The sequence below is a fragment of the Physcomitrium patens genome, chromosome 20 (genome assembly GCF_059467195.1).
Source record: "Physcomitrium patens ecotype Gransden chromosome 20, ASM5946719v1, whole genome shotgun sequence".
NCBI lineage: Eukaryota > Viridiplantae > Streptophyta > Bryopsida > Funariales > Funariaceae > Physcomitrium > Physcomitrium patens.
The window spans coordinates 12,690,121-12,761,316 of record NC_143429.1 but is presented as its reverse complement, the minus strand read 5'-3'; the positions used below and the strand labels follow the sequence as shown (position 1 = coordinate 12,761,316).

General features: G+C 37.5%; 5 protein-coding genes and 1 long non-coding RNA gene across 18 annotated transcripts; 3 read left to right on the top strand and 3 right to left on the bottom strand.

Moving 5' to 3' along the window:
• Positions 1 to 23,420: 23,420 nt before the first annotated feature.
• On the bottom strand, positions 23,421 to 24,965 carry LOC141044627 (uncharacterized). Of its 2 annotated transcripts, XR_012216255.2 has the most exons (3): positions 24,827 to 24,965; positions 24,105 to 24,537; positions 23,421 to 23,916 (listed from the first exon to the last, which is right to left on the bottom strand). It is a non-coding gene; the product is annotated as an uncharacterized LOC141044627 (long non-coding RNA). The 2 variants fall into 2 exon arrangements; XR_016498848.1 differs by lacking the exon at positions 23,421 to 23,916 and having other exon boundaries at positions 23,924 to 24,537.
• Positions 24,966 to 25,244: 279 nt separating this feature from the next.
• Positions 25,245 to 30,842, top strand: LOC112273536 (ankyrin repeat protein SKIP35). 10 transcript variants are annotated; one of them, XR_016498847.1, is made up of 10 exons: positions 25,245 to 25,384; positions 26,190 to 26,524; positions 26,816 to 27,052; positions 27,283 to 27,511; positions 27,649 to 27,819; positions 27,969 to 28,425; positions 28,736 to 28,894; positions 29,149 to 29,304; positions 29,456 to 30,404; positions 30,521 to 30,842. XR_016498847.1 is itself a non-coding variant. In XM_090245114.1 (9 exons), exons 3-8 carry the CDS (start codon positions 27,315 to 27,317, stop codon positions 29,951 to 29,953), a joined length of 1,638 nt encoding a protein of 545 aa, XP_090101240.1. In that variant the 5' UTR covers positions 25,245 to 25,384; positions 26,190 to 26,524; positions 27,283 to 27,314; the 3' UTR covers position 29,954; positions 30,521 to 30,842. The 10 variants fall into 10 exon arrangements, 3 of the variants coding, with proteins under 3 accessions (XP_090101240.1, XP_090101239.1, XP_024358206.1); XR_002967055.3 differs by having other exon boundaries at positions 27,229 to 27,511; XR_012216254.2 differs by having other exon boundaries at positions 26,190 to 27,052; positions 27,229 to 27,511; positions 29,456 to 29,954; positions 30,109 to 30,404.
• Positions 30,843 to 40,381: 9,539 nt separating this feature from the next.
• On the top strand, positions 40,382 to 41,486 carry LOC141044641 (uncharacterized). The gene is made up of 2 exons (XM_073529584.2): positions 40,382 to 40,732; positions 40,931 to 41,486. Exons 1-2 carry the CDS (start codon positions 40,449 to 40,451, stop codon positions 41,076 to 41,078), a joined length of 432 nt encoding a protein of 143 aa, XP_073385685.1. The 5' UTR covers positions 40,382 to 40,448; the 3' UTR covers positions 41,079 to 41,486.
• Positions 41,037 to 44,224, top strand: LOC112273609 (F-box only protein 13). Its single transcript, XM_024502549.3, has 2 exons — positions 41,037 to 42,439; positions 43,058 to 44,224. The coding sequence occupies exons 1-2, from the start codon at positions 41,944 to 41,946 to the stop codon at positions 43,948 to 43,950; spliced, it is 1,389 nt and encodes a 462-aa protein (XP_024358317.1). The 5' UTR covers positions 41,037 to 41,943; the 3' UTR covers positions 43,951 to 44,224.
• A 3,819-nt stretch (positions 44,225 to 48,043) lies between these two features.
• Positions 48,044 to 54,475, bottom strand: LOC112273503 (receptor-like protein kinase THESEUS 1). Of its 2 annotated transcripts, none has more exons than XM_024502396.3 (3): positions 52,695 to 54,475; positions 51,844 to 51,921; positions 48,044 to 51,555 (listed from the first exon to the last, which is right to left on the bottom strand). In XM_024502396.3, the coding sequence occupies exon 3, from the start codon at positions 51,370 to 51,372 to the stop codon at positions 48,751 to 48,753; it is 2,622 nt and encodes an 873-aa protein (XP_024358164.1). In that variant the 5' UTR covers positions 51,373 to 51,555; positions 51,844 to 51,921; positions 52,695 to 54,475; the 3' UTR covers positions 48,044 to 48,750. The 2 variants fall into 2 exon arrangements, with proteins under 2 accessions (XP_024358164.1, XP_090101072.1); XM_090244946.1 differs by lacking the exon at positions 52,695 to 54,475 and adding an exon at positions 52,024 to 52,633.
• A 5,350-nt stretch (positions 54,476 to 59,825) lies between these two features.
• On the bottom strand, positions 59,826 to 62,690 carry LOC112273504 (uncharacterized). 2 transcript variants are annotated; one of them, XM_024502397.3, is made up of 6 exons: positions 62,428 to 62,690; positions 61,818 to 61,885; positions 61,341 to 61,457; positions 61,025 to 61,187; positions 60,782 to 60,928; positions 59,826 to 60,457 (listed from the first exon to the last, which is right to left on the bottom strand). In XM_024502397.3, exons 1-6 carry the CDS (start codon positions 62,497 to 62,499, stop codon positions 60,431 to 60,433), a joined length of 594 nt encoding a protein of 197 aa, XP_024358165.1. In that variant the 5' UTR covers positions 62,500 to 62,690; the 3' UTR covers positions 59,826 to 60,430. The 2 variants fall into 2 exon arrangements, with proteins under 2 accessions (XP_024358165.1, XP_024358166.1); XM_024502398.3 differs by having other exon boundaries at positions 61,818 to 61,899; positions 62,428 to 62,688.
• Between the last annotated feature and the right edge of the window lie 8,506 nt (positions 62,691 to 71,196).

Genomic DNA, 71,196 nt, shown 5'->3' with positions numbered 1-71,196 from the left:
TAAGAATTTAAATAAAAATATTGTTGCTATTATCAATTTCTTAAGTATCTACCTTAATTTCACATTTTCTACTTTGTAATCTTTTTGTACTAGGATTTTTTTATTTTTTTATTTTTTTTACTTTAATATTACTTAATTTGTATTATATCCTTTATATTAGTAGACTGATTTTTTATATGGCTTAAATGTATCAAATTTCCAACTCTTGTCATGGAAATCTTCTTCATTGTTCTTATATTATTGAGATCTAATTTGTTAAGAATAGTATTTTTTTTCAATAAAATAATTTATTACAATCTTTAATATTTAGTTGCTAATTAATTTATTTAAAAAAAAAACATGATTGCATTATATGAATTACAAGTCAACCTTCATATTTAACAATTTTTTTCTTTATTCTTATCTTGTAGACAAATTATAATTGTTATTTGTTAAGATTCTTCTGTCTTAATCAAATATTTATAGGCTTTATTGTTTTTTGCATTGAGTGTCAATTCTCAATTACTACTAAGATTTTTCAATTAGATTGTGAATTTTTAAAAGAGTTTTTTTAAAATATATATCTTTATAATATGAACATTATAAATAAGATTCTAATTTTTTTCTTTTCCTTTTTTTATGAATAGAATCAAATAAATTTTAATTTAATTATTTTTTATATACATTGATATATATTTTATTTATTATAATTTATTATAAAATCATTTTTTGACAAATTTGGTTTTAAATATTATTTTTTTAATTTTTACTTTGATTCTTTTTATATATAAATATTACATAGTTTTTTTTAAAAATGTATAAATTCTAATTACTTTAATGTTTTTGTACAAAAGAAAGAAAGAAAAAAGACATATATATTTGATCTAAACCTTCTTTTCTCTAAATAGTAGGCACTTCCAACCTAACAATAATTCCACAATTTGCTTCTTGAGTATGCAATATAAACATAACATTATCAAGGTCACGTGAGATGCCATTACAAGAGAAGTTAATGGAAAGTTTGTTATAGCAAATAGAGTGTAATATGTTTCATGCATCATACTATTGTTATGTATATGTTTGGAACATATCTTGCTTCATTTTTTGGCAAATAATAAGAACAAGCTTTTGAATATGTGCACAATAGACTATTGTTTATTGTATTGCACAATAAATCCAAAATCCTACATTGACAAATAAATGATCTCTTTTCTCATCATACCCATATTCATCTATTCTAAACCTTAAAAGTACAAACCAATGATAAGAATTCTTATTAGATCCACATTCTTCTCTTTGTGTAGTAGGAATCAGCACTTGAATTATAAAATCTCTAACTTAATTCATCACTTAATTTATGAAATTTCACCTTTTTTAATATTAATTATGCAAAAAGAAAGGTCATAGATTGACAACTTTATAAAAACCTCCATTCTAACAAATATCATAAGCTAAACAAAGAATATTAGGTAAGAAATATAAATTACACTGGATACAATTGTACATTTTTTTCCAAATATAAATTTATTTCCAAATCTTCTTATTTAAAAATTTTTAATTTCTCAATTAAAGTTGTTGAAACTTTAATTTTTTTTCAAAAAACTATACATTTTGTACAATTTGTTTAGGTTTTTCTTTTTATTTGTGTTAAGATCATTAAATGTAGCCGACGCTCTCCATAATATTTATTCTAGATTACAATAATTACTGTAGCTACAGTATTTAGAATCTAGTGGAGAAGTACTGTTTATCCTCTCCTCTTTTCTCTTCTTGTAGATGAGACACAACCAAATGAATAGATTTTGTGTGTGTAAAGCTCTCTCTCTTTAGAAACTCTCTTTTCTGTATGACTTATTACTACTCTTAAGTGTGTGTGTATGACTTACTACTACTCTTGTGTGTGTGTATATGACTTACTATTATTCTTGTGTCTTTCTAAATATTCTCAACACTTTATCAACACGACTCTCTTCTACACACTATCGCAATTTTTTGCTCTAGTCTTTGACTCTTCAAACCTATTGCTACCCTTGCTCAATGTTTGCTTCATGATCTTGTTCTTCTTATTGGCCCCTCACACATTAGCTTGCTTATAATACTTGTTCCACTCTTTGCCCTGCTTGCTTAGAATACTTGATCCAGTCCAACTCCACCCCAGCTTGCTCTCTGCTCCCTATTGCACCCCACCCCTACTCTTTATTGCTGCAGAACAGCCGCCGAACTGCCGCCGAATCTGCCACTATCGCTGTTGCCATCCTATCACCATTGACGCTATTGCCCACCACTGTCACCATCTTAATGCCGTTGCCGCAATCGCTGCCGCCTGCCACTACTGTCCATCACTGCCACCCGCCATTGCCTGCCACCGCCTGCCTATACTGTCCACCGCTGCCCGCCGTTGCCACCCTGCCGCCCTACTGCTGTCGCCCTACTGCTGCTTGCTGCGCCATCTTATTACTGTTTTGCTGCCTTAATCTATAATCTTCTTAAAAATAAAAAAAACTTCAACATCTTCAACTACTTCTATTATGATTCCAACTATTATTAGTGCATCCCAATATTTTCAAGCTCTTTTATTTCCACTATTGATTGTGGATGGAAATAATTATCAATTATAGACAAAAAGGCCAAAAGTAAATTTATTTGTAGAACAACTCTTAGATGTCATTATATTTGAAGAATCTCCTATAACAAGTATTTCTATATCTCGTGCTATTTGTTAGAAAGCACTTCTTCTCCTTTGTCATCATTTTGTACCTACATTACAACATTAGTATTTAAAAATAAAAGATCCTACAAAACTTTGGAAGAATCTTAAATCTAGGTTTGATCATCAAAAGATCATTTTTCTTCCACGTGCATGTCAAAATTAGATACATTTACGTGTCTTGAATTTTCTAAATTTAAATGTTTTAAATAGTAAAATATATAGTATTATCTCATAATTACAATTATGTGGATAAAACATTTTTGAAGAACAAATGATTGAAAAAACTCTCTCCACATTTCCTCTTGCATTTGCTGTGCTTGTACAACAATATACGAACATGAAATTTCAGAGTCATTCTGATCTCATGTCTTATCTACTTCTTGTGAGAAGCAAAATGAGCTACTCTTGCGCAATGCGGTGTCGTGTTGTGGTTCGGCTACTATATGAAAATAATGTAATTATGTACTTAATATATAATTTATTAAGTAATATGGTGAGAGCCATGTTAGTAGATTTTAGTTGGTTGTAGGATATAATTTGATTATTACTTTGAGAAGAGGTTGTTTAAAAAGATTACTATAGAATTTGTATAACTTTAATTTCCTTTTGATAGTGGCTTTTAAGATTGGTTTTGGTTGATAGTAACTTCTAAATATTTAGAGTCACCTTTGTTAGACATTGGTGACATTTGAAAACTTATTTTGGTTCTTTTATTTGGTGTTTAGAGCATACATTATATAAATCTTATAAGAAAAAGGATTGAAGAAGGATTTTGGTAGCAAAGGGAGTAATTAGGGCACCAATATAGATGAATGGAGATGAAAAATAAAAATCTCCATTCCTATTGGTCAAAAATCATGACCAATGGGCTTTGAGGAGGCTGCCCGAGGCCATATTAGGGATTAGGGTTAGTTTCTCGAGGCCATTCGAACTTTGAAGGCTAGGGTTAGAAGGTTTAGATTTTGGGTTAAGGTTTTGGTGCAAGTTTTGTGTCATTTGGGATTATTATGAAGAAGTTATAGGTGCTCAAAGTTAAGGTGTTGGTTTTGGATCTACTGTCACTCTTTTGGGCATAACGCACGCGTACGGACGGAAATTGAGGATTGGCGACTGCGACTAGAGAGAGCACTTTTGCGGCTATACTTTTTACATACTGCTTACTGGATTCTAAGTTGGGATAAAGGAGTTATTGGATTTTGAAGTTAGTACATGCAATCTAAGGGTAGTAAGTAAACCGATTTACTAGTGTTTGTCTCTTGAGCTATATCTTGAGCAATTTGACAAGGTTTTGGCTCAAAATTTCAAAGAATGTGTAATTTCATGTAAGTAAACTTTGTGCATAAGATTTATGACATTTGGAGTTCGGATTTTTGAGATATAAGGAAAATAGTTTTTTGGATGCTTGTAAATTAGGGTTTGGAGTGTCTGCTAGGGTTTCTTAGATACCAAAAGATTGGGAGTGAATTTGGGGTTGGTTTTTTTTGTGGTATAAGTTAAGGGTATATTCTACCTATTTTGTAAATTTGAAACAAACTGAACTGTTAGATCAATAGTTATGATTTTCTAAAGTTCGGAATGAGAAAAAAACCCTTCACGGGAAAAATATGTTTTGAAGGGATTTTGTTATATTTGGAGTTTTATACAAAAATAAAGGAGTTTTGGAAGCCAAGAAAAGAATCATATAAAGGTTTAAAGTACACTCTCTACAGCTAGATACCCAGTGTATTTCCAAATAGCAAATCACGCCATACGACAGTGGAAGCTCGTCCTATTGGAACTATAGTTCCAGAATCTCATACACTTAATATTTCAAAGTCTAAGAAGAAATTATATAAACATGGGAAACATGCTCATAAGTATGAAGGTAGTCATAGTCAAAACCATTTCTACCCATATCGAAAGAATAAATGTTCTACTATTAATTATAGTAAAAAATAAAAATCAGAGATGCGTTCTTGTCATAAGTATGGAATGATTGGACATTTAGCACATGCGTATCATACCTCAGAATATTTTATTAAAATATTCCAAGAAAATAAGAAATTACAAGGTAAGGCTCGTGAAGTTCATACCATAGATGCATCCATAGATTCAATTGGTATTGATGACTTAGAGGCTTACATGAATGATAGAACCTCTAATGATGAATCAAATGATGTGCTCATTGATTCTGCAACAACACATACTATCTTGCAAAATAGACGATTTTTTATTGAAAAATCTTCAACTTGGCAAAGTAAAAATATGATGACCATGGCTGGAGCAAATGCGTTTTGTTTCTAAGAGGGCACAGCGATGGTAAAATTACCTGCGATTTCCATCATAAAATATAAACATGTGATGTTTGTACCCTCAGCACTTCGGAGTCTAATCAGCTACCGAGATGTGCATATTAATGGTTATTACCTCTCGACCGCCACTTTAAATAAAAAAGAGGTTTTGATTCTTGTGAAGAACCATAAAGTTATTGAAAAAGCTTTTGCTACAGAAAATGGTTTATACCAAATTGTGATTTGGCCTCCCATTATATTTGATTTTGCATCATCTATCTCAGAGAATCGTGTTTTTCTCTGGCATAGATGATTGGAACATCTAAGATCCACATTATTTAGAAAGATCATTCCATGTATAACTAGGCACAATTTAAAGCCTATAGATGTAGACTTTATGGAATTATGTCGTGCATGCGTGCAAGGTAAAATGATTACTCAGCCTTCAATTTGGAAACTTCCATAAGAATTACCACCATTGCTTGAAAGATTGTATGGTGATATTTGTGGTCCTATTTATCCAATATTATGATCATTTCGTTATTTTTATGTCCTTTTTGATGCATGAGGTAAACAATCACATGTTTCATTATTATCAACTCAAAACATGGTGTTTGCCAATCTTATATCTATGCTTATTCGCTTTCAGGCACATTTTCTTGATTATCCTATAAAAAAATTGTGTATAGATAATGCAAAAGAATTTGCATGTCACAGACACAAAATACAGACTTGAGATCTAAGAAGAAGTTCAAGAAGAACTGACAAGAACTACATTAATCAGATGAATACAAGAACAACACCAGAGAGGTGAGCTAGAGCTCCAAGAGATGTGTTATCGAGACTGAAGAACTCTTCAGCCTCGATTCTAATATATACTCCTATTTAGGAAGCTTCTCAAACAACTTCTACCAACTAGGAAGCTTTTAGAAGGTTTCAGAGACTTGTTTTTAGAAGGTTTTAGAAACTTGTCTCTAGAAGATTCTAAGGACTATGTCTCTAACATCTTCTACCAAGTAAGAAGCTTCTAAAAGGTTCTAGAAACTTTTCTCTAGAAGATTCTAAGGACTATGTCCCTAACATCTTCTACCAACTAAGAAGCTTCTAAAAGGTTCCAAAGACTTGCTTCTAGAAGATTCTAGAAACTTGTCTCTAGAAGGTTCTAAGGACTATGTCCCTAACATCACCTCCTCTTTTAGCTTCGAGGTCTCTGAGAAGCAATGTTGTTGTTAATTAGTACCAACGCAAGAAAATAAAGATCTGTCGCATAATGTCTGCTATGAACTCCAACTGTTGTTCACGAGGCAAGTGGTTTATTGGTCCTTGAAGCCAACGGTAGTGGCCCACGCCTTCGACTTTTAACCAAGCATGAACTTTCGTGTCCTCATTGTGAAATTGTCCTGTAAACACGCCTTCTGGCTGACCATCGTAAGCAAGCTCGAACTCAAATACAATCACCAATGATCGGTTGCTCGGTATCCTCCGTCGTCATCGTGGTGTAGGCAGTTCTTCATCTCGGGGTCGCCTTCGTGAGCTAGTTGGTTGAAATAATCTGATTGGCATAGTATCTATCTCTTGGCTATCCATATGAGAAGATCAAACTATGGCTACTGAAAAAATTCTACTTTATCTTGGAGAAAATAACTACATCAACTACGAATTTTGGTAGTGCTCTCCCCCTTTCTTATATTCTTGGGTGAGCAAGCTTCAAAAGGAAGCTATCGTCGAACCAGTTTAAGTTTATGAGGATGTTGTTGATGAAACTCCTATACTTTTCGTGGTGCATTGGCGAGATATTCAGCTGGCTCCCACGTTCGCTCATTAATGTCGTAGCCTTACCAATGAACAAGATACTCCAACTTGTCCCACCTTCGTCATGAATCCAGCACCTTTTCAACCTCGTATTCCTCGTGGTTCTTGATCTTAATATTAGGTGGCAGATATTGCACTCTTCCAAGAAAAGACGACTCTCGATAAGGCTCCAACAAAGAAACATGAAAGACTGGATGTACCTTCATAAAAGTTGGTAATTCTAGACAGTACGCTACTAGATTGATTTGCTTCTAGATGATAAATGGTCTCAATCTTTGATAGTCCAACTTATCACATGGTCGCTTGGTCTTGATATTTCGTCAAAGAAGCCATGCTTTATCTCCAATTTTGAAAGTAGGTGCTTGATTCTGAAATCTATCTGCAGACGCCTTATAGGATTCTTGAGCGGATTGTAATTGAAGCTTCAACGTATTTTGAAGCTCTGATAGTTGTTTCGTAAATCCTTCAATTGTTGGATTATTATTTGTTGATGGACTCAAGAAATCAAGCTTCGGATGATATCCATAGTTGGAAAAGAATGGTGTATATTGAGTCGACACATGGAGGGTGTTGTTATATGCAAACTCGGCTAGCGGCAGATGTGTGGTCCAATCGTCTTACTGATAGTTGATGCTGCATCGTAAGTATTGTTCCAAGACTTGGTTCACCCGTTTCGTTTGGCCGTCAGTTTGAGGATAAAAAGCCGAAGAAAGCTTGATATCCACCTTCAGTATCTCAAAGAGAGATCTCCAAAACTTTGATACAAACTGGGTTCCTCGATCTGATACGATATCATCTGGTAGTCCATGATATCGATACACATTATCGAGAAAGAGCTTTGCTGTGACTTCACTGGACGATGTCTTCTTACAAGAGACAAAATGTGCCATCTTTGTAAGCCGATCTACCAAGACAAAGATGTTGTCAAATTAGTTCGATGATGGCAAGTCCATGATGAAGTCCATAGAAACTGAAGACCATAGTCAATGTGGAATCGACAATGGCTGTAGAAGTCTATAAGGGCGATGCCGAGGATTCTTGGATCTTGAACAGATGTCACAAGAGAGGACAAAATCTTTCACATCCTTCCACATTTGGGGCCACCAAAAATCTTGAGAAATAAGCTCCAAGGTCTTGTTGGATCCAAAATGTTCCGCAACTGGAAAATCGTGGCAAGATTGAAGAACTCGGAGTCGTGCAGGTCCTTTTGGGATATATAACCGCTCTTCAAAGTATAAAAGATCTCTCTCCACCTTGAACTTGTCGTCATTGGCACGCTGCTTGATATCAATGGCTACTAAATCTTCAATAGTCACGACACGTACCTGATTCAGGAAGTCAGCATCAATTGGCACAGTAGTAGCGCAAAGCCAAAATTACTAAGGCTTCAAGAACGTCGTACATTGTTGATCAAACGTTGCTTCTCTAACCTTTGGTACAAGATACGATCTCCTCGATAAAGCATCAGATAGTCCTTGTTGCTTTTCAGGTCGATAAGTGATAACAAAATCGAACTTAGATAGTGACATACTCCATCGAGTTTGACGTCGATTTAGAACTCGAGGTGACATGAAATACTCCAAATTCTTGTGATCTGTGTATACGGTCACTAGATGTGCAGCTCCTTCAAGAAAGTGATGCCATTTTTGGAAAGAATCCACTATAGCAAGAAGTTCCTTATCGTGGATCTCATAATTAATTTCAGCAGCAGAGAACTTTCGAGAATAGAATGCAACCGGATGGAGCTTCTTGTCTTCTCCCATTTGTGAAAGTACAGCTTCCAAAGCAAAATCCGAAGCATCAATTTCTAAATAAAAGGCCTTTGTAAAGTTTGGATGTACCAAGATTAGAGCCGTAGTAAATGCGGTCTTCAGGTCTTGAAACGCCTTCTCCGCTAGAGGTTCCCATTCCAGCTTATCCTTGCATGTCAACCGAGTGAGAGGAGCAGCAACTTCAGAATAATTCTTGATGAAGATCTAATAGAATTTGGCAAAACCAAGAAAGCATTATACGTCTCTAACTATCTTCGGAACCTCCCAGGACACGATTGCTTCTACTTTCTTGGGGTCCATCTTCAAGCCTTCCATAGTCGCAATGAACTCCAAAAACTCCATCTCTATTTGATGAAATAAATACTTCTCCAATTTGGCATATAGTCCTCGCTCGCGTAGTTTCTCCAAGACCAAACGAACGTGCTTTTCATGCTCTTCTTTGTTTTTGGAGAATATTAGAATATCATCTAAATAGATGATAACAAAATCATCAAGGTGCTCTTGAAAAATGTCATTCATCATATGTTGAAAGACCGCTGGAGCATTGGTAAGACCAAAGGGCATGACCTTATACTCAAAATGGCCATACCTTGTACGAAACGTTGTCTTCGACTCATCTCCTTCCTTGATTCGTACGAGATTGTAAGCTCCCCTTAGATCAATTTTTGTAAAGATCCTTACACATCCAAGTTGTTCTAAGAGACCAGAAATCAAGGGTAACGGGTAATGATTCTTCTTTGTTACCTTGTTGAGGCCTCGATAGTCCATGCACATCCGCAACGAGCCATCTTTCTTCTTCACAAATAAGATGGGTGCTCCAATTGATGATTTTGAATAACAGATGAAGTTCTTGGTTAGATTCTTATTGATGTACTTTCGCAACTCCGCCAATTCCATCTGCGATAGATTGTAGATTGGGCCAAAAGGCGGTTGTGCTCCTTCCTGTAAGTCTATGGTGCAATCATATGGTCGGTATTCTGGTAGCATGTCGACATTTTTCTTTTGAAACATGTTTTTAAAATCCTTATATTGCTCAGGTATACTTGCTGTTGAGATCTTCTCCCCGGTAGTTGGAGCCGCATAAATGACAAACGGTGTACCTTCCTTGGACGATCTTATAAATGTTCTTGCTCCAATGAATAAGGATTTTTCTATTCGGGGTTTCTTCCTAGACTTGCTCTTGGGAGGTTTTGTGGGAAAGGTCATCTTCCGTAACTTCCAATCTATGGATGGATTATGCTTTTCTAACCAAGAAAGACCAAGAATAATAGGATTTGATGGGGTTCTAATAATATTGAAAATAATATGACTACTATGGCCCTTGAACTTCACTTCTATAGGTTCTGATTTTTGGGTGATACTACCAGACAATAAAGGTCGCCCATCTATGACCTCAACGTGAACAGGTTTGGATTTTTGTACTAAAGGGATCTTATGATGCTTTGCAAATTCTTCATCTAAGAAAAAAGCAGATGCTCCTGAATCTAATAATGCTAAGGTTCTCAATTTTTGAGGGCCAATGAGCAAAGGGATTGTAAAACAAAGGGCAGGTTGAGCGAAAAGAAAGGAACCTGGTTGTTGTTGCGATATTTCACTGTCCAGTCGCACGGTTCCTATTGTGGTTGGGCATCCTCATTTTCCTGAACAAACATGCCTCTAGTCTTGATAATATGTCGATTTTGCTTTTTGGAGTAGTTTCCAACTTTGTGGCCTTCTTCACCACAATATAAGCATAGACCTTCCTCCATACGCCGCTTTTTTTCTTTTAGAGTAAGGGATTTGACACGTACCGCATCAATTTGCATGTCTTCTACCTCTGAATGTGAATTCACGCCGCTTGTCGACATAGTTGAGACGAGGTGAAATGTATGTTGTCTTCAATGTTGGTCTTAGTGGCATTGGAATAGGCAGTTATTGTACTTCACAGCTTAGCTAATAGCTTCATTGAGCATTTGCGGATCAGAAAGAATTAACAGCAAATCCTTCACATCATTCCTTAAACCCCAATAGAATTGACTCATCAACGCTTCTTCGTCCCAATTGATGTCGCATGCTAATTGCCTGAAGTCCGATGCATAGATTGATGTAGAGCGCATCCCTTGTCGTAGTGATCAAATCTTTATTGTAGCCCATCGAACCTTGTCGTGTTCATCAAATGCTTCCGCAAACGCCTCCAAAAAGGTTTCAAAGTTGTTTAATATGGAGGATCGTTTCTCAAACAAAGGAGCAAACCATGATAGAGCTTGCCCTGTAAGTAAGGTTCCAACAAGCCCAACATGTGACTCCTCCGTTGGATAGCGTTCGGGCTATAAAACTATTATCAACCTGATTTGGTTGACGAATCCTTGAAACTTGGAACGCGTACCATTGAACTTGTCTGAAAGACTAACTCGGAGCTCCTTAAGTTGTAGAACCAGCAGTACTTGTCGAACCTGAGGTAAAGTTGCTTCTCCAAGTACAAAAGTTTAAGGCTAGTGCAACCTAGATTGTGCTATCCCAGATACTCAATCATTATGAAGCCTTGCCACGACTCCTTCAATCTCTACAGTTCTTTGTGATAACGTAGCGAGGTGTTAGGGACATAGTCTTTAGACCTTTCTAGAGACAAGTTTCTAGAACCTTCTAGAAAGAAGTCTCTAGAAACTTCCAGAAGATTCCTTAAATATTCTCTTAGAATATTCTTCAAAGATTCTCTAAAGATTCTTTGAAGATTCCCTAAAGATTCCCTTAGAAGGCTCTAGAATATTCTTAAAATATTCTAGTAGATTCTAGGAAGTTACTTGAGAAGCTTCCTAGCTCTTGGGTAGTTGCTCAAAAAGCTTCATAGTTCTTGGGAAGCTTCTTGATGCGCTTCCTTAGAACCATAGGCTAGTAGTATATATAGGAGTCGAGGCTGAAGAGTTCTTCAGTCTCAACAACACATCTCTTGGAGTTCTAGCTCACCTCTCTGGTGTTGTTCTTGTACTCATCTGTTTAATCTAGTTCTGCCACTTCTTCTTAAACTTCTTGTTAGATTTCAAGTCTGTATTTTGTGTCCGTGACAGTTTGTCGAGACTACCTTTATCTTAATATCAGAGCTGAATCCTTCTTGTTTGAGAGCGGATTACCCCTCTTCTTGAAGGTATTCTAGCGCTTTAGGGGTTGCGGATTACCTTCCTCTAAACTGATATTTTCTCAATCACAATATCAGAGCTTAGTTCTTTGAGGCAGAGAGTGGACTACCCCTTTCCTTGGAGATACTTGAGCGTTCTAAGGGTTGCGGATTACCCTCTCTTGGACTGATATTAATTCCTTCTTTTTGTTTAGCATAGCTAGTAAAAAAGACTGTTAACATCGATTGCAGAGCTTTGCCTTCTTGATAGAGTGTGGATTACCCCTCTTCTCGAAAGCATTGAGACATTTTTAGAGGTTGTGGATTATCCTCCTCTAAAACTGAAATCGTTTAGTGTTTTTTTTCTTTTCTCCAAGTAGGTTTTAGTAACAGGTAGTGCTACAATTTTCTCCAAGAGACTTAGCAATTTCTTCTTCTCTCAAAATTTTAATCCATCTATTCTCTAAATATGGAAGTAAACCAGATCATAGACAGTGCATCTCCACAAGTAGACAATAGAGTGGCAACTCTTGAAGATCTTCAAGCTCTTATGAATAGTGTACGAAAAGAGATTGCATTTCTTCACAATCCAAGTAAAGAACCTCAAATTGATCTAGTGACCGAAGAAGCTAGACGCGAAATTCATAGCCTACAACAAGAGATTATTCGACTGAGAGAAGCAAGACATGTGTCACATATGACTCCTATAGATACTTCAAGGATTAGTACGAAAGAACCAGAAGCGAGTATGCCAAACAAGTTTGACAGAACAAGAGCCAACTTTCGAGGTTTTGTGCAACAAGTACGGCTTTACCTACGCCTATACCCTTCTCGTTATCCGAATGGATTTACCCAGGTTGCTTTCATAGGTACTCTTCTATCAGGAAATGCTCGCTCTTGGTTTGCTCCACTATTGGAGAAGGATTCTCCAATATTGTACGACCTAGAGGCTTTCATAGAGAGACTTACTGCTGCGTTTGGAGATAGCGATCGAGAAAGAGTGGCTGAAAGAAAGATACAAAATCTGCGACAAGGATCACGTTCTGCTGCAATCTATGGTGCAGAATTTCAACAGCTTACATGTGATCTTGAGTGGAATGATAAGGCGTTCATGACACGATTTTGATATGGACTGAGAGATGATGTCAAGAACTTATTGATCACCATGCCTAAGGCGGACACTTTAGAAGAACTTATATCTCAGGCAATTATTTGTGACAACCGCCTCTTTGAATTATGACAAGAAAGACGATCAGGCTGGAGAAATGATGGAGCATTTGCTACATTTTCAAAAGGTCCAGAGAATCACTCCACAGATCCTGAACCCATGCAAATTAATGCGGTACGTTTCAAACCCCTCACAGCTGAGGAAAGGAAGCGACGGTTTGAACAAAACTTATGTTTATATTGCGGAGAAGCGGGCCATAAAGTTGTAGATTGTCGGAAGAAAGAGAAGCCTCAAACAACAAGACTCAGGAGTACAAGCATGCAGGAAAACAAGGACGCCCAGCCACAATAGGGACCGTGCGGCTGGACATCTCAACATCCAAAATTAATCAAGGTCCCTTTCTCTCAGTTCAACCTTCAGATTGTTTTATGGTACCTTTACATCTGGGTATTCAAGAACTACAAGTCGATGCTTTATTAGACTCGGGTGCATCCGCTTGCTTTATAGATGAAGAGTTTACCAAACTTCACAATATTTCTCTTGCAAAGAAACTTAAGCCTGTCCATGTAGAAGTCATAGACGGACGACCATTGTCTTCGGGCAATGTTATCCATGAAACTAAACCATTGAAGGTACGTCTTGAAAACCATGAGAGCAATATTGTGTTTAATGTTATCAAGACCCCTTCATGTCCTATCATTTTGGGACTATCTTGGCTTGATAGATATAATCCATTGATAGATTGGAAGTTGCAGAAAGTGACATTTCCAACAAACTCCTTGAAGGTGGAATCTGCCAAGACAATGTCTAGGAACAAATACTTGTTTATAGGTGCAAGGGCTTTCATGAAGGAAGCCAAGCAAAATACACCTCTTGTCATCTTCGCAACTCCGACTTGAGAAGATGCAACTCCGACTTTGGTTATTCCAAAGCAGTATGAAGAATTCAAAGATGTCTTTGAAAAGAAGAATGCTGATATGCTACCAGAGCATCGACCCTATGACTGTGCCATTGAATTCCAAGAAGGAGCACAACCACCTTTTGGACCAATCTACAATTTGTCACAGACGGAGTTGACTGAGTTGCGGAAGTACATTGACGAGAATCTAGCCAAGAACTTCATCCGTCATTCGAAGTCGCCAGCTGGGGCACCAATCTTATTTGTGAAGAAGAAGGATGGCTCACTACAGATGTGCGTGGACTATCGAGGTCTCAACAAGGTGACAAAAAAGAATCGTTATCTACTGCCTTTGATCTCTGGTCTTCTAGAACAACTTGGGCGTGCAAGGATCTTTACAAAGATTGACCTAAGGGGAGCTTACAACCTTGTGCGAATTAAGGAAGGAGATGAATGGAAGATAGCGTTCCGAACAAGGTATGGCCATTTTGAATACAATGTCATGCCATTTGGTCTTACTAATGCTCCAGCGGTCTTTCAACACATGATGAATGACATCTTTCGAGAGCATCTAGACGATTTTATTGTCATCTATCTAGATGATATTTTGATATTTTCTAAGAACGAGGAAGAACATGAGAAGCACGTTCGTCTGGTACTCAAAAAACTATGGGAGCGAGGATTCTATGCCAAATTGGAGAAGTGCTTATTTCACCAAACTAAGATGGAGTTTTTGGGATTCATCGCGACTATGGAAGGCTTGAAGATGGATCCAAAGAAGGTGGAAGCAATCATGTCTTGGGAAGTTCCGAAGACGGTTAGGGACGTACAATGTTTTCTTGGATTTGCTAACTACTATCGGATCTTCATCAAGAATTATTCTCAAGTTGCTGCCCCCCTCACTCGGTTAACGTGTAAAGACAAGCTCGAATGGGGACCTATCGCAGAAAAAGCATTCCAAGATTTGAAGATGGTATTTACTACAGCTCCAATCTTGGTACATCCGGACTTTACAAAGGCCTTTTATTTGGAGACAGATGCTTCGGATTTTGCTTTGGGAGCTGTACTTTCACAGATGGGCGTAGATGAGAAGCTCCATCCAGTTGCGTTCTATTCTCGAAAATTCTCTGCTGCTGAGATCAACTATGAGATCCACGATAAGGAACTCCTTGCTATAGTAGATTCTTTCCAAGAGTGGCACCACTTTCTCGAAGGAACTGCACATCCAGTGACCGTATATACGGATCACAAGAATTTGGAGTATTTTATGTGGGCTCGGGTTTTGAATCGGCGTCAAGCTCGGTGGAGTATGTCGCTATTTAGATTCGACTTTGTTATTACTTATCGGCCTGGGAAGCAACAAGGGTTGTCCGATGCATTATCAAGGAGATCATATCTCGCGCTTAAGGCTGCAGATACAGCATTTGATCAACAGTGCACGACATTGTTGAAGTCAGAGAAATTTCGGCTCAACGCAGCTATTGTACCAATTGATGCTGACTTCCTCGACCAGGTACGGGCCGCAACCATTGAAGATTCTCTAGCCCTTGATATCAAGCAACATGCTAGTGATGATAAATTCAAGATGGAAGGAGATCTAATATATTTCGAAGAGCGGTTGTATATCCCAAAAGGGCCAACACGACTCCGAGTTCTTCAATCTCGTCATGACTTTCCAGCTACAGGACATTTTGGATTCAATAAGACCTTGGAACTTATTTCTCGCGATTTCTAGTGGCCTCAAACGTGGAAGGATGTGAAAGATTTTGTTGTATCTTGTGACATTTGTTCAAGATCCAAAAACCCTCGACATCGGCCTTATGGACTTCTACAGCCATTGCCTATTCCGCGCCGACCATGGTCTTCGGTTTCCACGGACTTTATTACGGATCTACCACCATCGAATTCATTTGACAGCATTTTTGTTGTCGTAGACCGGCTTATAAAGATGGCACATTTTGTCCCTTGCAAGAAGACATCGTCAAGCGAAGACACACCAAGACTCTTTCTTGATAATGTGTATCGATATCATGGTCTACCAGATGATATCGTATCGGATCGAGGAACCCAGTTTGTGTCAAAGTTTTGGAAATCTCTTTTTGAAATATTGAAGGTGGATATCAAGCTTTCTTCGGCATTTCATCCTCAAACGGATGGCCAAACAGAACGGGTGAATCAAATTTTAGAGCAATATTTACGTTGCACCATCAACTATCAACAAGATGATTGGGTCGCATATCTACCGCTAGCCGAGTTCGCATATAACAACACCCTTCATGCGTCAACTCAACAAACGCCATTCTTTTCTAATTATGGATACTATCCGAAGCTTGACTTATGGAGTTCGTCAACGATTAACAATCCGGCAGCTGAAAGATTGGTGAAGGAGCTTTCGCAGCTTCAAACTACATTGAAGCTTCAATTGCAAACTGCCCAAGAATCTTACAAGGCGTCCGCGGATAAATTTCGGAATCAGGCACCTAAATTCACGATTGGAGACAAAGTTTGGCTGCTTCGACGAAATATTAAGACCAAGCGGCCATGTGACAAATTGGACTATCAAAGATTGGGACCATTTGTTATCCAGAAGCAGATCAATCCTGTAGTGTATCGTCTGGAGTTACCAGCTACTATGAAGGTACATCCTGTCTTTCATGTTTCTTTATTGGAGCCTTATCGAGAATCGTCTTTTCCTGGAAGAGTACAATGTCCACCACTTAGCATAGAAATAGAGAACCACAAAGAATACGAGGTGGAAAAGGTCCTGGATTCACGGCAAAGACGGGGTAAATTAGAATACTTTGTGCATTGGAGCGATTACGATATTAATGAACGAACATGGGAGCCGGCCGAAAATCTCGCGAATGCGCCGCAAAAGGTATAGGAGTTTCATCGACGATATCCTGAGAAATCCAAGCCGGTTCGACGATAGCTTCTTACTGAAGCTTGCTCATCCAGAAAACAGAAAAGAGGAGAGAGCACCACCAAAATCCATAGTTGATGTAGTCATTCTCTCCAAGATAGCGTAGCACTTTGTTAGTAGCCCAAGTTTGTTCTTATTGTTTTAGCCTTTGAATATGGATAGCCAAGATACTACACTCGTCATGTCATCTCAAGCAACTAGCTCACGAAGACGACCGCGAGATGAAGAACCGCTTGCACCACGACGACGTCGAATGATTCCGAGCAACAGATCGCTGGTGATTGTATTTGAGGTCGAGCCTGCCTACAATGGTCAGCCAGAAGGAGTGTTTGCAGGATAATTTCACAATGAAGACACGGAGGTTCATGCTTGGTCAGAAGTTGAAGGCGTGGGCCACTACCGTTGGCTTCAAGGACCATTGAATCACTTGCCTCGTGAACAACAATTGGAGTTCATAGCAGAGGTTATGCGACAGATCTTCATTTTCTTGCGCTGGTATTGACTGACGATAACATTGCTTCTCGGAGACCTCGAAGCTAAAGGAGGAGGTGATGTTAGGGACATAGTCCTTAGACCTTTCTAGAGACAAGTTTCTAGAACCTTCTAGAAAGAAGTCTCTAGAAACTTCCAGAAGATTCCTTGAATATTCTCTTAGAATATTCTTCAAAGATTCTCTAAAGATTCTTTGAAGATTCCCTAAAGATTCCCTTAGAAGGCTCTAGAATATTCTTAGAATATTCTAGTAGATTCTAGGAAGTTATTTGAGAAGCTTCCTAGCTCTTGGGTAGTTGCTCAAAAAGCTTCATAGTTCTTGGGAAGCTTCTTGATGCGCTTCCTTAGAACCATAGGCCAGTAGTATATATAGGAGTCGAGGCTGAAGAGTTCTTCAGTCTCAACAACACATCTCTTGGAGTTCTAGCTCACCTTTCTGGTGTTGTTCTTGTACTCATCTGTTTAATCTAGTTCTGCCACTTCTTCTTAAACTTCTTGTTAGATTTCAAGTCTGTATTTTGTGTCCGTGACATGAGGGCATTCATGATAGCATCCAACTTGGACTCCAAACTTTCCATCATACTAATGTCTTGGCCTCCGGCCATTCTAAGAGAAGGAAAAAAAGTAACTCTACAAAAAGACAATATTGGTTTAGAGGAGGGTACTCCACAACCTCTAAAATGCCTTAAGAGCTTCAAGAAAAGGGGTAATCCACTCTCTCCAAGAAGAATAAGACTTCAATATTGTAACAAAAGAAGTATCAGTTTAGAAGAGGGTAATCCGCAACCTCTAAAATGCTAGTACACTTCCTAGCAGAGGGATAATTCACACTCTAATGAGGAAGAAAATAGCTCTGATATCTAAGGTGAGTGAAGTCTCGACAAACTGTTACGGATACAGAATACAGACTTGAGATCTAAGAAGAAGTTCAAGAAGAACTAGCAAGAACTAGATTAATCGGATGAATACAAGAACAACACTAGAGAGGTGAGCTAGAGATGTGTTGTCGAGACTCAAGAACTCTTCAACCTCGATTCTAATATATACTCCTATTTAGGAAGCTTCTCAAGCAACTTCTACTAACTAAGAAGCTTCTAGAAGGTTCCAGAGACTTGTTTCTAGAAGGTTCTAGAAACTTGTCTCTAGAAGATTCTAAGGACTATGTTCCTAACATCTTCTACTAACTAAGAAGCTTCTAGAAGGTTCCAGAGACTTGCTTCTAGAAGATTCTAGAAACTTGTCTCTAGAAGGTTCTAAGGACTATGTCCCTAACATTACATCAAAGTCTTTTGAAGACTATTGTACTGCAATAGAAATCGAGTAGATATATTGTGTTCCATATGAACATGCTCAAAATGGACTTGCAAAGTCATTTATAAAGCATATACAACTCATTACCCGGCCACTCTTCCTTCATGCAAATCTACTTGCATCTATGTGGGGTCATGCAGTTGTACATGCTGCAACATTAATATGCCTCCGCCCTTCTTCTCTTAAAATTGTTTCACCACATGAGCTCATTTTGGATCGTGTTCCAAATGTATTTCACTTACGAGTATTTGATTTTCGTGCTTGGATTCCAATACCAGAACCTCAATGGCATACCATTAGAGCTCATCAACAAGAAGGCATATATGTTGGTTTTGATTCACCAAGCATTATTCATATTGTTGATCCATCAATTGGCACATTATTACATGCACATTTACAATATTACCGTTTTGAAGAAATTATATTCCCATCTCTTCAAGGAAGAATATCCAATCAACAAAGAAATAAAGTACTCATATTTGAAGCACCAAAAACGTTTACAATTAATCTCGATCCTAGGACATCTTTGGCAGAAATTGAAGTTGCTAAGATTTTGCATTTAAAACGAATCGCAGATGAAACACCTGGTGGCTTCAATTATGCACCTAGAATTATAAGAGTTCCTATTAATGAGGTTCATAATGCACCTGTTCAGATTGTAGTGCCATTGACTACAATACCTCAAGTTATAACAACAACAACTAAAAGAACTCGTGGACTAGATAAGCAACCACGTAAGAAGAAAGCTATAAAATTAACTAATCTTCGTATTATTTCTCAAGAAATTGCCACTCATCTTGCAGGACTACCAATTCATGACGATATATCTATGCATAATATACCTTCAATTCCTATGAAAAATAATCTTGGAATTGGAAGGAATAAGAACAAGTTGAGTAAAGAATTATCTATTCTATATTGTGCTATAGATGATATTTGGAACAAACCATCTATTACGCTAGATGAATCATTTGCATATATGATTATAGAAGCCTTTTCTTGCGAGGAAGACAATCCTGAACCTCAAACCATCGAAGAGAGGATGTGTCGCTCAGATTGGTCAAAATGGAAAACTGCTATTGAGGAAGAGTATGCCTCTTTGCGTAAGAGGAAAGGCTTTGGTCCAATTGTAGACACTCTTATATCTCTCCTTGTGGAATATAAAATAGTATTAATATGCAAGCGAGATGCTCAAGGCCAAATAACCCGCTATAAAGCTTGTCTTGTTGCTCAAGGATTTGTTCAACGATTTGGTATTGATTATGAATCCACATATTCTCCAGTCATGGATTCAATTATATTTTGATATATTATTGGAATGACAGTTCATACCACCCTTGAGATACATCTGATGGATGTAATAACTGCATATCTATATCGTTGACTTGATGCAAATATTTATATGAAAGTTCCACTTGGCTTAGAAACAGGAACTCCAAATTAATCCACTGCAAGAAAATATCATGGTATTAAATTATGTAAGGCCTTGTATGGTTTAAAACAATCCGGACGAATGTGGTATCAACGTCTTCGAGATTATTTAACTACAAATAATTTTATAAGTGATCCATTAATCCCTTGTTTGTTTATCAAACGAGATAAAACTGATTTTGTGATCATCATTGCATTTGTTGATGATCTTAACCTAGTGGGCAGTACATCTGCATGTGTTACAGCTACAAACCTACTTATATGTGAATTTGAGATGAAAATGCTAGGAAAAATAACTTTCTCTATTGGTCTTTAGATTATGCATCTAACAGATGGTAGTATTTTCTTCTACCAACTAACGTATATTAGACGAATCTTGCGAAGATTTAATGTGATTGATACTTATCCATTGTCTATACCAATGGTTGGACGTGGTCATGATGGTCATAATCCATACTGTTGTCATATAGCATGATTTACTATCTGGGAATACATTGGGTATCTAGCTGTAGAGAGTGTACCTTAATCCTTTATATGATTCTTTTCTTAGCTTCCAAAACTCCTTTATTTTTGTATAAAACTCCAAATATAACAAAATCCCTTCAAAACATATTTTTTCCGTGAAGGGTTTTCTCGCCCCCAAACTTTAGAAAATCATAACTATTGATCTAACCGTTCAGTTTGTTTCAAATTTACAAAATAGGTAGAATTTATCCTTAACTTGTACCACAAAAAAAAAACCAACTCCAAATTCACTCCCAATCTTCTGGCATCTAAGAAACCCTAGCAGACACTCCAAACCCTAATTTACAAGCACCTGAAAAACTATTTTCCTTATATCTCAAAAACTCGAACTCCAAATGTCATAAAACTTATGCACGAAGTTTACTTATATGAAATTATACATTTTTTGAAATTTTGAGCCAAAACCTTGTCAAATTGCTCAAGATATAGCTCAAGAGACAAACACTAGTAAATCGGTTTACTTACTACCCTTAGATTGCATGTGCTGACTTCAAAATCCAATAACTCCTTCACCCCAACTTAGAATCCAGTAAGCAGTATGTGAAAAGTATAGCCGCAAAAGTGCTCTCTCCAGTCGCGGTCGCCGATCCTCAATTTCCATCCGTACACGTACGTTATGCCCAAAAGAGTGACAGTAGGTCCAAAACCAACACCTTAACTTTGAGCACCTATAACTTCTTCATAAAAACCCCAAATGACACAAAACTTGCACCAAAACCTTAACCCAAAACCTAAACCTTCTGACCCTAGCCTTCAAAGTTCGAATGGCCTCGAGAAACTAACCCTAATCCCTAATATGGCCTCGGGCAGCCTCCTCAAAGCCCATTGGTCATGATTTTTGACCAATAGGAATGGAGATTTTTATTTTTCATCTCCATTCATCTATATTGGTGCCCTAATTACTCCCTTTGCTACCAAAATCCTTCTTCAATCCTTTTTCTTATAAGATTTATATAATGTATGCTCTAAACACCAAATAAAAAAACCAGAATAAGTTTTCAAATGTCACCAATGTCTAACAAAGGTGACTCTAAATATTTAGAAGTTACTATCAACCAAAACCAATCTTAAAAGCCACTATCAAAAAGAAATTAAAGTTATACAAATTCTATAGTAATCTTTTTAAACAACCTCTTCTCAAAGTAATAATCAAATTATATTCTACAACGAACTAAAATCTATTAACATGGCTCTCACCATGTTACTTAATAAATTATATATTAAGTACATAATTACATTATTTTCATATAGTAGCCGAACCACAATACGACATCGTCCATACAAGGAAGAGGAGGAAATATTGGGAGACCAATATCTATACCTCGTAGCAGTTGGAGCACTTTTGTATTTAGCTACATCTACAAGACCAGATATTGCATTTGCAGTTAGTGTTCTTGCAAGACATAGTGCATGTCCAACACTACGACATCAGAATGGCATCAAACATTTATTACGTTATTTAAAAGGTACTGAAGACTTGGGATTATACTACACAAAATCTGCAGATCCAAAATTAGTTGGATATTGTGATGCAAGATATAAATCTGATATTGCAACAGCTAAATCTCAAACATGATATGTATTTTTAAGACATGGAGCTACAATATCATGGAAATCAGTGAAACAAACAATAACTGCAACTTTATCCAACTATGCATAAATTATTGCCTTACATGAAGCATCTCGAGAATGTATTTGGTTGTGATCAATTGATAAATTCATTCAAACAACCTGTGGATTTTCATATGATGATTCTCTAACTATCTTGCATGAAAGTAATAGTACTGGTATTGCATAGATGCAAGTTGGTTTCATTAAAGGCGATAAGATAAAAAAATTATTGATCCAAAGTATTTTAGTTATACTCATGACTTGATTATTGATCAAGTACTTATAATTAAAAAAATTGAATCTACAAATAACCTTGCTGATCTCTTCACCAAAACTCTCCCATTAAGCAACCATCGTTGACTTACTTATGGCATTGGTATGCGGCGACTTGCTTTTCTTGAATAAGAAAGTTAATGAGCTCTTTAAATAATTAAAGAAAATGATGTTGTACTCTTTTTCCTTCATCTATGATTTTGTTCTTAAATAAAATAAAGTTTTCCTAGATAAGGTTTTAATGAGGCAACAATTCTTGATCTTGCAAGATCACAGAAAAGTATAGATCATAATTCTATACAAATTTTATATTATGTAAATATTATGATGAGTGAGGAGGAGTGTTGAGATCATTAAATGTAGTTGGCGCTCTCCATAATATTTACTATAGATTACAGTAATTACTATAGCTACAGTATTTAGAGTCTAGTGGAGAAGTTCTATTTATCCTCTCTTCTTTTCTCTTCTTGTATATGAGACACAACCAGATGAATAGATTTTGTGTGTGTGAAGCTCTCTCTCTTTAGAAACTCTCTTGTGTGTATGACTTACTACTACTCTTGTTTGTGTATGACTTACTATTATTCTTGTGTCTTTCTAAACATTCTCAACAGTTTGTTTGTTTGTTTGTTTGTTTGTTTTAAATCCTTATGCATTCATTGAGCGCCTCTTCTGCTTTTGGGGCGGAAGGGTGTAGGATTTAACCTTTCCAGTCCCAGGTTTTGCAGGTATGTTTGTTTTAGGGTTTCGCTGTTGAGTCGTTTTAGGGCTTCACTCTCTGAAATTGGTCGTCGTTTTTCAAATGCTACAGCGTTCAGCAGGCATCTCTCATCCCTCCGAATGCATATTCACCGCAATCAGCGCTTGTCGGTGATGATTTGTTGATTCGTAGTTCTGCTTGTGAGTCCAGGATGCGCATTAGTTGTTGCTCAACGTCGTAACTTGTATGAGGCAGATCATATGCACGTTGAACTCACGTGGAGAGCCTGGGCATGGAGTACATTCGGATCATCGGTTGGTACTCAGGAAGTTCTGCTTCAAATATAATTTAAGCTAACTGTGCGGAGATTTTCAATTGGCAGCCTCGTCCACAACAAAATTCATATGTCTGTTTGCAGTTATTGTAAAGCATCAAGTGTTGGAGATTGCTGAAATTCTTTCATTGTCTGCGTTTCTATGGTTTTCTTGTTATGAAGATGTGTATGTTTCTGACATCTTGTTGATTATATGTATGCCTTCTTGACCTACTTCGGCATTTTGCACTTGCTTTATAAACTCAGTTTTTTCGGACCTTCCTATTAGTATATTGGAATTCTGTTTTCACTGAGTTATTGTAAGCTATCACTTCCGTGGTTAAATAACGAGAGAATTCTTTAGGAGGAGGTCCCAATGATTTGAAATCGTGTAGCTTTTCAGCTGATTTGAAGTCTATGAATGAGGTACTAATCCTGTTCTAAGATAAAAAGGCTCTCAGTTGGTTTACTTGTTTTTTTATGTGAAGGTTTCAACTAGATAAATGGATGATGAAAACCAGAGGCATTTCGAAGCTGGGCATTCATGGCTAAGAATGGCCTAATTTCTCTCGGTTGGAGGTACATTGCCCTCAGCTTCTATATTCTCAGAAAATGACAAGCTGAAACTTTATGAACCCTGCTCATTGACAAAAAAACAAAATGTTGTTTATGATCTCACTCCATTCTCAGTTACTCAAAAACAGTACCTACTGTCTCTGCTTACAGTCGAATGTGTGTATAAAGGGAAGACAGAAAAGCAGAAGAAATACTTAAATACATGGTCATCAAATCGAATCAAGACTTCATTTCATGTGGATAAGGTACCCAGATACGTTGCCAGTGCTGGAGGCGCCTACCAGACTGAGCCGATCATAGGATCAAATGTATCCAGGTACTGTGGCAGCACCAGAAGACAATGAAGCACTGAATATTGAATATGCCGGTCTCGCGGATAAGCATTTGATCCTTATGAGTCTCAGCTTAGGAATAAACTTGAAACCTGAAACAAGACTGGAAGTGACGCAACCAACAAGGCTTGAAAGGACCTTGTCGTTTCAAAACTCGGAACTTACAGGAATTGCCTAGGCATAGTTAAGAACTGGTGCCCCATGGAACATGTCACACCGAGGTCAAGAACCACACAATCCTCATCCCTATTCCTCTTCATCAACTCCCCCACAACCTCTTCATCGACTAGAATCACAGCGGCATAGGCTGGTTCCTTGTCCTAGACGACCTCTTCCTTGCTCATCTCCCTCTGCATAGGATAACCAGATCACAGAAGCACATGATTCTGCGGGATATAAAGAAAACAGCAATAAACCAAAACTCATAGAGCAAAGTTATTGTGACGATACAGACAAGTGAGACATTAACTGGAAAAATTAGGGGCATTCTACTTCGCTATTGACAACCGCTTGCAGTGATTTCCCAGCCAAGTCAAGGAGATTATGACTTATGACTTGGATCCCATCTAGACGCTCACAACTGCGCAAATCTTAAGACCCCAAATGATTTAAAATTCTCACGCATCTTGTTGATCATACCCGACGCCAGAAAAATCATCGGCCGTTACACCAACTCATCAGGCTAAGCAGAGTTAGGGGAGTTGCAATAAAACCCACACGAGTTAGTGAACTAATGCTATTTTGGCTGGCGAATGACTGTGCCTTGCCCTATCGGACATGACTGATGACGCTATGGTGGCATGTTCCATCTCTTGTCCGCGTCTAATAAAAACCCACTTGGCAGCCGCAGTTGTGTCTGTGAGCTTGAGCCCAGGCTTTTTACTTTTATCCGTGTTCTGGCGTCCAGTACCCTTTGTAAGGACGATTTCTACCGACGGGTATGGGCGATTGTAGTGACGAAGGGATACGCATTGAATGCAGAGGAATGTGCAGCGGGGCTGGTCGCCGCGATCAATGAATTTCCAGCCCATGTGTAGCTAAAATCGCTGCCATCTTTCGTAAGTTAGGGCTTTGACTTGCAGGGGAGTGAGAGTGTCCATATTTGCGAGACTATTGATGTTCTTTTTCCAGAAGCGCTCCCCAGCATTAGAGAGCGACAGAAAGGAGTGCGACGATTCCCACTTGCATCGCTTCATGGTATCTCTGGGCTCCTCCCTGTTTCACTCCCATGTTTAACACTCACTACTCTAACATGCATGCACGCCCACCGACGCGTTCACCTTCAATCATTATTTTAGCGTAGTCTGTCAACAGCGTAGAAAGCATTCCTTCAGCAAACGGTAGCAGCAGCAGGAGAAAGCATCCCTATCTTGTGATTAATCGTGCATGGTTGTGAGAGATGCTTGCACGACCGGCGGTATGTTCTGCTGTTTAGTCGAGTCAACAGTTGGCCCATCCGTGCATTCCGTTTTCCTGCTTGATTTTTCAATTTGAGCCTTGAATTTCCCAATTTGGGATGGCGATCATGGGGTGGATTGGAACAAGTTGCTGCCATTCTATTCCTGCTTTGCTTGAGTGTGAGATAGTCTTGCGTTGCTACTGTTATTCGGCAGTTGGACTGCAGTGAAGATTTTCTAAGGATATGATTGTGCGGTACTGTCTGGATTTCGTCTGTGGAGCTTCCCGTCAAGCTCAATTGACTGTGTCCTGTCATTTGCGCTTTCCTCTACTTGTTGGATGTTGCTCTTGGGAGTCCAAGCGCAAGTATCTCACTCTAATTGTGTATCCAAATGTATTTGAATTGTTGTTGATAGAATTTTCATGTCATTTTTAAAATTTTATTGTGAGGAGGATATAGGGCGTGGGTGGATGTAAGATTATACATCTTGGGAAGATGCCTTAGTATATCATCTTGATATGTTTTAGTTGTTCCTGTGGTTTCTTGTCTGTGGCTGGCCTTTGCGCGTTTAGGTTTGTTAATTATTTTTCCTTCCTATTGCAGGTGCTTGCGATCTTGGGCGTTTGGACGAACATTCACAAATCCAGCTGGTAAAGGAGTGCACATGATAAGACTACGTAACTTGGGCAATTACCCAGATACCGTAAGCTCAAGATCAACAGAGTGGGATCGCATCACAGCACAAGCTCCCAGTTATCGTTCCGTAACTGAAGAGCGCTGAAGTGCTTTTCACAATGTAAATGATTTTCGTGACCGAGTTTTATCGACTTCGTGGGTTTTGGCAGCTGTACAGGCAGATTCTCAAGGCAGAATGTGAATCCACAAGTTTTGTCTGCAGTTGATGATTTGAAGATGTCAATGCTAGACCTCTGCAACAGGTCACTTTCGACACATGAAACTCAATTGAATTCTTAGAACACCTTTGTGTTTGAAGCACTGCAAAAGTTGAGTCATAGGACGTGATTACGAGGAAGTAAACGAGAAGCATTGGATTTGCTGGCAGTAGTCAGAGCATGATCATGGTCTCTACCTCAGCTTGTGCATCCTTTTAGGGTTGTTCGCTGTAGAATTACTAGGAGCATATTTACAGCATGCCTCAAGTACATGCCCGCTCAGTACGGGAGAATTGAGACATGACTAGCTTGGGAAAAGATCATTGTGAATCTCAGACGTACATATAAGGAGATGCCGTAACGCTGTAACACAAGCCGATACGAGGATGGAAGAGGTTGAGGTGACACCTATGGAAGAGGTTGAGGTGCTGGGAGTTGTTCGGCATTCGTTTGAACGTGATTTAGATGACTGTAGTGGTCGAGAAAATGTGAATCACGAACTCTCCCCGGAATGTACTGCTAGTACAAGCGGACGAGAAAGAATTAATAGCTCTAACTGGACTAGCGATAATGGTACGCTAGCCTCTGTAACCATTTCGGCGTACATGTAACAATTTGCGTGTTTTGGTCACGTTCAGCCCTTTTGGAATTGTTTACTTTGCTTTGTGTGTTTATCCTGTTTGGAGATCTTACTTTTGGTTTAGTTTCATAATTATCTGACTCTATTAGGACTCTTTGCACATCTGCAGAGATATGCCGCCTTTCCACTGTGTGTTTTGAGGAGAGTGGTGATGGTTTTGCAGAAGCAGCCAGTGGAAGGGACGAATCTTCACGGATGCATAGCTTCCGAAAAAGAGCCGGGAAGGACGATGCTGTGAGCCCAAAGAAAGATCGTGTGGATTTGGGGAGATCTTTTCAGATGGCTGTTAGTGTTCACGACTGGGCTCTAGCTGAGAGTCTCATAACTCTAGCAGATCCTCCAAGGCTCAACGATGGCTTATGCATCGCCCTGGATTCCATTTGGTTCTTAAGGTGAGGTTCACGTTGTGTTAGTTTTATGATCTAGTTGTAAATGAGCTAAGCTAGAATCGTGCGTTGCAAAGTGGCATTGAGAGAGTGCATGGCCCAGATGAAGGGAAGTAAGCAGAGGCATTGTGGATTGTTTTCAGTACAACACAGGAACTGGCGGCTGCAACACGTTTAATTGAGAGTTTGATTCTTGCTGGGGCTCACGACTTCACACGTGCAGCTCTCCGTACTTCCTTCTTAGCTTCCTGCGTATCAGCGTGTCGATCACGGACTATGAGCCTGGCGGACACTGTTACAGTAATGGCACAAAGGTAGGATTTCGAGCTATCTATATTGTCAAAGATTTGAATGTAGCTGTAGAAGTATCTCATAAATCTTGTTACTTGATGTCAATTGTACCTCTATGTCATGGATAAGTCACTAGATTCAACGTTTTATTATTTTTCTTTTTCTAATGCAGGTTAGGAGAGAGACTTCAGGAATGTAATGGTGATGAAATTCTGAAGGCTGAAGCTGCAGCGAAAGTTCAGAGATTTACTGAATGGGCTTTAAAATGTATTGGTTCACATTCACGTGAGGCAGGAGCACACCCTGGATCCTCTGGGGACATAGGCATGACTATTATACACAGCTCGGCTGTAGAGTCACGCCTTCAGCTTATGGCTTTCAATAGGTTTTTGGAACTAGCAGGTTCCCGACTAACCAAAAAGGATTACACAGAAGCCTTCGATGCAGCATGTTTTCCTCTCACTTTGTTCTCCAGCGCTATTGATCCTGGATGGGCAACTGGCATAGCAGCAAGTGCCATGCAAGGGCTGCTGGGGCTTTTGGTAGAGGGAGGTGCAGATAATGTTAATCAGTGTTTTCTCGAAGCTGCCAGATTTGGAAGTACAGAACTTGTTCGAATATTGCTCCAGGTAATCAGCTCATACTTTTCTTTTCTTTTTTCCCTCGTGTGATCTTTCTGGTTAAGAGAACGAGATTTCATGTCTAGGCCAATGTTATCGCTCGTCAACTGTTCTATGGTGACGCCATTTTACTCATTACTAGTCTGCAGGTCGAGGATCAGTTTTTTCATCCAGCCGTTTCCCTATTCTTTGAACTGCATAAGTGCACTAGTTGGATAGTTATAAACAAAGGAAACGTATATTGTTTCTTATGTTTCTTCTCTATGTCGTTACTTTGAGGGCAGAATGTCACCTCATATGTGGTAAATGATGTTTGCAGATTGCACAGCGGGATGGTGTAGAGTTAGATGTGGACTTAGCATTGGGGTTTGCCTCCCACTATTGTAAAATTGGCACCATGGAATGCCTGGTTGAGGATGGCAAAGCAGATTCTTTTTTGGGGCCTCTCATGAGAGCTGCTGAAAGGGGCTGCATGGAGGTTAGAGCCTTCAATTGATTCGTCATATTATAATATTATGTCCTGTTCCCTGGCAGTAAATTCATCAGGAACCGTGTGTAATGCATGCTGTTTCCAGAGGACCATGTCTTTATTTCTAGTGAATATATTCGCAGTAATGAGCCATAATATCTTGAATTGCTCTGTTTTCTGCAAGAGATAGGTTAGCTTTTCATTCACTTCCTGTACGCACTGTGATATTATTCACCTTAAGTCGATGATTTGGTATGAAACAGGTTGTTCAATGGTTTGTAGAAAGGGGTTGTAAAGATATGGAGCTCTGTTTGGCGCTAACTGCTGCAGCTTCCAGTAGCCGTGTGGACGTTGCTGCATTCCTCTTGAGCCATGTTCCTCATCATGTCTTGCAGACTCTCAGCGCTGAGATTTTAAAGGTATTTCTATTATTTAAGAATTCCAATGGATTTTGGGCATTTAAGTAATGAATTGCTGTTTCGTAATGAAGGGTGTTTGCATCGAGATTTAAGTCTTCCTCGTGAAAGATAATTTGTGTTATGAGCAGATCTTAATTATCTTGTAGCGCAGGCTGCAGGCGAGCGTTCTGGTGGATCCCTTAAGGGTATAGCTTTCCTGTTGCAAGCCGATTTCTTGAATAACCCAGAGGCAACATACAGAATAGCCGATAACATTGCAAAGTCGGAGGACGAAGCAATTACGTCGGAGCTACGCACATTTTTACTAGAAGAATGGTCCGAAGAGGCTTTCTTAAGTGGGCGTTTACTCGGCCAGGCTCATCATCTTAACGTCATGCGTGCTTTAAAGCGGGGTTCCTCACCTCTCCATTTGCAGGAACTTCCTTTGCAACTGCAAGCGACTGTAGCTTATCTTCCTCTTTATAAAGAGTGCATAGCTTCAAGCGGGGTGGTTCTTTCACAGTGGCTTAGGGGTCAGCTGGTTGAAGCAGCTCTGAGGCTCAATCAAGTTGGTCTACGGTCGTCAGAAGAGGTCCTCGTGAAGTGTAGCAAGCATGAGCTTCTTTCAATCCTTAAGTCTCGATTGCCGGGGTTCATGCTAGCATCCTGAGGTAAGAGAAGGGTAATTAAATGGCTCAGTTTTTAATTAATACTCGTAATCATTTTTGAATTTTCGAAACGAGCCCCACTTGTTGCCTGTAACTGGAGAGCCTTGGTCTTTGAGAAGCGACTTCATCATCCCTTACTTGTTTTTGGACAGCGTAGTTGATAAGCATCAGTGTCATTGGAAGTACGGAAAATATGGATCAAGATTTATCAATTAAAAGTTACTCTTCTCTAGAGGATGATAATGGTGATTATAGTCGTTCTATTCGTTGTCAACTGGGTCCAGCTTTAAATCAATACTATGGTCATGTGTCGTTGGGATACCAACGATCGTAATTACAATTACGGTCTCTGTTACAAGCTGCTCGCGGCCCTCCTGAATGTTTTGAATCCATTCACTGGATCCATGCTGATGTGGAGGCCCATGAAGCCACATGCATTGCGGAAGTTGTCAGGTTTGAGACTGTAAACTGCTGTGGATGATAATTACTTGTCAAATGCTTCAATTGAGTTGTTAGGAGATTTTTAAACCAGGAATTAGTACCTTAATTCTTACTCGTCTTGCTAGCAGGGCACTCAACCTATTTGAATGCGTTCCAACGTTGTCCCGAGCATTAGTGGCAATGCGTTGATCGGAGGGGACTGGTGATGGCGGAGGTACAGTTTGGGTTGCATCTCCCCTCTTTCTGGACGAAGGCTCCCATTAAAGATGAACTGGAAAGATTTTCGTAGTAATTGTATGTGGTAGTGCAATATTGGGTTGTGTAAGAAAAGCATACTGAAACTAAATGTAGAATCAATCCAGTTCAACGTGTTTGTGCTCACAAGAAACTGATATCATGAAATGAAGATGCATGACACTAAAGTCTGACCAGTTTACTTCACGATCAAAACGAGTGCATACCAACCTATTCCTTACATGCATATGTAGAATTGACTGTACCAAAAGCTGTGAGAAAGCGTTTGCACCAAGTTATATAATTATCGCAATCACCACAGGAGTCTAATGATCAAGAGCTGAGGTATCCTATACAAGTTGACCCGAAATTACATCTCCTGAAATTTAATCAACCTGCATTTGCTTGTGATCAATTTAGCCAAGTGGATACGAGATATGTGAATTCTTTGTTCCACTGTAGTATTCATTGCATTGGTAACTTAACATAATTGAATCCGAGAGAATCGATTGGATGAAAGCCCACAAAAGTCCACATAGTAATTTATGTAAATCAGGAGGATTGTATTTATATAAACCCTAAACCCTATTTATTATCTTAATATCCTGATTAACCTAATTTACTATGTAATTGCTTCTTATTTATTATCTTGCTAGACCCAATTGTGTAGTTTATTCTCTTAATTTTTAAATTTTATATTTATAAATTCACATAATTATTTTTGGCTACACAATTTCTTCTTAACCTCATTCTTATTCTAATAATTTCTTATACTACAATATTTAAGATTAAAATTTATGAGCCTCTCAACTATAATTAAATAATTGTATTATCTTTGTAGTTGATATCTTAGATCATTATTCAAGAGTTAAAATAAAATTTCTTCTCTCATAGAAGAAAGAAGTGTTTTATTTTATTTTTTATACATGCCTCTATTGTACTATGCTGTATATTTATAGCACAAAAAATAACAATAAAATATTTCATGATAAACCATTAATATTAAGCATGTTGCATAGATTTTAAAATAAGCTAATACATCTAATCAACATCATCTATAAAAAAAATATATAATTTTGGTTATCTTGGTATTTAGCAAAGAATCATTGAGACAAATATTGTTGAAATTACTAATTAATATTAAAAACAAAATATTTAATATGGTTCTTCATGATATTCAATAGTACAATCAAATCTTTAGCAATTTTATTTATCTATCATACACAAAATTTAAGTTTGATGTTTGCATAAATATATATATATATATATATATATGGAGTATCATATAATCAATTTAGCATAAGAATTATAGACAATACACCAAAGATATAATTTTTTTATTGATTAGATATAAGATTGATGTTTAAAATATTAACATAGACATGGAAGAATATTAAAAATCATTTAGGCTTAGATCATAGACTTCATTATTATTATTACTCAAATATTTTTATTTTCTAGTATTCTTTGTTATTTATGGAAGTTACAAAATTTATACCTAAAAATATCACAAATTAAATAATGAATTAATTAATTTATTCTACTTCTTTTAATTTATTTTTATATTTTGTTATAAAAAGATTTAGCAAAGGCTATGGTACCTTGTCTAATATATAGGATATTTTGCTTACTAATCATTTATATTCTAAATTTTATTTTTTATTTTTTTATCAAAGTATATTCAAATTATTTTAATAATTTTAATACATTGCTCTATAAGATCATAGTAATGCATTATCTAACATAGAAACATCCAAGGTATAGGTCAAACTACAAGCACATTCTAAATTGCTATATGCACACTTAAGACCTTTAATTGACTAATTTTTTACCTCTTCTTTTTAATCCTTGTACAAGTTTCAAAACTCCTTCTATATTTCTTAATCTTAGCACAAGTTCCAAACTTCCTTTTCTACTTCTTTGTCTTAGAACAAGTTCTAATTCCAAAGCCATTTCAAACCTCATCACTGTCTTTAATCCCAATGTTATTCTCAACTCACATTCCTAATCTTGGTACAAAATCTAGTCTTAGATGTCATTCCTATCACTATTGCCATCATGGTGTTGTATTTTATGAAGTTTGCTTGAAAATATATTATGCACTAGGCTATGGAAGGTAAAATAGAACTTACAACAAGAAGATCCTAACAATTCTAATAGAATACTAAACAAACTCCATGGTGTTGTATTTTATGAAGTTTGCTTGAAAATATATTATGCACTAGGCTATGGAAGGTAAAATAGAACTTACAACAAGAAGATCCTAACAATTCTAATAGAATACTAAACAAACTCCAATTAAATGATAACAATGTTAATCAATCTTTAATTAAATTCTAAAAGAGTCTTAAAAACTTACAAAAAAAATATTAAAAAATCATAAATTAATCTTAATATATATATATATATATATATATAGATACAATAAAATTTCTTAAAGAAATATTAACAATAAGAATCCTAAATGAATCCTAGTCAAATCCTAACCAAATCCTAATGAAATCATAAATCAACTCTAACCAAATCTTAGACCAAATCCTGATAAAATCCAAACCAAATCCTAATCAAATCCTAAATCTAAAAGCAGATTGAAATATCAATAATTAATGATCAAAATATTGATTTTGACTGAAATTTTTATACTTCTTACTAACTAAGTTAGAAATAAGCACAAAATATTTGAAGAATATGAAATATACCAAATAAAAGATAACCTCTAAAACTTGGTTGGATGTTGGCTAGCCTTCTTATCCAACCTCGATGCCGATATTTTAGAGCCAAAATAACTTAATTTCATCATTCAATAAGTCTCAAATTTTGTACAATTGTTGGAAGTTAAGTTTATTACTTGTATGAAAAATTTAACTTCAATCTAAAAGAAAAAAATGACACATATTTTATAAACCCTCACAACTCCTCTAAATCTCAATTATTGAGACCTTAATATGTTTGAGCTTTAATAAACTTTGAATAAACTGTTAGATTAGGTTCAAACTTACAATACACATTACACAAAATAATAACCTCTTAATTACAAAATTTTATCCATAGATCATTTATAAATCTCAAACAATTGTCCAAAGTACCAATTCTTTAAATTTCTCAATATTCAAAATCACTTGAAAACAACCTTGACTTTGCAAAGCCTTTACAAAGTTGTTCCATACTCAAATCACCTCAAATCAATGCTCAATGAACTTCTCTCTTGTCTGCTCTCAAATCCCACTCTCAGATCAATCAAAAAGCCCTAGAATCATTGTAGGTGTATGGTTTTATATCTCAAAGTTTGATTTCAACCTTGGTTCATGACCGGTTCTCTCTAGGTATCAATTCTTCATATTTTAAGGTAATTTATTTTAAAACCTATTCTTAATATTTTTGAAATATGCCTATATCAATTATTTATTTTATTTATTTTAATTTAGCTCATTTTTGCTCCTACAAAGTGAATAAAAGTCTTTTCTATAAAAAATCAGTATTAATACTAAATTTTTATTAACTTTCTATTTTTTTATTATTTTTCTACTATATTTTTCTACTAGGTTCTTTTATAATAAAATACTTTCTATCTACTTTCACCTAACGACTATGTTACTACACAACATGCATTACTAGCATCATTTTCAACTCCCATCCTAAGTCCTTGCACCATTCTCAACCACCATCTTAAGTTCTAGTATAAGCCCTAGTTCTACCCTCCAATTTCCTACAATTACTAGACAATTTGGCAAATCAACCAATTAGAGGCCTTTGTTTTCTTAGATGTACATATAGTAATTTGGGATATATATTTAATAACTTGAGATATACTTATAGCTTAAGCCCAATAATATGAACATGTCAGAGAAACTATTAGAAAGTTTTAAATGAATAGAAAACTTTATTATCTATATTAACTTACTAATAATATTTATAATTTTTTTATATCTAAATAATCCTTGTTTTGTAACAATTTTTCTTTTAAAATACTTATTTAAGAGACATAAATATATTCTATTCATGACCAAAATTTACAAAAAGTTACAACAATATTATTTGAATTTATCAATAGATACTAATTACTAATATATAGTATATATTAAGAACTACCATCAACATATGTATATTTTTTTCTATGTTGAAAGAAGATCTATACAAAAGAAAATTATTGTTATTTTTTGTATAATAAAAAAAATTAAAAATAAAACAACTACTCTACATTTTTTTTTCTAATCTTAAGCTTTAAATTTTATATTAAAGGAATATATTATATAAATATAAATATATATATATATATATATATATATATAATTTAAATTTTATAAATAAAACTTTAAGACTTTCATTTTTTAAAACCTAGTCATATATATATATATATATATATATATATATATATATATATTTGAATTTTTATAAATGATTCTTAACATGATACTTATTTTTAATATTATTATTATCTCATTGTAAGTAGTAGAAAAAGTTGGATCTATAGCAATTGTATCAATTTTTTTTTTATTAAATTATCATTTTAAATATTAATATTATTTAACATCTTATATTTATATATTTATATTTATATTTATATATTTATATATTTATATATTTATATATTTATATATTTATATATTTATATATTTATATATTTATATATTTATATATTTATATATTTATATATTTATATTTATATATTTATATATTTATATTTATATATTTATATTTATATATTTATATTTATATTTTTATATTTTTATATTTTTATATTTATATATATTTTGTATAACTTCTTCAATCTTTGTATTAGTATCTTAATAGTAGAATATAAGCTATAAATTTTTTTCAATCTACATTCTAATGCTCTTAGAATTATTCATACCTCTCTTGGACAATTCTTATATACAAGTATTAGTATATTCTTGTTATATTCTTTAAATATATTTTTGACTAATTTTTTTGTATATATATATAAGCTAGAGGCATGTCCATTTACTATAAATTATTTCTAAGATATCTCATCACATGTAACATGTGCTTCAAAAATCTTATTATAAAGTCCAAATAGTTTTTATTGTAGACAAGTACTTATTTTCAAGGAACATGTTTAGTTTTTTGATGTGCTATTATTCTAATAATAAATTAAAAAAATATTACTTTCTATAAAAATAATAAGATTATCTTCAACTTATATTTCTATATTTTTTTATCTTAGTAATTATACTACTATTTTTACCATAGTTTATAGAAATGAATTCTTTTTTATTTCATTTTTTTAAAAGAGATATTATTTTAAGAAAAATAGTAAGAACTTATGCTAATCTATCTTTGGAATTATATTATCACTTATATTAATGTATATAATATTAGTTTCTATCTATTTCAATACCAACAAATTATAAAAATACTATTAATTGATAAAGACAAGAATATAAATTACCTATTGAAATAATTTGCTAAAATGTATCAGTATTTTTTGATATTATTTTAATTTTTTGGATTAGTCTTTATATAAATAATTCTTTACTATATTTATTTTTATTTCCTTAGTTTAAAAATAATCAAGAATCTTATTCTAAAAAATCTATTCATCTTTTTTAATATTCTTTATTGTTGATGTCTACCAAATTCTTTATAAATCAATAGTATTGATATTAAAATTCTTGTTTAAATACTTATTTATTTTAAATTTATGTATTTTTACATAATTTTATTTATATATAGAATAACACCTATGCTTTGTAATGCATGTCAAATAAGTTAAGAAAATAGTAAGTAAGATAATCTATGTAGAATTCTTCTAGTATTATATATTTTATATAGTCTATATTTTTCTTGTACAAATAAATTGCCTTCTTTTAGTCTTGTTTTTAAATTCTAAAATTAATTAAAAAATTTATCGATGGAATTCTTATACTGTAATAAGACACATTCTCTTTATAGAAATAAAATATATTATTACCTATTAAGCCATTTTTAAATACTCAAAAATGAGTGGATAATCTTATTTAGTTGTTATATTCATTTAAATTATACCAATTATTACAAAAAAAATATTTTCATCAACATGTATATTAAAAAAGATTTTAGAACCTTTTTAATAAATCTTCTACAATCTAATAGATGTTTTTTTTAAAAAATAATATAAATATTTAATAGATAGCTTAAGATTCAAGTTTTATTAGGTGGCTTTTATAGAAAGCTTCTTATATAGTTTAGGAATCAAATTATATTAGGTAGCTTGTATAGAAAGCTTCTAGAGTAAATTATGTAACAAATTTTATTAGAAGCTTTTGAAAGGGCTTCCATACCTTGGTTGTTAAGTTTTTTAGGTAGTTTATGTAAAAAGGTATTGAGAGTTTGGACAATTTGCATTTGGCCTTATAAATAGAATAAGTAAAAATAAAATTGAGTTAATAAGATTGACAAGATTGACAAGATTTTCATCTCATCTCTTGTCAACTCATCTCTTAAGTTAGTTTTTGTCATGGCTTTTAAGTCTTTTTGTTTCTTTACAATAATTACTTGGTTATTGTCTTCTAGTCTAATTTATCTCTACTTTATATACTCTTGTCTTTTTATTTGAAATTATTTCTTTTTTTATTGAGATTCTAAGTATTTTCCTCACCATCATACACTTCCAAAAATAATTGCAATGTGGCCCTTCGAAATTGGATATTTATTTATATATTCTCATAATTTTGATATCTTAGATTTCAAAACACTAAATCTTACTATAATAAATATTATCTCTTTAATAAATATTGTCCACTCTATTTAATGATAGTTGATAATTTTCTAATGTAGAAAGCACTTCAATAACATTATATTAGTAGAAACTATATTCAGATATAAGTTTTATATTGGCACTAATATATTCTCAATTGTGATATACACCTATTAGATATGTGCCATTGTATTTGCTAATAAAGCCTATATTGAAAATAAACAATATTTATCAAATTCTTATCAATTATCAATCTTCTCTTTTAAAATAATTTTTTTTCATATTCTTTAGTTAATTGGTTAGAAATATATCAATATATTTATTTATTTACTTTTTAAATGACCCAAAGTGGAGCCAAGACCTCAATGGGAGGGAGGGAGACCTCAATGGGGGTGCGTTAAGTTACGTTTAAGCCTACAAAATACATGAATATGGAAAAATATCCCTAAACTTAATCCACATATTAATATTTTCAAAAAAATTATTATCCACAATGGTTCAAGTTTGGGCAGAAGGTTCTACCACCTACTTATGGCTTTCAAACTTAAGAGTTTTCATCACCAGTTCGTATAACTTCAGATATTCTCAGGTATTCCAGAGCAAAATCTATCCAGAGCAATTGCATAGACTGACAAAACCAGAGCGAGTTCTTTAGTAGAAACTGCTACTGAAACACAAAATAGAACTAGTATAACCCCTCGATGCATGTTCAAGCTGTGATGCAATCTCATTCTACTTGCGGAGTCGCAGGGTGCGAGTCAGCTGCCGGCATTCTCTGCTGATTCAACCTTTGAAACGCTCGTGATTGTACCAACACACAACTAAGCCCCGAACGAAAACGTATGGAGAGGACATAGAGTCAACAACTGTGTTTTTGAGCAACATTGCAAACTGTTGCAAGATGTCAAAAAGAATGCAATCAGCACAGAATGCAAACCCAGTTTTTCACAACTGCTCTACAAGCTCCGAAGTGTGCACTGGGATTCCGCGAGCATCGAGGAAGACGATACAACCGGTTCACCTGACTGCCAAACTCATGAGTCTCAACGACTTCACCGATCAAAGCGCAATTTTATGGCTGACCAGCTGGTTTCTCATTTTCACATGGTGGTCTAACAAGTTGCGTTGAGATTCTTCATCTAACAAGTTGGGTACTACTGGGTTGAGATTCTACACCCATCTCGTTGGATTTTGTGTGCTTGCTGAGCTGTTCAATGCCAATTTGAAGCTCTCATTGCTCACGTTGCCGCAACAACGCCTTCTTTTTCTTCGTCGTCGTCGTCGTCTGGGAGCTCAAACTGCACACGCAGTTGGACATGACGAACCGTTACCTTTGTATTCTTCCTGCACAGTTTGATCATGCGAAACCCTAATTTTGTGCAATTCATGTGCAGTGATCAGATCCACATGAGAGCACTGAAGGCTGATTGTACCAGATCGATATGTTTCTTTCGTTTCACTGTCCACTTGGGAAGTTTGATGGCACTGCTGTCCCACATACAAAGTGAAAATGCTTGAATGCTTGAGCGGCTATTTCTTTGTGAAGTGTCATCTCTCGCAAGCAGTTAATGTTTTGACAAACAGTTAATCTGTTTGATGAGCTTTTATGTTGAAAATTTATTATTTAACATCACATGCTTGATTAATATTCTAACCAAATTTGTAGCGATGCCAAAAAGTTTCAAAAAGCAATAAATTAATATGAAGGCTAGGATTTTTTTTGCTTTGTTTTCCTCAACAATATACTTGTATATGTACATGCAGACATACTCACAATATAAAATAACCCATTTCCATCCACTCAAACACAACCTTTTAATAAGATGACCTCTTCCTGAAGTTGAACTGGGGTGACCAGTACAAGCTGGAGTCTAAGCTTCTGCAACAAGGCAGATGCATTTCCTCATTCAACGCCCAATGACCATGTATGCATGAGTGTGAAGAAAAGAATATGGGGGAAATAATGATGAACAACTTGTGAGAGTGAATTCAGACAGGTTCTGTTGAGTAGTTGTTGTAACACTTCATCATAATCAAGCCAATTGACCACAAACTCACCCATGGAGTTGAAAAGAGAGAGACATTGCAATCCTACATGGCATGGTGGTAATTGGGTTTTACTTCCCATTAGACCTCAACCAAAGGTTGCTGTCATTTGATCTTGTCATTTGACATATAGAGAGCCATTGAAAAAGTTTTAAAATTATGTCCCCCTTGAGTTCATTCCATCTTTTAGGGTGCACAAGTGTCAAGGTAGATTGAAAATATGCCAAATGATGAAGTCATGTTAATGCCATTTTGACAAGTGGAACATGAACCAATTTCTTAATGGAAGGACATGCAAGGCGTCAAATTCATGCAAAGATTTAAGAAAGAAAGAAAGAAGAAAGAAAAACCTCTAATAATAATGAGGTAGAATAATTATTTATATAGAAAATAGAAATCTTAAGCTCAAGCTTTATCCTCAAGGATATTACTTGAACATGTAACAAGAATTTTAGAGCCACTTCACATTGTGGCCAATTGTTGAGCTAACAAAGGATTTCAGCAATATGATTGTTAGAGAGAGAGAGAAAATAAATAAATAAATAAATAAAAATGAGAGAGACCCCTGGACCTTCACACTAGAGGCAATTTGCCAAAATGACAAAACTTCACGACAATTATGGTGCCAAGAATTTGTGTGCATAATAAGAAAACGAATTGGAAAATAATGGACAATCAATTCTCAATCAAATAAAAATAAGCCAAAAGTCATATTTATCACATTTCAATGACTTTTACATTGACATTTTGCCCCAAGTTAATGTGGAGTTGTCCAAGATTCGCTCGACCAAACAGCCATAGTGTGAAGTGGCCCCTTAGTGGATGAAGAAAAAGGAGGGATCAAGCCGCTCATTCATCGGAATCGCCACGCGGGCGCACTCGTCAAAACGTTCTAGATGGAACGGGCTTCCGAAAGGGAGGCTGGACTTGTGGAGCGACACCCTTGACCGGCGGAGACGTACCCCCCGGGTCAAGGCCAATCCCAGCCCGGCCCGGCCCGTGATTGCTACCCCTGACCCTTCCTCGCGATTCGGGCTCTTTTGACGTTTTCACACTGCATCTGGAGCTTTCTCCGTCACATGGTCAACCCGTTCGCTAGATACAAGACCAAAGGAACGGAAGGCTGGAATCAACCAAAAGGTAGGCAGTTTGCAAGCAGGCAGGTTTCGAGCAGTTCGACTTTTCCGGGACGAAATTGTCTTCCATCTTCGTCAACCACACGGTACTCGCCGTGGTCACCAAAAGAATCGGCCAGCCTCATGACTTGCATGTGCCGCAATGCAGCATCGTCCAGATTCCGACGAATTACTGTCACTACTGTTAGCAAACTATGTTGCATGAGAGTGGAGGCGACTCTGAAGAGGTAGTTTGTAATAGAGTTTGGTTGTCAGACTGTTTTCTAATTTGGGTTTGATTTTTGTTTTCTTCCCAGGAGAGGAGTAGTTGCAGTTTTGCCCTCAATCGGAGTTGGCTGTCGTGGTAAAAATATTTCTTGACTTTTGCTTGGGTTGAGGTGGTTAGTTGTTCGGCTGTCATGAATTGTTTACGTATTGTTATGTAGTTGCGACGCAAGCGGTATTGTGGGAGCCAACCAGCGGAGGGGCTGGATGCGCAGTCAGCTTTTGGTGGAGCTATTCAGTCAATTTTTTGTCGTTACAGTACATTTCGCGTTTCCGGTGTGTGAGAGAGAAAAAGTGAGTAGTAGCTAACCGGAGATGCGAAAGCGAAGAGGTTGCATGGCTGGGAAGCTGCCGCTGCATCAGTCGGGTTGTTCTGTGAAAGCTTCCTGCTGAGGTCGCAGTGCCAAGCGAAGAAAACATGCGATGACGAAGAAACTGAATTGAGTGTAGGTGCTGTACGTATGATTAGGTCGAGTTTAAGGGTAGGGAGGGGGATAAAGCTTGGGTGTGAAGTATCGTGCAAACGGGCGAATGTCGTGGGAGTTGGACTGATCAAGTCGCACTGCTATTCTACTTTCACATAAACTCTTCTTTCGCTGTTTCAAAGAGCTTTGTCTCATTTCTGACGGGGGTTTTCTTCTTCCATCTTCTCTCTTGTAAGGCGCTATTATTCGGTGAAAATTTTCTTCCCGTGAAAGGGGCTAGCCGGTTAAATAACGTTGATGGTGCACCGGTTTTCTTCTTTCGTTTTGAGCGACGCATAAGAGGTATCGACTGCTAGGGAGGGTTGCAAGCAAGCTCCAATTTTAAATGCAAAGCGCCCCTACTTAGATTTTATGGTGGACTGCGCTTTTGGCGTTGCAGCAATTGTGGGCTATGGTGAGGGGCAGAAAGAACATGTTTGATATTGCGGTGAATCAAGGTCTTGGATGAAGCTCTTGGTTCAAACCATTTTATAACCGGCTGTGTGCCCATCTAGAGCGTGAAACTTTGTCGGAGTTGGTTCGAGTCTTGTTTTCAGTTTTATTTTTGGAGAAATTCTTCGACATGAGGGACGAAGCTTTTCGATAAGTGTTTCCTCCGTGTGCCATCGTAGCACGAGTAGAGTGGAGTATGCAGGAAAGGTGCGCGAGGCATAGAATTATTTAGTTGGTGGTGTTCCAAATCCACCGTGATGAGTTATCAAGTGAGGCACTATCAACCAAGTTGCAGCAGATTTCGTAGTGGAAGGTTCAATTCTTTGGCTCCGCCGCCTACTCCTGGATGTCATCACTCCAACTCGATGTCATCTTCTCACAAGTCCGTGCACCCGGAGCCCAAGAAGCGGAAATCGTGTCCTTTGGCCGCTGCGTTTCTAGATCCAGGACTTTGGAAGTTTCTCCCTGACGATTTGTTGGAGAAGGTAGTGGCATTCATGTCGTTTCCTGGTCTGTTTAGGTGCCGCGCCGTGAACAAACGGCTCAAGGATTTTGTGTTCTCTGAGAAATTTCAAGAAGCTCGATCGTGTGTTAAGTCTTGGGATGTCCTTTCTCCGAAAACTCAGTACCTTCTTATTTTTGCTACAATCAAGGGAGAGAACTTGTGCTGTGCTTATGACGCGGCTTGGAATCGGTGGCTGTGCATGCCTCCAATGCGGGGACTTGACCCTCGAGCCAAAGATTGCATAGCAGGTAAGGGATTGTTCTTCTATCTTGAGATTCCAGTGGCGTGGTTCCTAGTTCTTTAGCAGACTTGCAACGATCTTCATAGGATCGATAGAGATTGTTTGATAGTACGTTGGTCATACCCTGTCAACGGAAGCTTAATCAAGCACGGTTATCTATTCTGTTCTGTCTGTCTGTTTGTTAACTTCTGTAATTTTTTCGCGGTTGTCTGTAAATCACGTACAGTATCTGTCAACCTACTCACTCCATCTCTCTCGAGCAGGTTCATTTTGTCTAGTCCTGAAAACAATAAATGTATAAAGAGTATATTGCACTGAGGTTTCCCTGCCTCGTTGACAGTGCCTCAATTGAGTTTACTTGAAATGTTCTTTTAGGATGGTAGTAGACCAAGGAAGCATGGCAGCATGACCTAATCATAGTAATTGTCGGAGCTAGGAATATTTGTATTTTCTTCGTGGGCGGCAGAGTATTGGATGCGTAATGGATGTAACAAATAACTTCGAGCTGATGCCACTTTAGGGTAAATCAATCATGCAATACGGAGTTATGAGGCAGAGTTTATCGAACTGGTTATCCAGTTTTAACGCATATCCGCTGATCAGGTGGTCACTTTACTGATTGCAGGTGACGGTGGACTTTTGTGTTTTAGAGACGTGAATGAGGAAGGAATTGCAAGTTTGTTTGTGTACAGCCCTATCACAGCGCGCTGTATAGAGCTACCGGCGATGCACGTTGGTAACTCCATGATGCAGCATAACTGGCTGTTGACGCACATGATCTTCAATAGATTCACAAGCTCCTACAAGTTGTTGGTCCTCACTAAAAGAACCTCCTGTCAAGGCTTAGCGCATATGGAGATATACGAATCCCTCACACGAACGTGGTCCATCGACAACAACTTGTCTGTTATTGAAAGGAAGTACAAGCTGAGCTTTCCAGCACAAGTGGGAGCATGTTGTGACAATTTTTTCTACTTCGTGGCCAAGGAGGGGATTCTTAGGAGTAGCAACGTCATGGGACTGGTCGTGTACGACATTTATGAGGGCATTTTCCGAGAGAAGCTTCTGTATAGATGTGAGCCGAGATGTCCAGGAAGCAAGATCGAAGTGCAGGTTGTGGAATGCAAGGGCTCAGTATACATGGTGGTTCGCGAGGATGACTGTAAGGGTACGAAGGGAGTTTCCTTTTGCATGCTGAATCCTTCCAAAGAGCAGAAGATCGAGGACGCTGTGTTGTTCGAGAGTTTTTTTGCGAAGTGGGGCTCCAAGTTCCCCTCCTATCGGTGTGTTTCTGTCCGTGATGAGCTGGGTTTACTCCTTTATGATAAGTCATTTCAGGTCCTAGCAGACGACTTGTCCGAAGAGCTCAAGCTACCACCCTGTCCTTTTCAAGGACTGGCTAATTTTGTTCCCTCCACATCCGTGCTTTATCGCAACAAACCGTTGCACTTGTATTATGCTACACATAATGTGGTTTCGGAGGCTCACTTTCAGCCCAACGCGATAGCCACAGTGTAGGTGCAGAGTAGCAAACAAGGTTAGTCTTAAACTACAGGAGATTTTTTTGGTGATCATTAGGTGTACCACAGTGATCGATTCTGCAGGATCTACCAACTCCTACATGAAACGATCTACCAGCTTACCTTACATTTGGTATGACTCTAGACACAAATCATATAGCACACGAGGAATGCCTTTCACCTATGTAAATACTGTTCCAGTTTGAGACATGTTTAGTGAGACATGTACTATCCAATCGTTTTCAAGACGTGTCGAGGAACATTTCTTTTTAGTTGGTTCCCGTCTCCGCAGGGGTACTTCCCTGTTATTTTTTATTGCTTGTGTGCATTGCCACCTTCCGTGTTATGCTCCACGGAAGTGACACATGCAGAGCTCCTCGGAAACCCACTTCATTCAGGCGCTGTTCACGTGTCCTATCCCAATAAATATAAACATGTGATCGGTGAACAACAGATGAAATGGCACGTGTACCGATTTGCGAATCTCAACTACATTTGTGGGTACAGTACATGGAGACAATAAGTTCCATCTCCAGACATATCCTATGTCTTCTGGTTAGATATGCTGAAAGTAGGTACGTTGGCGTGCAACAACAAACTCGGCAGCTTCTTTTTTGAAAAAAATTGCGTTACATTACGTCGTTTAGAGGCTGGATTTTAGGGATCAAAGCATGACCAGGGCAGCGGAAAGCATGGAAGGATCCTTATCGTGACAGCCCCGCAATAATCAAAGCTCTTCACCATGAGCTCATTGCACTGCAAAGTGTCGACTCTTAGATGAGTGAGTACACTTCGGAACAGTGTCACTCATTTTTTTACGTTAGAATGCAGAGTTTCTCCAGTTGACTAAATCACACGCTTGTAAGCCGATTGGCTAAGTGCTATTCATGTACACGTGGCATTTTGAGGGTTGGGATAATTTGAATGATGGAAATTCGTTGCTCAATATTTATCATAAGCAATACAAATGTGTGGTTTAATCAAACAAGTTGTAGATATATATATATATATATATATATTTATATTTATCTATATGTAAATACACACAGATAACTTAAGTGTAAAATTCTAGATTTGGTTTTAATATTTTTGAAAAAAAATTAATGTGTTACATGATGACCTCATAGATTGCTCATATTAAGTGTTTGTTTCAATCAATATATCAATGTGGATTAATAGTTTGTAGTAAAAATATTAAATAATAAGAATAAACATTATTAACATAAATTTGAAGAATAAGATTTAAAATTACACTTATTAGTAGAAATGTAGTTGTATCATAAACATATTAAATACTATACAATTAAAATTATCTTGTTAGAAATGTAAAGAAAATCCATAAAATCTACAAAAAAACCAATATTAAACTAAATATATATATATATATATATATTATATGTTGTTAAAAGATTGGTGCCATTATTATTAAAATCTACTACTAAATCTATTTTTTTAATAAATTCTTTAAAATATTTAATATTGTTAAAAATACAAGATTTCAACATAAACATGTTTTTTTTAATATAATGAGTAGAATGTTTTTTTAAAAAAATTGAATAGTATAATGTAAAATATTCTTATAATAATATATTGCGGTGCATGCAAATGTATAGGTAGTAATTTCACTTATATTTTCTTCTTTCTTAAAATTAAGATATACTTCTTGTAATATTATTTATATTCTACTTGATTTTTATCAATTTCTAACCAAAATATCTTAAATATCTAAATCTTGTTATTTATATCTTCTAATAACTTCTAATATAATTATAGTTACATCATGCATTAAATTGACTAAGAAAATATTAGTAGTATTATAAATAGACACCTTATTATAAATATATTTAGAATATTTTAAATAAGGTTCAAATACCACACATCCCAAATTGATATATGAACATCAAAGGTCTCTAATTGGTTGCTTTGCTTATCTACAACAAACGGATTTGGAGATGACTTCTTTCACCTTTCTAGTATCAACATGAGTCTTGAACTTCCTTCCCCTTTTTCTTGTTCCACCATGAGTCTTGAACTTTGTTCTCCTCTTCCTTGTCCTAATCCTAATGCAAGTCCTAGTCCCAACACAAGTCGGAGTTCTTTCCCTCTTTCTTGTCCCAACACAAGTTTCAATCTCGAGGCAAGTCTTGGAACTCCTCCCTTTCTTTCTTATCAATTGTTAGTCAAATTAACAAACCAACAAATGAAAGACCTCTATTATATTGGATGTGCAAATAACAATTTGGGGTGTGCATGTAGCAATTTGGGATGTGTGTGTAGCATGAGCCTGAAAAATAATTGCTTACCAGCAAACAAATTATTACATAAGAATTCCAACTAAAAAAAATACTTTGAATTATTTCGTGAATTTTAGCACAAAGTTCTCTGATGTTTCAATATATATAAATATATATCACAGCAATGTTCCCCAGCAGTTTGCCCATGCATTGAAATCGTTCACCAGAAGCTCCATCACCATGAGCTTTTTACCACTTAACACAACACAAATGCTTCACACAGTTTGTGCTGGAGGCCACAACCAGTTGGTGCACTTCAGACAAGCCAACCATCAGTGCCGAGCATCGCTAATTACCTCAATCAATGCATGAAACTGTGGACACCGAATACCAAGAGTACCTAACTGTCTGCACTCCAAGGAACCTCTCATCCTGTTGCCGAATCAAGCACTTTGCCTGGAACATGTTCCATTATGTTCTTGTCCGCTTTTGATTCCTTCACTCGCAAGTCATGATTCGGACTGGATGATTCGTAATGTTGTTTGCGTAACTTGTTTAGCAATCTCGTCTTGCATCCAAAGTTTTGATTTTTGAGCTGAAATATTAGACCAGTCACATCGGCCCTCGGAAGATTGTCAAGTTTTTGAGCATTCGATGATGTGTGGGTCAGCGTCGGTTTCCTGAATTTAGACAATCGTTTTGCTTCAGAGAGTTGGTCTTGCAGTGAGAGGAGTATTGTGTCAGGTACACAGGGGAGCAAGTAAAGATAAGCAGTATTTACCTGGTTGTCGAGAAATCCAAGTTGCAAAGTTTTTGCTGCCTTGCTCCTCGTTGGTAGTAAGTCCAGGTTCTTCGAAGCGTTGCTTAGGGTTTTTGGTTGTGGGCGTGGTACACTTGGTATTGCTTCGATAATGTGCCATTGCCTTGTATTTCTTAACTTGTGGTTGTTGGACGAAGGGAGAGTTACAGCGCTGTGTCTGGTTTGCTTATAGGTGACTTGTCCCATAAGGTTGCGGAACGTTGTTCGTTGATACTGCTGCATCGCCTCTAAATTGTTATACAAACTGTGGATCCATGAAGCTTAACCCAGCTACGTGTCTCATTGCAGGTGCTTCTTGCAAAGACATAAAAAAAGGAAACAGATATTTTTGAAGAATCCCTGGGTTATAATGGGTTCAATCAAAAGTTTTATCTTCGTACGTCCTCCTCCGACATCAGTCGAGTCATTGATTCCATCTCCACAAGCCACGTTATGAAGATTTGTAATACTTGACCTGCACCTCAGGTTCTCACACATTCGTTCAAGAGCCACCAGAATCGCACGTCTGCAGTGGAGGCCGCCCCGTTTTGAATGCAATAGGTGGGGTTCTCGTAGTGGTGCCAGCCCCAGTCCAGTCTCAGGTTTCCAACGAGTCCAACATGAATCTCAGGAACTGAATTTTAACGACCTTTCCTGTACCCTCCCGACCTTTTCGCAGTAGTCGACTCTGCAGATCTAGCTTCGAAATTCGTGATTTTGTAAACTAGCGACAGGTCTCCCTAATTCAGAGATTAGTTGTAGCTCGTCCTAGATTGTCAACTATAAAAATGAGCAATAAAAGATGAGGGCGTGGAGCAACTTGCGAATAGAATTTGTTCCGAGTGGTACTGCAAAGAGGTTCATAAGATGGAGACCATGGATGCAGAGAAAATCTCAGGATGTATCGATAATGTGCGTTACTATCCTATGAAAGACAACTACAACTTCAATTGCGATATTGACAGACGAACAGCAGATAGCGCTGGACATATGCCCTGCACATTGTTTGATCTACAATACAAAAAAGACTTGAATACACTCAGCGCTTTCATGTGCTGTTTGTGAGTTGAAAAAATTCGTGAATTGAGAATTGCTGAAAAACAAGGAACAAAAATAGGAACTATTTGCCAGCCTTGGGAGTGCAAGCGCTCAAGCTTACAAAAGGTAGACGTACCTAAACTGACTGGAACTCCCCTAGAAAAACGTATAATCCAATACACCTGAAATGAACACTACTTCCAGATTGTGCCCATTTCAGAAGACCAATTTAGGTACCTCTCTACCTAATCAATGTCTCTATAATGGAGGAAAGGAGATGCAGTTCATGATGTAGTCTAAACGTTCACGCAGACATCATATGTATTGAGCTATGTAACGAAGATTCAACCTGTGAGTCACCCAAGTAGAACATAGCCGACTCCCACTGTTCCCCCATCCGCTACGACCTGGCTGATTAAATTATCGATCGTCTTCATTCGTCCTTGGGCAAGCGCCAGAGCAGCTACAACTTGTCTGCAGCAGCTGGATCTGACATCATGCAGGTGGGCTCAAACCTAAAAGCGGGACCTGATCAAACCCTGTATGTTGCCATGTATGGGCAAGGGCACATTCCTTTGCAATAGCACTTGACAGCAATAGCTTTCCTGGAACTAATAAACAGACAACCAGCTCAATTATAAGCGGCGGAGTGTCCAAGGACGCTATGTCTACCCAGATCATCATACATGGGGTGCATTCATGAATTTGATTTACACGTAGAACCGAGTCACCTTCCTTGTGGATTAACTAACTGAGAGAAGACTGCGCTTGCCGAGGCATCCTCCAGTAAGTCATCATCATCACTGCCCAGAATATGTTTCTCGCTCGATACTGAAGAATCATCGTCATCAAGAGGATGTGTAGGCATGGCCGGAGGCATTAGAGAGACCATCGGGGCGCTAGCATCCATTAAATTCGGTTGTGTGGACCCAGCTGATCCTGATGCTGCAACTTCGTGTAGCTGCAAAGCGTGCTCTAGATTCCAGAGCACGTCACCCATGGCTGGCCGATCCACGCCGCATTCTTGAAGACATTTCTCTGCTGTTTCACCGAACTTACGCACTGAGTCGCGGCTGCACTGGCCAACAAGTTTGGGATCCATGATTGACTCCAGCAGCCCAGACTTTTGCTTTTGCAGTGCCCACTCCGCGAGGTTAACTTGGTCGCGAGAAAGAGCCGGATTAATCGCAGGCCGTGCACACAGAACTTCCATGAGCACCACACCAAAAGAGTAGACATCGGACTTCTCGGTCAGTTGTTGCCTCCTGAAGTACTCAGGATCCAGATATCCGAAACTTCCTTTCACTGCTGTGCTAATGTGAGTCTGCTCGAGACTTGGACCTGTCTTCGATAAACCAAAGTCCGCAACTTTGGCAACCAGGTTCTCATCCAGCAAAATGTTCGTGGTCTTCACATCACGATGAATGATTCCTTGCGCTGCCCCTGTGTGCAGATAATGTAGGCCTCGAGCGGCACCGATGCAAATTTCCAGACGCTGCTTCCATGACAAAGTTGGGAGTTCGGTCCCGTATAAGTGGCCCCGGAGGGGACCGTTAGCCATGTAGTCATAAACGAGGATCATCTCACAATGCTCTTCACAGTACCCAATCAATGACACCAAATGCCGATGTCGCAGCTTAGAAAGCAGCTCAATTTCGGTCTGAAACTCCGTCAATCCTTGCTCAGAGCATGGATTCCCTCGCTTCACTGCAACCTTAGTGCCATCGTCTATCTCGCCCTTAAAAACCTTTCCGAAACCACCCACTCCCAATATCAAAGATTCATCAAAATTATTGGTGGCTTCCTGAAGCTCCGCGAAGGTGAAGTACCGTCCCAGATTGGAACCCTGCACAGTTGACACATAACTTCCAGTACCGCTCTTCTGAGAGACGGTGGACATCTTACTCGCCATGGTGTCTGAGATACCATGATGCGGAAGAGGAAGCCATGACGGTGGTGCATTCTTCCTGCTCTTGGTGGGAGACAATTTGGAGGTCTTCCGGCAACAACAAAAGAAAATCAACGCTGCGGCCAAGGCGATAGCAGCAACCCCTCCCACAGCGGCTCCGGCAATAGCTCCAGTTTGAATACCACTACCACCATCCTCTCCGGCATTGACACCCGAACCACCCCCCAAACTCCCTGTGGTGGAATTGAGCTTCCAGATCTCTAATCCATTGAGGATCGCATCTTTGTAACTTGATGAGGAAGATGGCGCCGGCCCTATTTGCACCCATAATTTGGCTACACCCGTGTCCATTCTGACGAGATAATCACGGAACGCTGCATAGTTCAAATTTCCTGTCAGCGCAATTATGTCCACGCCGTTTTCTGCAGTCCGGTTGTTGAGGTAAATATTGAACACGCGAAACCCAATCGAGGTCACCCATAGCTCACAGAAGTGAAGGCGCACAAGATAAGTGTAACCCAAGTCAACGGGCAAGGTCCATGTGAGATTGAAGGCAGCATTGACAGTCTCGCTGACACCCATAGTTCGCGCAGATTGGTACACAACTGGCGGCGCAGTGTACTCGGGCACTTGTGATGGGTACTGAATCGTTGCAGCAATCACGGAATCGGCTTTTCCCCGCGCAGCACCAAACAAGTATGGATCATCGACTTGCCAAGTGCGCCAAATCCCTGAAGAATCATTCTGTGGGGTCACTGCTTCTCCACCTACATTCAGATGATACATCATCTCCACGGCGGTGTTGGCAGAACCCCAAGCGATCGGTGTCCCAGGCTGCGCCAACGACAAAGCAAGCCTTGGGACCAGATTGTCTGGCATGGACACAACCTCGATCGCATTGATGAATGCGTAAGAAGAAGAGGCCGGGGAGAAGTTCAGCACCAAACTGCTCGCGGTCACATTCAAGGAGTATTCCTTGAAAACCAAGGGTTTGGAATCGCTCGAGTATAGCACAGGTCGAAAGTCGTTAAGCAGCCTATATTGGTTAGCAGTCACGGAAAAAGTTGAGGCATTGGGGGTGTAGCTGCTAAAGGTAAAGGGGTAGAAATAGAGCCGGACAAAATGTCGACCAGGAGTAACTTGAAATGTGTACGATGAATTGACTGGAAAAATCCGTGCCTGCTGGACTAGTTTAGGATTAAGAAGATTGGTGTTCGGAGCAGAGATGGAAGCCAGCACTCCCTGCGGGGCATCCAGTGTAGGGTTTTTCAAGGTTGCCTGGGCATCTCCCTTAAACTGGCGTACGTCAACTACTACGTCTGATGCAGCACCACAGGCGATGAGGATTTGGTCTGTGGGTACAAACTGAGCATGCACTGTCCACATCGTCGTAGAGAAGAGTAGCCCTAGACATAACGCCCAACCTGACCGGACACCCATCGTTGCCTCACTTTAACTCGAGGTTAATAGCTCACTTGCTTGAAGCAATCAAGGCGCAAAGTGGACCAGAACAAAACTAAGGGAGCAGGGTTTCATGCCATTGCAATTGCCCTTCTTCTAAGATGGGTCATCACTGGTCTATTCCTCGACCTTGGTCTTTCCAACATACGCCAAGTATTGATCCTGTCATACCAGTTCACGAATGGTCATCTTACTACCATATCTCAAGGTCGAAAGTAACATGCATTGTCAAGGACATGATACAACATGGAGCGTCTAGTTTGTTCATGGGATGACTCGTCCACAGCGACTCAAGTGCACTTCTTGTAGAATCCCAAGGACGGCTAAGGATACAATCCCATCAACAGAAGCAAACATCCATCATGCACAAATACTGTCTGCCTTCCATTAGGCGATGAGATAAACATGTGGTTCTACAGTCCTCTGAGAGATAATTAGTAAAGTACTCACAGAAATTTAGGTAGAGGTCTACAAAGACTTCAACAGCTCCATCCACTTGAGTTCATTAAAGGATTCGGCCATCAAACCCTGCATTCAGATCAACAAAGATACCCACATTATTGAGCGCATGTAATGTTGGAAGATATTCTCGTATTCACAGATCAACTGGAGCTGGACCGAGTGACATACAGCCTCAGTCAGGCACTCAGTTTAGCTCGATTTTGCTCCACGATCACGCAGTTCGGCGTTCCGACAACAGCAATCATCTCACTAGAAGTAGGACGTTCAAAGGTTCTAGCATGGTGTCGATGCAAATCGCCACCACTGTGACTAGACTAACACGTTCAAGCACTCACGATACCGCAGCCATTCTCACAGCCCCAAAACGTTCCACGACAACGTAAAGCTCTACCATGTAACTTTCATCCGTTCCTGACACTCCTACCCGACTTATGCAGACATTGGACCACCGCCCCAACTGGAACCCTCAACATTGCATCAGGGGGCACTACCACTCACAAACCAGGCCGCTTCCACCAAACTCACACCCTCAACCCAAACCCTCCACCCGCAACTCCCAAGCCACAGATCATAACCCACACCCCCAAAAACACACTACCCAACACTCTAACATCCTGTGGCAGTCGAAGTCAAAGGCAGCTGGATACAGGAAGGCATGTAGAAGGAACCAAAAAACAAAATAAAATGAAATAAAACGAATAATATACATTAATACAAAAACAAAAACAAAACAAACAAACAAACAAACACCACTCCTACTACTCCGCTGCTACAGAAGGTGGAGTCAAACAAACAAAACCTCGACCACATCAAGCACAACCATTGGTCCCAACACATACCTCACACAGTAAGCAGGCTGGCCCATCAGCTTCACATCTGCCCGCTGCCCCCACACCCCTCAAAAGCTCTGACCTTTCCCTCGTCCACTCCCTGAGAAAGGAATCACAAGCATCGTCAACCCTGTCCCACAGACGACCCTTGCCTCACTCCACCACCACCACCACCATCAAAAAAGACCCCCACATCGTCAAACCTCCCCCACCAATATCTGGAGAGGAAAAGACCAGAAGAGTGAGCGAAACCAGGACAGCGTGAGACACAGAGCGACACAGAGGGAGAGAGAGAGGGAGAGATGGGGTGGAGAGTGAGTGAGGTCGAGGGAGGCAGAGATGGAGGTCGAGGGAGGCAGAGATGGAGGTTGAGGAAAGCAGAGAGAGAGGTCAGACTAGGAATGCGGAGATCTGGCGATAGAGATGGTGCAAGAACATGAGAGAATGACTCCCAGGGCACGCCCCGCCCCGCGCCGAGCCTGAGCGATTTAGTATTCGGTTATCACACCACATTGGTGATGTAATAGTAATAATAACAACTGGGCAAGGGGGAAGAAGAGGGCAAAAAGCAAGGCACTCACCTAGACTACTACTACTATGCTCCACCTAGCTCACCCCCCTACTACAAATACAATGCCAATTTGCAGAGCGAGAGCCGGACGAGGTGCAACGATTGCCGCCCAGTTTGCAGCTCACACCTCCCTCGTCGATTACTTCGTGTCAGAGCTTGTCTTCCTTCCTCTTTCCCCTTCCTTTCCCATTCTGTGTGTGTGTCCTGGCCAAGGCTGTCGCAAGCTGGAATATCTATCTGCCTCATTGGATGAATACCAAGCCCATTGGATGAACACATGCAGATGGACGAATGCATGTCATTTACGAGCGAATGAATGGTGCGTCTCCTGCCAGCTACATGGACGTCCTCGGGCGCCTGCTGAGCTGGAGTTGGTGGGCGGATTTGAACCCCGCTGGATGGATGAAGGGTGGATGTGAGTTGGGATGAGCGGAATGGATGTACATTGGCCGTTTGGGCTTTCGTTCGTTGGTCTGGATGAATGAGATGATGGGGTTGGTTTATGCGTGGAAGGTGTCGTTTTGTTGTGCCCATGTGGGAATCAGAGGTCATGTGCCCCGGGCAGTGCCTCTGTTGTTGATTGAGATTTTTGGGGGTGTTGCCCGGAGCCGGCTGCTGCATCTATTGGCTTGGGAATAAAGATTGCCGCGTATTTCGACGTGGGTGGGAGATTCCTGCGGATGGAAATTAATTTTTATCGGTTGAGTGAAATTCAGTATTTTGGGTGTTGCCCCGTGTAGAGAACTGGTATTTGATTAGTTTCTGATTTTGGTTATGTCAATGGAATGCTAACACGTTGGCATATACCCTTGTTGATTGTAGCTTTTAGTGATCTACAGAATGAAATTTTAACTGGGTGTTTGTAGAACATGTAGATGGAAACGAAATAATGAAAACCCACAAGTATGTTGATTTTTTATCATTATTTATTACCAGTTTTAATCGGTTCAGAGTCCCAAATATTTAGTTTGTTAGAAGTTTATGTGCAATACATTTACTTTTACGTTGCAAACTATTGAGTTAGACGTTGCAGTATGCCTTACAGGATAAAAGCTGGATGAATTGCTTGGATTAAATTATCTCTTGTTTGAGTGTTTTATTCTACAACGTGTGTTTGTTTGTAGTATACGTGCATCTATATCAAATCATCATGTCTTCGACGTTAGGTTTTTTCTTGTTTTCTATTTAACTTCAATAAAAAAGAATATATAAGAATTAATAATAGGTACTCAATGTCAGAGGATGTTAGATTTGTTGAATAGGAGAAAGAATTGAAAAGGCAGTATACACTTGCATACCATTAACATATGTGTTGCGATTACTTAAGAGAGATGCATTTTATTAAGTTTTTGTCTCTTTAAGTACATTTCAGTAATTGAGAGGAGTTACTAATTGTGTCGTTGGCTTATCTCGAAAGGCTAAACGACATTGGTAGTGTTTCCGCATTCTATGGTAGTTTGACGATTATTATTGTAAAATAACTGAGCAACAGGGAGTTCCAGTGTGTATTGATCAGCACTCTCTCGCACTGAAACTCAATGTTGTTTGCAACACTGGATTGTTGGCAACAAGATGTTGCACACAGTAAGCAGACTATTGCTCGTTTCTCCGTTGTTTGCTAGTTTTGTATCGATTGAGTAGTGTTCTAGTAATTATTTTTTGTAGTGGGAATTATTCCTGCTAGGGTTATGGATTATCATGTTGGTGATGCGTCGAATCTTCATGGATTTCTTTTCCTCTATTGCGAGATCGTTGGAGAACTTATACATTCTTTTGGTGAGGTGTAGAGATAGAGGAAATACTCCCTTTGAAACAAATAATCAACATACTAGCATTGTGTCTAATTCTGTATCTCCAGGAGTAAGATTTCGAAAATTTTATGGTGTTAGACCTAGATTCAGACCTGGAATATACGATTATGGGAGGAATGTAAAACCCATGTAATTCGGTTCAAGAGAGCTCATTTTAAGAGTTTGCGAGACATGAGGTCGACTGAGGATTACATGAAAAGATAGCTAGATGGAATCTAGTTTCGGTGATAGACTGATGGATTCATGGAAGCATCTGAATATAAATGTGTCTAGCAGTTTAATCGTTATGTCCGCTTGTTCTTCCGAAGTGGATACATAGTCAACTGTCACATCTCCCGCAAGCCTTCTTTTGCGAATAAATTGGAATTGAATGTCTATATGTTTAGTGTGAGAATGTAACACTAGATTATCAACTAATCTTATGCAGCTTTGATTGTCACTTAATATGAGTGACGGATTTTCTCCGCTAATCTGTAATTCATTGAGCATGCAGCGTAGGTGAATTGCGTCCTTCGCAGCCTTAGAGAGTACCCTGTATTCTGCCTCGGTGGTACTCAGTGCGATAGTAGCTGATCGTTTACTAAACCATTCGATTAGTGCATTTCCCAGTTTGTGAATCAATCTTGATATTGGACTTCTTGCGTCAATATCCCTTCCGTAGTCGGCATCAGTGTAACTTGTAAGGGTGAGTTCATTGTGTTTCGGAAAAAATATTCCTAAGTGAGCTGTTTCCTTGAGATAACATAGAACTCTCTTGGCTGCAATGAGATGCCCTTCTTGCAGACATTGGGTATATCGACTCAGAGTGTTAACAGCAAAACAAACATCTGGCCGTGAAATTACTGAAGCATAGAGAAGCTCGCCAATTAAAGATTGATATTTTGTTTTATCAACTAGAGGTTGATCCATTTCTATCTGAAGATGCATCGTGGGGCTCATGGGAGTCTTAGCAAGGTTGCAATCTGTCATTTCAAAGCGATGGAGTAATTTCTTGACATAGTTTTCTTGATGAAGCCATATTCCAGAAGAATTTCGTATGATTTCTGCCTCTAGATGTCTAGTAGCTCCTCCAAGCTTAGTCATCTCGAAAGTTTGTAAAAGTTGAAATGTTAGCTTTTGTAATTCTTTAGTATTGTCCCCTGTGATGATAAGGTCATCTACGTAAAGCAACACCATTGTATATAGGCCGTCAATTATGGAGAAATATGAGTTATAATCTGCTATGCTTTTGTTTAATCCTTCGAGTACCAAGCAAGTAGTGCTTGTTTCAGTCTATACAATGCACGAATTAGTTTACAAACTTTTCCTTGTTGAGTTTGAAATCCAGGAGGTATTTGCATATTAACTTCTTCATCCAGAACTCCATTTAGGAACACAGTTTTCACATCTAGTTGTTGTAAGCTCCAATTCTTTTGTGCTGCGAGTGCAAAAATCAATCTTACAGTGTTCCATCTGACAACTGGGGCATAAGTGTCAAAGTAATCTACTCCTTGAGTTTGTTCAAATCGTCTCGCCACTAGTCTTGCTTTTAGTTTGTTTGGCTTGCCATTGTTTTTAGGTTTGACTTAAAATATCCATTTTGATGTGATAGCATTCTTCCCCTTTGATAAATCAACAATGGTCCAAGTTTCATTTTTTGTGATCGAATCCATTTCATCTTGTATAGCTAATTTCTAGTCTTTGTTTTCAATAGCTTATTTGAAATCCTGAGGTTTGAAGGGTTTTGCTAAAAACACAAAATGATTTTTTAATTTGGTGCTTGGGTGTCGTTCTTGCAAAGGATACCTTCGCTGTCTGGTCACAGATGTATTCGGCTATGAATCAACAATATCCAGTTCTGGTTCTGTTATGACAGCATTTGACTCTGAATTTCTTCCTTCACTGGTAGTATATTCCGTTTCTATTACTGATGACATATCATAATTTCTGGGTTAATGATAACTCTGATCAGTGCTAGCATCTTCTCTTGTGGGCAGTAGCGTTACTTGTTCCTCTTTGGTTTTTCACTCAATGACATGATAATAACCAATTCAATTTTCGTCACATGTCACATCTCTTGACAGTATAATCTTGCGAGAGATCGGATCATACAATCGATAAGCCTTGGTGTGCTCATCTAGGCACAGAAGTAAACATCTTTTTGTTCGACTATCTAGTTTTCCTCTATTAAATTTTGGTATGTGAACAAATACGAGACAACCGAAGATTTTCAAGCAACTGAGATCTGGTTTAGTTAGATAGTGTCGTTCATATAAGGTGACTCCTAAATTAGCCACCGTGGGGCTTCGATTGACCAAAACATTTGCTGCGCGGACTGCTTCACTCTACAGATATCCAGGAATTTTACATGCAGCTAGCATACAGCAAGCCCGTTCAAAATCGTTCAATTCTTCCTTTCTGCGACACCATTCTACGCTAGAGTGTACGGTTGAGTATATTGTCTCTTTATAACATGGTCTTCACAATTTTTTTTGAATGCAATGGACACAAATTTACCGCCACCATCTGTTTGTAGTCCACTAATTTGTTGCCCAGTTTTGTTTTCAACAAGTCGTTTTTATCGAGTGAATGCATGAAAGGTTTTTGATTTTTCTTGAAGAAAGAATACCCAAAGAAAGAATATCAAAGAAAGTCTTGAAAAATCATCAGTGAATATAATACAATAACGCACGCCATTTAACGATGGAGTTTTCATAGATCCAACAAAGGTTAGCGTGTAGAAGCTGTAGAATCCTCACTACTCTTGTAGTCGAATGTTTAGAAAATCTTTCATGGGTCTGTTTTCCAGCTAAGCAGTTTTTGCAGATATCTCTCATGAAATTTATGCTGGGTAGACCATCGACTTTATCTTTCAGGGATAAGTTACAAAGACTATTGTAGTTGAGATGTCCCATTCTCCGATGCCATAATTTGGCCAGTTTAGTGTCATCATTAACTATCGTCTCCGTAGGGTGCTTCATGGTATGGTCTTGTATTGTGAACACAATATTGATTTTATATAGTTCGTTTCCGCGATCTCGTATCCTTGCAATTGTTAATCTTTTATTCTTCTTCAAGATCCAGCACTGTTGATTAGCGAACGCAATCAATTTTTTTGATTCCGCTAGACAGCCTATCGAGATTAAATTCTTCTTGAAACTTGATACATAAAGAACTTTGTGTAATTTTATTTCGCCATCATTGATACAAAGTTTTGCGCTTTCAAGCCCTTCTATTGAGTGTTTCTCTCCTCTGGCGGTAGTTACAATGCCTAGTTCTTCTAGGGTATATGATTCTAAGAGGCTTTTGTTACTTGTTACATGCCGAGTTGCTCTAGAATCTAAATACCATGCTTGACTGCCTTCGATCTTGCTTGAAATTTCTGTGAGCGCTATCTGGACATCTTCAACTACATTTGACAATTTTTGATCTTCATTCATGAGCAAATTGATATTAATCTCCTATTTATGAGCCGTGTTTTTATTGCGACAAAGTCGAGCTGGGTCATCGGGAGACCCACAGACATAGCATCTGAAGTTCTTGCGTTGATTGGTGTGGAATGGTTCCCTTTGATATCCTCGACTGTTTCCTCTGAATTGTGCTCCTGTCGAATAGTTGTTGCTGATTTGAATATTGTGGTTTCTATACATATCATAATCGGAGTTTTGGTACCTTGAGTGAGTGTGATTTTCCTGAAAATGTGTGTGAAGTGTGTCTTCTTCTCCTAAGCGATTCTTGCGCAACTCAAGACAATGAGACTCACTAAGTAGTTTCGAACTAATCATTGCAAAGGTAGGTAGTTTGTCCACCACAATCAAACTCTGGATTATCCCTTCATAACTCAAAGGGAATCCATTCAGAGTGAGCTGCACTAGCGTTTCATCGACTATGTTGTGACCCGTAGCAACCAAGTTGCTTTTCAGGTCTCTGGATGTTTGCAAGTACTCTTCAATTGACCCTCCTTTGACCATGCGCATGTTGTGTAGTTTAGTTGATAGTAGCAATATTTGTGAAGAATTTCCTGCTTCAAAAATATTCTTCAGTGCCTGCCAAGTGTCTGCCGGATCTTTTGACTCAGACACTGTTTCAATGAATTCATCCTTTACCGCCATCACTATCAAAGCTTGAGATTAAAGCTTATGTATTTTAAACTGCTCTGCGGTGAAAGTGGATGATCCTACTGACGTTGGAAACGATATTGGAACTACTTTCCTCTCCACTAAATCCCACATGTTTTCCCTTTTCAACAAAGCCCTCATCTTGAGTTTCCATACGTTATAGTTTACGGCTTCCTCTAGCTTATTACTCTTACTAATCGTAACCATCGATTGTTCACTCGACATGCTGTCTAGATCATACTAGGATAATGAAACAAGAACTATCGATCTCGTAAGGGAGCAATGCTTCACCTGAGAGATACGATGATATCTAATGGCAGAAGAAAGGCTGCACTAGGAGCAATGCTCACTAGTGGGTACTAGACCTGCTCTGATACCATGTTACGATTACTCAAGAGATATGCATTTTATTAAGTTTTTGTCTCTTAAAGTACATTTCAGTAACTAAGAGGAGTTAGTAAATGTGTCGTTGGCTTATCTCAAAAGGCCAAACGGCACTGGTAGTGTTTCCGCATTCTACAATAGTTTGTCGGTTATTATCCTAGAGTAGCTGAGCAACAAGGAGTTCCAGTGTGTATTGATCCACAATATGATCATTTCAAAACATCAAAAAATGACAAAAGAAATTTAATTGGTATAATTCCTTCTGTAAAGCTGGAAGTGCTACAAGATTGTGGTTGAATTCAATTAATGTAAAGAATGTTGTAATTCCCTCATAAAAAGCTGTTTCCTACGCATGCAAAGCATCGAGGTTCTTCAGAAAATACTCTATCATCCATGAAAGAGTGAAGCAGACGAATAAGAGTGCTAAAATATCGAAGCGGTGATCATTACGCCTGATGTTTTGTCCACTTATATAACTAAAACCATTTCAAGGATAACTTCAGTAATAAAGCAACTTCAGCTCCGGCGCAGACCAGACAGATGACTACCTCATTTATGGGTACTGCAATTCTGTTCTGGCTTCCATGATTCAGAATTGGGGAGGAAGAACCAAGGCAAGGAACAGTTACAACCCAATTGTGGACTGCTCATGCTTGATAATACTTGAGCAAGCTCAGCATTCGAAGATTTATGTTCAGCATCTGATCCTATTACGGTTCATTGATTACAGCCTTGAGCGTCTTGAGACACTGGGCAGCGCTAGCTTGCTTCAACCAGACAGTGCAACATGATAAGCTCCACAGCGTGAACGCAGCGTGGCCATGGTGGCTGAAGTCCTCGCCCAGAGATTTTTCTCACGCAAGAGCTAGTAAGGGTTTGGAGTCACCCTGTGAATTCCTCCAACAAGCCCTGGATATTCAAGGAGCGCACATTGTGACCGTCAGTGGGGGGTGTAGAAAGTTTGAGGTATTCGAAGGCAGACTTCAATAAGGAGAAAACATAAGGGCAGACTGATCACTTTACCTCGCTAGTGAAAAATTTCTGAGCTAAACACGACCAAAGTAGTGACTGGAATTTCGAGTACCTCGTCTGACAGGTCATCATGCCTTTAGCGCATGAACACAAATGTAATAATACCTAGGAGGTTGCTTACACATGTTCACGTGTCAAACAAATAAGCCCGACCGCTGTCCAGGACAAACTTGAGCATGAAGCATAGGTTACAAAAGGTACCTGTGAAATAAGAGTCTCGGCTTCACTTCGTTTTACAAAATGGATAGAATTCCGCACCAAGGACGTCGATTGGTCGCCCAACAGTACCTCGCCTATGTTGTTCAATACTCTTACTTGGATGTAGGGGTCCTTCGGTGGTGTGATGTCCTAAACAGAGGTGATCATTGCAAAGTCATTCAAGTGTGACCTGAAAATATTTACACGAAACGAGCAGAAGCTAAAGCTACAGATGCGTGAACTTACCACAGCGAGATCAATGTCCAATTTTGTCATGTAAGAACTCAAGGCTTCAGAGTAGCTTTTGACGAACTCCTTCTCCGATGGATGTAGGAGCTCTTTAACATCTTCCGGAAGCACAGCGCCCAGCTGCCATCTCAGGCGCTGTAACCTATTCGCACGATGATACCTGGCCCGATAAAGGAAGAACAGTGTCATTCAACAGAACCCAGTATCCTCAGCTTCTAATTATGAGAGAATATACACTCCTTTCACTTCTCCCCTCCTTTATCCACAGATGCTTCCCACTGCAAACCTAGATCGAGTTACAAGCAATTCGTACATGTAAGCTAACAGGCATCGCTTGTTCCGAAGTATACTTTGATGATGAATCAGAGCCCCATTGTAGTTCTCATCTGCCGAAGATATTTGCCCATCCTCATTTTCTCCCTGCATTTTCCTGTAGCAATATTCCAAATTCAGAAAGTCTGGACTTCCTCTTGTGCAAAGAATAACTACATTAATCAGATCATGACCAATAAAACAACGCTGACACCAGTTTCTCACACCAAGTCTTAGCACAATCCACTCAGATGGGACATGTCTGCCTTAGAAATCCCAGAATTCTTGATGACATCATCATCAACAGTGCAAAGGGATCGGAAGATATCATCCACCCAACTCCCATCCAATGACAGCCCCAACCCACACGAGTATAACCTTCATGAAAGCTCTAGGTCTTGGATTCACTGCACGTAAACAAAATCCTGTGTGTGCCTTGAACGCATGAGAATCATTCGGGATGAGGCAAAGTACTCACTCCATGATTGTCGTCACTTGCTGAAAGTGTTCTTGAATCTCCGAGATGACTTTGTCGAACAAATCATACTGTCATCACAATCCTAAACGCGCCAGTTAGACTCCGACTTCATACGGCCGGTATTCCGCTATCCGGGACAGATAAGAATCAGCAGCAGTTTTCCACCCGATGGAAACCAATTCACAACGTCCAGGACGCCACGAATTGAGCCGAGACACAACTAAGCCCTGAACCCTAAACCTCGAGCACACAGCAGCACGAACATCAAGGACGCTACGGATGTCATCTCCATACTAAACCAATAAAACCGAAGAGTTCTCGAGAATTCCTTCATCTCGAATGTCAAGATGACGTGCTCAACTTCACACTGGCCGTCCTGAGACATCATGGGGCCATAACACCGCCACGCCTTCCAGCGCTGCATTCCGCAAAATGCGTTACCCCGAGAGCATCTCACAGAGCATAAAGCACAGCCACAATTATGAAATCCTCGAAACCCCACGCATGAAAAAGGATTCTCACCGACTCATGAAACCCCACCGCAAAGGCATGGCAACAGAGAAACACGATCGAGAGAGATGAGAATGGCAACAAAGAGTGGCAATCGTACGTTGAAGCGGCGAAGGTGGTGGTCGTCGGTGGTGAGCTCCCGCACCAGCAGCGCCGCCGATCTTCCAAACATGGTGAGGATGAGGATGCCCAATGCCAGGCAATGCAATGCAATCCCACAATGGCACCGCAACGATGCCCCAAAAACACACACAAACACAGAAGGAAGGAATGAGGGACGGAATGAATGGTGCCCTCAGTGCTCCGGACTCCTCACTCGTCCTCCTCACTGCCGCTGCTGCTCCTCGCCATTCCTCACTCTGCTGCTGCTCTGCTCCCTTCCCTTCCCTTTCCCTCCACCTGATGGTTACGTCATCATCCCTCTCAGACGTGTCTCGCCACGCTGGCACTTCCACGTGGGTCTCCTCCACGGCTGAGGTGGCACCCCCCGTTTTCTGGCTTCGGGACTGACTGCGTTGCGAGTGAGCTGACTGCCTGAGTATCGAATGATCTGCGAGTGATTGTGGTGCCAGAATGGGATTGACTGACGGCGCCAGGATATGAAGTGGGAGTGAGGAAGAAAGGAATGAAGGAATGAGGGAATTGGAGGAGGAGGAGGAGCGATGACAGGAGGGAAGGAAGGAGAGACGATGATTGTAGGAGTGTCGGATTGGATTGGGAGCAGCTGCTGTTTCACTCAATGCTTTCTGTGCTGCTTTCTTGGATTTCCAGCAGAACTGATTGGCGTCGTGGCCAGGCTCTGCCGAGCGTGACTACGGTGGAGTGAGTATCAGCTGAAGGCACTGTGTTGTTCTATTCTCCTCGAGGAGGAGGGTAGGGGAGTGTGTGTGTGTGTGTGTTTGTGTGTTGCTGCGGGATGTCGATGATGCCCCCTCTGCAGTTGCAACATTGATGGAGGGGTTCATGGCTGTGTCTCGAGCGCAGGTGCATGTGGTGGCGATGACGTTTGGGGTGAAGGTGCAAATCATGGTGATGTGTGAGTATGGTTGCAACTGACGCGGATGCGTTTCGCTTTGCTACTCTGGCTTATGGATCCCTTCACCAGAGTCTGCCTGGGTTCATTAGCCGGGCCACCGTCATGTTCTTGCGCCGACGGTCGCTTGCCATAGGTTGGAGCCTTGGAGTCTAATTTTGGGAACCGTGAACAACTAGCTTGCGTGCTTGCTCCGGTCCTCATCCTTACGAAGCTGTGCATTTTTTATTTTGTATAGAATGAGAGATTTCTAAGGTTCTATCCCTGGAACGAGGACTTTGTCATCTTTGTCTAGATAGCTCTTCTTTGTCACATGGAATCAAATATTTTGATCCTCCTTTTGGCTGTTGGAACTATTGCAGTGTCCCACGCCACTTAAGCCCTAGTCTTTTTGTTTGGGTGGCCAACCCATAAGAAGTTCTTAATGAGTGCCTTTATCGTCATCAATATTCTCTATTGGATGGGGTTGTACAAGGTGAGAGATCATATGCTACCCAATATGACCTAGTTAGATGTGAGCATTATTGTTGGGAGGAATAGTTTTTTGTTTGACCATGTTGCAAGGGTTTTACAAATCAGGTGTATCACAACTTTATCTTTGTTATGTTGGGCTATGTCATCTCCAAATACAAAGTCCAAGTATTTTGTATGTGTACTCCAAAGAAGCCATATTAGGCCCTTCTCTTCTTTCCAATTCCATAGCCGCAAGTTGTTGCTAATTCATAGTATCCTTGTCTTGTTCTAGTTGACTAGTGAGCCCAAGATTGTGCAAAATAATTTGAGTACCTCAAAATCAAATGTGTGTTGCATATTCTTAGAGGTCTTTTTAAGATAAAGGGGTATATTGTCTACAAAACATTAGTCGTAGATTATATTACCCTTGAGGAAGTAAAGACCTTCAATTATATAAGTGACATCATTTATCATATATATTAATATGTTCTAGATCAAGAGATATAGGTACACTCAATACACTCTTATATGACTAAAAAAGACTAAAAAAAATACTCAAAGATGATATAGTATTAAACTAGAAAGTCTTGAAATAAGACTAAAGACTACAAAGGCGTTGATAAGACTAAAGAAGGCTTCACTCTTGCCTCTATATATACTCTTAACTGAAAGCTACATAGTGATGTCCTATAGGACCTTCAAAATGTGTTGACTTTGCAAGACACATATTTTAACTTGCAAGGCAAGTTTTTGATATGTATGCCACATAGTTAGCTTGTTCTATAAGCTACCAATACGTGGTTAATTTGTTGACCAAGTTTCTAACCTATCAATCAATTACAAACATATGTAAAGCCAAAGCAGCATCTATAAAGCTTTTAGGAAGCTTCATTAAAAAATATTATAAAATAGACCTACTTTTACTTACTTCTATTTAATCATATAGATTATTATTAAAATAAATATATATATTTATAACAATAATAATCTCTTCTTTAGTTGTAGTTAAGTTGTACTACTTATGTTCATCATTTGTCAAAGGTGCTATTAATTAGATAATATAGATTGTGATTGAATATTGATTTGTATCTTTTTTATATAAATTTAGAACATTGGATTGAAATAAAGGTAGGAGTAGTATTGTTAAGCTTATATTGCAAGTAATTATCAAAGTATTTTTTTGCAGTAGTAGAAGTAATGTTTCTTCTTCACCTACATAGTGATTGTCTTTTGGTACAATGCAATAGTGTCATTAATTGTCTATGTCATTTAGGACTATGTCTATTTTATATCTAAATTCTTATTCCATGAATTGTGTGCTTCTTGGGCCGCATGAATTTAATCTAGTTTCCAATCATTGATTATTGTGGTACATTTGATTTGTTGGCCTATTGCAATATACTTATTTGGAGTTGACTAAGACCTTGCCATCTCATTGATGAAGGTCTTTATTGCTTCCAGGGTAGGTAATCGAGTATGTGGATTCAATAGTGGCTTATTCCATTTGTCATTAGGATGATGCATTGGATTGTCAAGGTTAGATGGTAGGACTATTTTTTTTAGGTTTAGACTTTTAATTAGCACTATAATAAGAGATCTAATATGTAGGACTTCTTATTTTTATATTAGACTATTGGGGTCGAAAGGTAGAGCAATTATCTCTAAGTTTGGATTCTCAAGTACAATTGATAGTTAATAAGGTACTAACAAGTCTCTATCTTGTTCATTAATGGCCCAAAGTATTTCCTATAGTGCCATATTATTAGAAAGATAATCAATCAACAAAAGTATTTACCAATCAAATCAATATTTTATTCTAAAGATGCTATTCATTATCTATATTTTCAAATATAGTGATTCTTGTTTGTCTAATATTTCTCTATTTTTGGTGTATTTGTATAACTCCTATTATACTTTCATACCAATTTGTTTGTTTTTTTTCATGCTCTGTATTATATAGTTCTTGTATAGAGGAAGATGAAATAGTGATTATGGTTGTACTTTGCTTTCCAAATATTCTATAGTAATAAAGATTGGAAAATCAATCATGGCAAGTCTTTTCAAATTTGTATATTGTTAGTGAAGTTCTTTGATTCTTTTTTTCTTATTGATTGGAGTGTACCATTGTCATGTTGTAACATGACTATATGGTGAAAGAAGATAATATGGATCTTATTATAGAAGAGCCAAGTTAAAACATAAAGTAGAAAAATATGGATAAAAGATAGGAAGGTAGTAAAACTTTTAGAAGTAATGCTGCTTTTTTAAAGAAGTGACTTCTACTTACTTTGTTGGACCATAAATAAGGCAAAATAAAGTAGATTAGGAAAATAAAGAATACAAGCATTTATAAGAGGAAGTTAGTAGTTTATTTTAACAAAAATTAACTCTAAAAGACAAAATTTGGTATCCAAAGAGGGTCGATTATCAACCTGGGTCGAAATCAGATCCTAAGGCATAAAAATAAGTACTTATAGCAACTCAAGGGTTCTTTTGTAGATTGAAGAGTGGACTTTGATAGCAGACTAGATAGGGTTTGTATAAGCATTTTTTATGTGTGATTTGGATTCGCAATGACTTTATAAGAGCTTTATAAACTCAAGTTTATTTTTGGATGACTTGGATTTTATGAAATAAAATGGGATTGATGTTTTGGACAATTTCAAGAGTTTTGTAATAGATCTATAAGTAAAATTTTGTGGATTAATGGTTATAGTTGTGCTTAATATTTTTTATAAAATTTAGCTTGATTTAACAATTGAATTAAAGATTATTGAGGATTATTGAGGTTGAAGTGGGTCAAGGTCTCAAAAAGTAGAATTTTAGGTCTAGTAAGACTTTTAAGGTTTCTTGCAATCTATTAGTTGAATTAGAGTGAAATTTATAGATGAAGATAGTAGACTTATATTTCTATATATGTGAAAATTTTGAGATCAATCGAATAATGAAAAGGAGAGATATTGGCTCTAAAAGATTGGTATCAAGGTTGGAAAAGGATGCCGACCAATACCCGAGCACATTTTTGAGGTTATTGTCTATTTAGTAATTTCGATCCTTTTCAAATTTTTTGTGCTTGTTGTAAACTTAATTATTAAGAAGTGTGCAAATTTTGAGTTGAGATCAACGGTTCATTTATTAGATATTGAAGTTTAAATCTGTTGTAGAAATTACTAGTGTTTGCTTAGGATTTGAATTAGGATTTAGGATTTGGTTAGGATTTGGTTTAGGATTTAGGATTTGATTAGGATTTGATTTAGAATTTAGATTTAGTTAGGATTTTATTTAAGATTTAAGATTTTATTAGGATTTGATTTAGGATTTAGGATTTGATTAGAGTTTAATTTAGAGTTTAGAATTTTATTAGGGTTTGATTTAGGATTAGGATTTGATTAGGATTTGATTTAGAATTTAAGATTTGATTAGGATTTGATTTAGGATTTGATTTAGGATTTGATTTAGGATTTAGAATTTTGTTAGGATTTTATTAGGATTTGGTTAAGGTTTGATTTAGGATTAGAATTTGGTTAGGATTTTATTAGGATTTGATTTAGAGTTTAGGATTTGATTAAGATTTAATTTAAGATTTAGGATTTTATTAGGATTTATTTAAGATTTAATATTTAATTATTTTTTGGCCTAAAATTTGAATGAAGTCCAATAGGATTTTAACTAAGATTAAACTAAGATTGAATAAAGATATATTTGAGATATATTTGTGATCATTCAAATTTTTTTTTTGAGATTTCTTATTGTTTCTTTATAATTCCTTTGATTTTCTTTGAATTTGATTAAAGCTTTTTTAGCATTGTTATGGTCTAATTAAAGTTTAGTTAGTATTTTATTAGAGTTAGGATTTTATTGTTGCAATTTTTTTCTACCTTCCATAGCCATGTGCCCGGAGCATTTTCAAACAAGTCTTTACATATTACGACATTCTATAATATATTTCATTAGTTTTGTGCTTATACATATCTGCTTCATGATTATAACATATTATATCTAGTCTAGATAGTAAAGATGTGAGGGGCAATTATAGAATATGTGTACTATTATTTTTATGATTCTATTGTTGTAGATTGAACAATATCTATTATGGCCAACAATCATATCCCATTTGCTTGTAGAGAAGGCCCTTGCAAAGATGAGCCATCTAAAGAGGGCGGCTTTAATTAAAATTGAAGAATGCTAAAGCTCAGTATAAAATTATTTAGTTTGCTTTATAATGAAGTGATATCTCTTGAGTTATTTTTTTCTTTTATTATTTATTATTACCTTATAGAGGCCGATTTTATAGCTAAGTTTGGTTTCATATCTATAGATTGTTACTTTTCATAATCTGCTTTAATTTTTTTATATCTATTTGTTGTGATCTATTTTGAGAGAATCAATTAGTCAATTATCAATTAATTAGATAGTGTAGTCATTACATATGAGATTAGTTGGATTGAAGTCTTTGAAGTTTCTTGATTCTTCTATTTTGTAAGTTACTTAGACTCTTCTATAATTCCTTGTTTCATTGTCAAGAGGACTTGATTATATTAGCATTAGTTCTTCTGAAGGATAGACAATGTATTAGCAACCAATAATTTTTCCAACATCCATGCCTTAAAAATATTAAATCTCTATTATTTCTCATATTACATTGAATAACCACCAATCTCTTGGATTAAATAATATACATTATTGTAGATGCCAAGATATGTTGAAAATGAATTCATATCTTTGAAAGGCTATTTATTAGAAAGAAGTAAATTACTTGAAGATGGATTCATCTTATAAATTATTTTGAGTCTTATTTCAAAGATCTTTAATCACTATTAGTCCTCTATTAGTCCAAGTATAGAAATGGTGTTATTTATCTATTTTATATATATATATATATATATATATTATTAATATGGATTATCTCCAAAGTTTATCTATGTTCTTAAGTAGTGAGACTTATAGACTATCTTTAATTGATATCCATGCTTTTAATGTGCTTTGCCATAGAGATGAACCTTTAGAGATTATCTTGATATTTATTAGAATTTATATTTAGAATTTTATATTATTAGACTCTATTAATATATTATGTATTGGATAGTCAATGTCACATTAGTACTTTTTATGATTTAGTACTTGGAGTGATTCCACGGTTGATCAATTTTGCCAATAATACATTGACTTATAATTTTAGATCCATGACTTTGATTCCTCCATATTCATATTGTCATATATTTGTAATCTACTTCACTTTTGTGCATATCACACCAAAAGTAATATCACTCGAAAGAAAAAATTTAGAAATGACTCAAATTATTTTAATTAACTTGTTAGATAGAAAAGATCTTGATATGAGGTATCATATTGATCCTATGATTATTTGGTTGAATACTAGTTTTTAACTTATCATAGATAGCTTGTGGATGCTCCATTTTGTCAAATATTTGGTGATTTGACTCAAAATCCTGTTGTCTCTTGTTATTTGTGGAATTTTGTAGCCAATAGAAAAGCTTAGATAGCAAATGTCTTTCTTTAGTTTTTCTAGATGAACCCTTTATTTGTGCCCTATGTCCATGTTCTATCTTGTAATGAGATATATATAACAAATATTTTGTTCTAATTTACCTTTGTTCCTAATATCATACTATGAGTATCTAAAATGTTCATTGTTCTTGAGAAGTTGGTTAATTCTTCAATTAGGAATAAAATCATATTGTCTCCAAATATTTGGTTATTGATTCTTTGTCCATTTGGTAGTTTTAGACTTTTTTTTCTATATCTTATATTATCTAATATATATTCTATAGCATCGGCTACTAATAAAAATAGATATGGTACCAAAGAACATACTTGTCTTATTAAATATTATAAATTAAAAATTTATCCTTGTTCTTCATAAATAGAAATTGTTATCAAAGCTTTTGTATGTAAAGATATTATAATCTTGATCCATTATGCTAAAAATCCAAGTCATGAAGGATATGTTGTAAAAATATTTAACTCATCATATCATAAGTTTTTTCAAAATCCAAAGGTATAAAGACTTAATCTTGTTGGCTTTCTTCTATCCATACCATTGATTTTGTTGCTAAAAAAATATTCTCTAGTATATTGTGTCTCATTATAAAATTAATTTGTGAAGGTCAAATCTATTTGTGTAAGTGGATTAATATTCTATTGGCTATCACTTTTACAATGATTTTAAAAATAAAGCCTAACAATAAAATTAGTTTATAATTGGTGATAAGTAATAAGTCACCCATTTTTAGAATAATTATGATCTTGCTTGTATTTAAATGGTGGACCAGCTTGTGTATAATAAAGACCTCTTATATTCATAATGTGATATCTTCCTTCAATTCTTTTCAACATGCTTGAAAGAATTGTGATAGGATTTGATGTATGCATAGGACTTTATCTTTAGATATTTAATTGACAGCTTCTCTTATTTCCAACAAAATGACTAGTTTTCTTAATTCCATATTTTGTGTAGTTGTTAGTAAGAGATATATATTTGAGAGGCATTCTTCTTTGGTGTAGGTATTATCTTCTACAACATAATCTTTGCTATAGAATTATATATAAAATTTTTGAGCAAATGTAGCTATATTTGATTGTCTTTGTATAATGTAGATATTATTATTGAACTTTTTAATCTTAGAAGATTTAGTATTTATTTTGGAATTGAAGAAGTCAAAAATTTTACTTGTGTATCTATTCTCAATTCTTGTTTATTTTGTAATTACTAATTGAATTGCTTATTAAGTTTATGATATCATATTATTTGTAATTATATTTGAGTTGCATTCAATATATCCTTAGTTTTTTGATTGTTCCAATCTTCTTAAAGTATGAGTTCAACCTCTGTCATGTCTTTGATTTGGTTGTTATAAATTTTAGATCACTCTTTTTTCTTTTGTCTTTTAATTTCTAAGTTCTTAAGTTAGACTATTTATAAAGGCTCAATAATTCTAATATTCTAACTTTGATTGTAGTGGGTAGTGATTACTTCATTCTATACTTTGATGAATATTTTTCTTTCTTCCTTTATTGTAAGTTGGTGTTTATCAAATACTAAAATCTCAAGTAGCCTTCTACATCTTCTATTAATTTTTAGAAAAATTCCTTCATGATATGAAATCTGAAAATGTGTGGACTAAAAACATGTCATTCCTTCTTTCTCAATTAATTCTTCAAATATGTAAGTTCTATCAATTCTTATGCAAAACTTTTTTGATGTTGGACTTTGATTATTCCATGTAAATTATTTCTTGATAGCATAGCAAAATTTTCTTAAGTTGTATGCATCTTAGACTCTAAATTGAATGATCAAATTCAATCAAAGTTCAATATCTCAAGATCCAAGGCTTATTATATGTAATCCTCCTTGTTTATCTT

Bases quoted from the DNA above. Each gene is read 5' to 3' on its own strand.
- LOC141044641 (XM_073529584.2), top strand. From the start codon at position 40,449: ATGGTCAACCCGTTCGCTAGATACAAGACCAAAGGAACGGAAGGCTGG. The intron at 40,733-40,930 runs GTAGTTTGTAAT...ATTGTTATGTAG, and splicing joins GTGGAGGCGACTCTGAAGAG to TTGCGACGCAAGCGGTATTG.
- LOC112273609 (XM_024502549.3), top strand. From the start codon at position 41,944: ATGAGTTATCAAGTGAGGCACTATCAACCAAGTTGCAGCAGATTTCGT. The intron at 42,440-43,057 runs GTAAGGGATTGT...TACTGATTGCAG, and splicing joins AGCCAAAGATTGCATAGCAG to GTGACGGTGGACTTTTGTGT.
- LOC112273536 (XM_024502438.3), top strand. From the start codon at position 26,866: ATGGAAGAGGTTGAGGTGACACCTATGGAAGAGGTTGAGGTGCTGGGA. The intron at 27,053-27,228 runs GTACGCTAGCCT...GCACATCTGCAG, and splicing joins TAACTGGACTAGCGATAATG to AGATATGCCGCCTTTCCACT. The intron at 27,512-27,648 runs GTGAGGTTCACG...GATTGTTTTCAG, and splicing joins GATTCCATTTGGTTCTTAAG to TACAACACAGGAACTGGCGG.
- LOC112273503 (XM_024502396.3), bottom strand. From the start codon at position 51,372: ATGGGTGTCCGGTCAGGTTGGGCGTTATGTCTAGGGCTACTCTTCTCT.
- LOC112273504 (XM_024502397.3), bottom strand. From the start codon at position 62,499: ATGTTTGGAAGATCGGCGGCGCTGCTGGTGCGGGAGCTCACCACCGAC. The intron at 61,188-61,340 runs GTACGAATTGCT...TTATCGGGCCAG, and splicing joins CGATGCCTGTTAGCTTACAT to GTATCATCGTGCGAATAGGT. The intron at 60,458-60,781 runs GTACCTTTTGTA...TTGAATATCCAG, and splicing joins CCGAGACTCTTATTTCACAG to GGCTTGTTGGAGGAATTCAC.